The sequence below is a fragment of the Pieris rapae genome, chromosome 6, assembly GCF_905147795.1.
Source record: "Pieris rapae chromosome 6, ilPieRapa1.1, whole genome shotgun sequence".
Classification (NCBI taxonomy): Eukaryota; Metazoa; Arthropoda; class Insecta; order Lepidoptera; family Pieridae; genus Pieris; species Pieris rapae.
The window spans coordinates 8524061-8596149 of NC_059514.1; the positions used below are offsets into that span (position 1 = coordinate 8524061).

Here is a 72089-nt window from a genome sequence, read left to right on the forward strand (position 1 = left end):
CCTCCAATACTCACTATAAAGCATAGACTAGAGATTAAGACGTGTAGATTCTGAAATAGTTGTATTATAAAGTGCCAATGTACAAGAAAGACTTACAATAAGTGTGTTTTTTTAATTTCACTTTATTTCTCTGTTAATGGCTTTAATGGTTTCGGATTCGATTCTCAAAGGGGCAATTATTCCGGCATAGTAAACCTACCGAACAAAATTTATCAGCATCACGACGTAATAATGTTTACCCCATGCCCAAGGGACAATAGGAGTCTCTAATTTGTGAAACAAATGAATAACGATTTATCTTGTTGTGTTCAATTTCAATAATTTAAATATTTTTTCAAAGCAGGAAATTTAGGTAAAATGTCTTATAGATAGGTGAACTGTAGATTCAACGTTAATCATAGTGTATATATCTGACGTAAAACATATTAGAATTTTTAGAGACAAAATATAATAACCTTAGAGCACTTTAACAGTTATGTTTATAATCTTCCATATATTCTGTGAGAAATAGTAAAATCCAATCGAATAATGGCGGAGGGATTATCCTACGTGTACTATGTATGTGACAAAATCCACACGTCAAATTATGCTTGCCAAGCGATGAAATCGGTGAATTCAGCGGCTTAGATGCGAATCTGGCACCAGCAAACGCACAACTACAATAAAAATGCACTTAAAACAATAATATTATATTTGTTAATCATCATTTAATATATTTTCCGTTTATTTTATTACAGAAAATCTACTATCAAAAACTTAAATTAATTTTTAATACGGGTATTTTTTATTTGAATCAAATGCTTCATTACAATTACATGTATCTAACTTTTTAAAGATAGAATCTTTATAACCATACCAAAATAAAAGAAGTCAAACTGAGCGAAGAACAATATTTTATAAACTTGACTTGGCCGCAATTCGGCTTAGCAGTGGCTTCGACCGACTTATAACAACTCTGTTACCCTATAGAATTATAGGCCGAAAGCTCCTAGCTACTTTGAATCTGGCGCCTCGGCATATTCAATTGTTTTATGCGTAATTAAACCTTTCGCCACTGCCGCTTCAGCGCGACACATCGCGACAGCTTTTCACCTTAAAGTTCTATAAGAACAGCCAATTCTAACATCGTTATATGTGTGAGATCTCCAAGGCATTTTGGCCCGAGAAATAACACAGCTCGCTATAATATTATTTGGTAGACTAAGACTGTATTTTAATTATACCTGTCATAACGCCTGCTAGTCTAGTTATTAGGATTACTTACGTATTAAATATAAATTAAATGTAAACGCTTTTTAAATTCACATTGTATAATTTTGTATAGAGGCTACTATATTTTCGAATATAAGTAACGCGAGGGAAATGAAATGTTAATTATTTTCAATAAAGTATGTTATGAAAATATATACTGTTTTCCTTATCAACACTTAAATAAGAATATTCTGGGAAGAAAATTAAAATTGTTCCTAATATTTCCTCTGAATTAAAAATCACATTAACAAACACACTCAAAATGGGTTTACCTTCAGAATACCAAGTTCCACCCCTATCGACTCGACGTCCGTTGTTCCACAACTGAGCCTTATTTCCCCGTAGCATCACTATGTGAAACTGGCTGCCCACTGAAGTTTTTCCGAATCAATTCGACTTAGGGTCCTTCAAGAAAAAAGCATGCCGATTCTTCAAAAGCCGGAAACGCACTCGGCAGCCTATGATTGAGAGTGTCCATGGGCTGTAGTATCACTTAACATCAGGTGAGCATCCCATGAATGAATCCCCAGAAATGGATGCAAAGCGTATATACCCTATTAGTATAATATATGCCCTATTTAGTGTTGTAGTGTCAATGTATTATTATTCCCTGTGCACGCGAGTCGCTAGCATCGCCTAAAATGAAAAATACTTATTACCATTTTTTATAACCAGTTTAAGACTCAAAAACAATAAAGCCTCACGATACAAGGTTGTTTTTTCACACAAAGTTATGATACTTTGAATTTATGTTTGTCATAAAAAATAAAAAGCATTTTATGATACTTTTAGATGATTTTAGAGCTCTTTATGACACGATAAAGAGCTAGACTATGAAAAGGGAATTTTAATGAAAGGATTTATACGCAAATTTATAAATGCTTTTTGAACAGTTAGTAAGTAAGTATTTGTAATTATATAATTATTATTTGAGCATAATTGTAGAAGCATTAATGATTTTACATCTTTACATCAGTAATTTAAAGGCATATAAAGATATTACAGATAACATCGATGTTAGAAAATGGAGATTTGTGGTAGAAGGTTGAAATTTAAGGATTTTATTATCAAAAATTAGTATCTTTATTACTCAGAGGCATATAAGCTATAGTTTACAAATTATTCCTAGACCTTCCAAATATACACAGAAAGTTTCATAACAATCTTTCAAGTCCTTTCACAGGAGTTTGTATGCGAACACTGTGGTCTGTGACATGAGAATTATATATGTCCTAATAACTTCTAAATATGTATTTAAAGTGTGTTATAAATGTATATTTCATAACATATAACTATTATACAACTATAAATACTATTTGCAAGCGTGTCTCTCCAAATGGCTGAAAAGTCCTTTAACACACAATTTTTTTCCAAGTAATATTAACTGTACGATGTACAACTACTCAATATTTGAACCTTTTTGTATAAAGAAGCATCACATTACAAAGCATGTAGTTATTTAGCCGTTAAGAAGAACTAAAACTACAGTAAAAATAAAAATGTGATCTTAAAGCGTTTTTGTACTGCACTCATCGTACGGAATTGATAATTTTCAGCACTTAGTTAAATCATATAACAAAAACTATTATCTGGAAAAGTAGTTTGTAAAAGTTTGTAATCGATAAAGCCGCAGAGGCCGGGACAGAAAATGTTTATTTATCACGTTTGATGCCCCGTTTACGTAGAGAAATGGGTCAATTTATTTTTCGGAATAAACTTTGTCTAATTTGATTGAGAATTACGAGCGTCTGTGGTAAATATTTTGATGCGTGTTAAAGGTAAGATGATTTAGAGATGATCAGGCCTTAACCACTTCGGATAGCCAGGAGGTCTTAAAAAGTTGTGAAAATGTATGCTGAAATAATAATTATAATGGATTGCAACATTAACAAAAAATATATATACATAAGGATGAGTTCAAATAAATTGGGAGAATCAAATAAATTTTACACTATTATATTTTTTTAGGTAAAATAAATTGTTACCTAAAATTTAACATAAAATTAGTAAATTATTATTAATTAGTAATTAAATTAAATGCCTTTCGATGTATTTGTTTTAAAAGATATTTTCGACAATAGTAAGATTTAAAAGAACCTAAGCGTTAAATCTGAGATTTAAAATGGCCAGTTAACTCCTAAGTTTTCAGAAAAGTTTGGAATATACCGACGGAATCCCTAACCTAACTCTTTAATCGAAAGAGAGAAGAAGATAAAATACAGTATATCTACGATAATATCAATGTACCTTGGTACAAAATCTGATCTAAACGAATCTACATTTTATAATTTCTAATTCGTAAAGTAAACCGAACTACGTAAATAACGTTCACTGTTCAATAACGTAATTACTGGGTACACGAATTCAATTACGTGACTAAAATCTTTAGATTCCAAAATTTGTATTAGCTATGTTTCTCCGTACATTATTAAATCATTATATAATTTTCGTTATATAGGACTTAGATAAATGTCAGAACGCACAGAAACTGCACTTTACTGCACGGCTGTATATAATGTTAATTTTAATGATAAAACATTTTAATAAAAATTCATATAAGAATTTGTCAAGATGTTTTTAGTAACACGAAAATAGAAAGCTATCTTCTCTATCATGTGAGTATAAATACCTTTTTTTTAAGCTATTGCATAGATTTAATCGCAGGCATTGAGCGCGGCGACCGAATCAAGAAATTCCGTAATGAAAATAACCTAACACACTATGACGTAATAAAGGTACGCCCAATATGCATTAGAGCAGGACAGAACGCATACTGCGTGTCACATCTCTACGGCCGGTACGCGTTAGACACGAGACAGACTAGATAGGCTTGTTAGTCTGAGTCTGGTAGATTGATTTAATGACAAAGAAAAAAAAATACTGCATAAAAAAAAACAATTATAATTGCATAGGTTGATAAAAAATGCTATGCAACAGCTTTATCGCGGCAGTACCACACATTTCTTTTCAAAATTCATATTTACTTAATCAAAATTCGCCATAAAAAGTTTTGGTTTCCTATTGCTTTGCAACCACTGTTTAAGCATAGATAAAGTTGATTTAACCTAAACCATTCATTGAGATTAATTAATAACAGACATAATCATGTTTGAGTTAACAGTCGCTTGTGGTTTCCCAGATATTGCATCAAACATCACACTGTTGGAAATATAGTATTATTACATAGTCAAAAATGGATAAATAGAAAACTAGAACAAATTAGAAAATTTTGGTCATTGTGACAGTGTACCTTTAACACTTGAACCCCAAGGCCAATTGGAACTTTGAAATAATAAAAAGTAGTTTTAGCGTAAATAATTAGTATTATTACTATTTTCTTATGTAGCCAAGTCCACATTTCAAAGATCGTCATGCTAAGTGAGCAAGAAGAAATGTCATTGCTTGTGGCGGCGTCATGGTGGTGTCATGGTTGCAGCTCCTTACAAACATTGTGTAAAAAAACCTGGCGATTAAAAAGAGTGACGGAGAGTTTATTGCCAGTTCTTCTCTTCCGTTCTACGCCCTTCATTTGAGAACTGGCAGTAAACGTAAAATTAGAATCATTTAATGTATATTTTTTTGACGTTCATAAGTATACATTATATTACCTATATGAATAAATGATTTTTGTTTTTATTTTTGATTTGAACCCGAACACCTGCCATTGGACGTTAACCTTTTAAGACCTATTTTACCTCAGTGTATATATTAACTAAGTTATAGTTCAGCTTTATAATAATCGGATTAATTCTATAAGCTATGGAACATAGATGTATGTGTATAGGATTATATATATAATAAATTAATTGACAAAGGAGGTGTGGCTGATCACTTTGATCAATCATCTAAGCACCAGTGGGCTGCGTAGACATGAGTTATTTCGATATCGTATTTACAGAAACAGATAATATATCATGTAAAATAGATAATAAGTTTGTTTGAAGCTTAATTTAAGATCTTATTTTTGACATTTAGTCATAAATGTTTGCTTTTTCTTTAAATTTTACTTTATTTTATTTTAGTTATAGTGACGTGTAATTTTGAGAGTTTTTGTTTTTTTGTAAATTATTTTGCATTAATTGTACTCTACCCACTGTAGGTGTTTCTTTTTCGTTGTTTCACATTAGGGTTGCCTGGAAGAAATCGCTTGTAAGTGAAAAGGCCGATAAGGTGATTTTGTAACCTGTTTTTTTATTTTTGTTATGTGTATGTTTTTGAATAAGGTAATAAAGGATAAATATATAAATGTTAATTCATATATATGAATATTTTTAACTTAATAAAATTTGTAGTATAATGCGAATTTGTGAATTGATGGCTGTAAAATTTGTTTTATAAATTTTTGTGTCTTCAACGTAATTGTGTTTTGGGGTAAATATTTCGTAAATAAAATGTATTTATTTTTAAATGTAATATTAATATCAAATGTATTTATTATTTGACTTCTGCATCAAGTTTAGCGGTCTAGATTCAAAGTAGGTCTGGTTATGAGATATTAATCATTTGTTATTAGGTTGAATTTCTAGAGCATAGCCTTGATCTGTTTTCAGAGTCTAGGATAGCGTGATCTAAGGCCTTCGTTGGAAAGCTTTCAGAGAGAAAAACAAAACACAAACTGAAAGTGCACTGCAATGTGGCTGTGTAATCTCTGTTGTCCTTGTTTTTGATTTTAATATTTTATTATCAAGATATTATTGGCTCGGTGTAAGGGCCTTTGCAGGGGCCAAGGTTAAACCTTTTGTTTGTTTTTGATGTTTCTAAACCTTGGGTTAATTAATATAGAATTAATAGTTAATTCATTGATATTTTTTTTAAATCGCTTAAACAGTTAAAAAATTGTAATTTCTTTAATTTAACCAATAATCAATGATCTTGAATTCTGTTTTTTTTTTATAAACAAGTATGTATGTTTTTTGTGATCATGTTTTATTAAATAGATGATCAGCCATTGCCTTAAAGCTGTCGTCAACATTTTGGGTACAAGACATGTAGGTTTCCTCAGAATACCTATGTTCCTTCAGCGCATGGGCAAGTGTAAAAACCAAGAGGCCGTTGGTGCAGAGTCATTAGAGTCTGCTGCTCCGCTATACTTCGATATTACTTCACCAATTACATATTTCTTAATCCATGCATCAATTAATTAAATAATATATTGCCACGTTTTTATTTACATAAATGGACGTAAAAAATCAAAGATGCTTATAGTATCTTTATGAATACGGAGGTAGGGGAAGGTGGCGAGCCGCCTATTTGTGAATAGCCCTATTAATTTGTCCTTGTACAAAAGACATCAAGAGAAAAGTGAGTCATCGGACAAAGAGGCGCCGTAAAGTCGGCGACGCTATGTCTGGAATCTGCGATTAATATCACAAACCATCTATGAACGAAGTTTTTACATCGTAGTTAGAAATTGTTATTTCCTAACCTTTGCTGTATTTATATTAACATATATATTTTTTCAGATAACACACATTTTTACCAAGCTTCACAGAACATTATAAAAAGTTTAAAAAAAGAAAACTGTTTTCGTAGCATTAAGTAATAATGTTTCTCCGGAATATTTGTGCATGCCTTTGATCGCGATCTCATCTAACTAGATGAATTAAACATGACCTCAGTAGACAGGCCTTATGGAAATTTTAACAACCTCCGAACTTGGGTGATTACGCCAAACTTTGCATTACCCGAATTAAATTTATTTAAAGGAACATTTATTAAGTTATCACATCATTTATTGCGTTATCTCAGAAGAAAATTACATTGAATTTTAATAGTGAATTAAAACTGGTGTGGTATGTAGATACTAAAAAGGTAACTTAACGTAATACGCGGAGGCAGCTAGTTAAAAATAAATTTCTCAAATTGTTTTGATTTAAATAGCCATCTATTTCTTTTTGTCGCACGATAATAACAATTTGTATTAAAGAGACGAAAAATGACCATATCGGCGAAAATGTAAGACCAATTATAAATAAGATTTTAAATAATAATTTAATGCATAATTGTCTAAAAAAAATCATATCGTTCCTGTTGACTCTGTAGTCGATACGGGTTCGGCAGAACGAATAGGACACGAAATGTCACGAAACTTGTTTATTACAAATTTCACAAATATATAACAGCTGTATAATACATAACTAATTATTTTAGTCAGAATAACCAAGATATTGTTTTAAGTCGGGAAAATCACTCGTATAATATAGTTTCATAGCGCTCTATCGCCGTTGAAAATCGCATTATAATTAAAGATGTGTGCTCACAATACAATGCCTCGGCTTTTAAATTTAATTTAAGCTCACATGAGGTATACAAAGGCGACGTTCATTTTTGGTTTATGTATGATAGTATATCCTTTGAAGTCTGGTTATAAATAAATACTTTGAAACAATGTGTGTATATATAAAATATACATTGATATGTTTAAGATATAAAATACGTGGTTTAAGCCGCCTTGAACGTGTTTCTTGTGATACAGCTTCAAAAATGTAGATTCTGCCATAGACGACAGTCACGATAGTTAGATTTGTTTACACGATTATCTTAGGTGTGACACTAGTTTACGATATTCCTGGATTTGAAGGTATAAATACATGGGGTGTCTTCTTTCATTTTCTATAAAGCTAGTAAGATTTTTAATCATTTTCTAGCTATTCACTTTATCCAGTACAAACGCCTGTTTTTTTTCTAAAAACTCAACCTAAGACCAGCGCATGACTGGTTAATAACATAATCATACGGAAAAAGAAAGATTTTTTCCTACGTAGTGTTAAGACAAAACTAATTTATACTCCAGACAAACTAATTAAAGCTCGAGTTAATTATGCGTCAAACTCATTTGAATGTTGTCTATTAAGGCAATGACTATTACGCTGACCCCGGCCTCGCATCGACTAATAGGCAATTACATCAACAAGAGTCAAAACCGCGTAATTAAAAACAGTTTTTATTATCGGTCTGTCATTTGCAACAACAAAAATTTTCTTCTATATATTGTAACGCCAGCATATTAACTTTGCGTTAGGAAACGAAATGGTCAAAGTTAGTTAGTACAACCTTTTCATGACTTTCTTTTTGCTATGAAGGGGTTAACACTGTGAAGGTAATTAGCGGGATCCATCCACCATTAAACTAAGATATAATCGATATTCTAGGTTACAGTTACCTGTCAAGATTGTAACAACAATTAAGGATTTAACATCCAAGTTTTCATTAACTGCTTCGTTGATTTCACTAACGAACTTGTGATATAATAATAGTACTAATATTTTATATGAATAACTTGCGTGTGTGGGCTTATCTAATGCAACAAAAGATTCACTTTCTACACAAACTAGTCAAATAAATTTTAAAGTAAAACGATTTAATCCAAGGTTGTACTGATAGAGTTAGCATGATTAAGTCTTTTGTTATTACAATGTTACGTCTTATTTCGAACACTCTAGGGAACCACCGAATATTTCTGATAATTATTTCATATTACATCGTTCAGAGTAAAAGATTGCTAAAAGAGGTGCATAACTCCGAGTTTCGGTGTCCAAATTAAATTTGAGATACTGCTGATTGATATAATTCTGCAGTAAAGTAAAGTATTAGTAAATATGTAGGTATTTTTGTCATGTTAATCTTACGAAAAAAATACTAGTAATACTTAAAAGTAACAAAGCACTCAAATCCCTTCTAGCATTCTGAAGTGTCCAAATAACACTAACCCGGTGACTCTTCTGGATTTCCCCTGTTATAATATGTCTGTAATCTCTAACTGCAAATATTATAATGAAGGACTTGAAACCTAAAAAAACAACAATGACTGATAACTCGGAGTTATAACAACTAGCGATTGTAACTGATAAAAAAACTTAAAGTGCTAAGTTTTATTTGTTTGCATAATTTTCGTAAGTTCTTGTAATTTCGCTTCAAATCACTTAAATTTTATCAAATTTTAAATTTAGAATTATTAATTCATAATGTTTACTCTAAAATATTTAATATCGTTTATTATTCACATTTATTATAGCACCAATTTCTCATTTCATTCTTCGATAGCTGTATTCAATAGAATACTTTGCCGACTAAAAGACGTCTGTGAAGGACGACACGGCGCCATGATGTCTGATCTTGAATACTTCATTCACGGACAAAAGAGATTGCTATCAATATTTTATTATTCTTATTATATATTCTTAAATGTTTAATAATAACCATATTATTCTAAATCAATACGCTAGTTGAATAGCTAGACTTTTTTTTTAAATTAAACAGTTATATATTACAAATCTTTTTCCATGGAAATACAGTAATTATATTCCCTTTACTGTTAATTGCCGAGAATCGAACCATGCCCTTAAGGTGTTAAAGAAGAAGGTAAATAAACAGACAACATCAGTTTATAAAAATAAGATGACTATAATATAGTAAAACTGTATAGTTAAAAAGTTTCATTAGAATAGCGTAACGAACGGAAAGTTTTATTATTTGTATTTTTTTTGTGCTCTAAATAAGATACATTTTAAAAAGCATTTAGATTTGTGCAAGAATAAGATATGAGTTTTAACTTTAACCACAGAGAATATAGAAATAAATAGAATATATAACTATACTAATCTCTATATTACATTAACGATGATATGTCATCGCATTCAGGCAATGCAAATGTAGAATAATACCGGAAAATGTGATAGACGCAAATCTCGTTGACCACTAAAGTATTAAATTAAGAATATATTGAATACACTTCAAGGCAACAAAAAGTCTATTTTCGTCTATCATTTACAAGTTACATGATTTCAAATAACTTTACGATTGGGGACTGATGGCTGGACATCCATCATAATCGTGAACGGGTGTTACTTGTGGTAATTGGTCGGACTTCAATTCGTGTATGCGGTGGTGGTTATTTCGACTATGTAGAAGAACAAAAAGACGATAAGTGAGCAAGCGATCGGAAGATTTGTTTTACCCTGAATATTATTAAATAACTCGATATGCGAGGGCGGTATGATAAGTCAGTGACATTTTGAATAACGAATAATATTGTATTTAAAGAAGAATTTTATATGTCGACATAACTTCCATTTAGCTCGACATTTAGACTACTGTTGTTAAAATTTTTATCTTTTCCAAATATATCTCGAGGCCTTCTCACAGTTGACAGTGTGCTTCTCAAGTTTCTGCCCGGGATATTAAAGTCTCCGACTTGTCAAACGCTCCTCATAAAATCTAGTATACTTAATTTGTACGTATACTTAGGCATGTTTTTATACAAATAATATAGGTTAAATTTGCCCAAAATTTGTATTCTGTTTCAGCAGTTTAGCGTGTTATTAATCACTGCCATGTAACAATAGGTTTCATTTCGGTGGTTTATTTACAGACATTATCAAAGCTTCCGAGTGATTAATTAATTTTGTTGCCTTTTCACTTATTCACCGTACTTAACCATCGTGTCTGGCTTTTTATTGTACTGAGTCAGAGACATACACATTGGACATAGCTTTGTTTAATTATATTTAGATACAGAGTATTCTTGGATAGAAATATCATACAATATTATATTTTATTTAACAATTATAACCTAAGAGGTTTACATGAAGATTGGCACGAAGGTACAAAAATATGACGTTAAAACTAACTTATCAATTTACAGAGGTTGCTGTATCAGCTAATAGGATTGTTTTCTGTACATTTGATATAAAATATCCAACATAATATATAATTATATTATATATTGTTACCAGCATTTATAGATTTAATTATCTAGGTCATTTTAATTTCAAGTTCAATCATTTGTTTTGTTTAGACAGTTTTTTGTTTTTATGAAATTGAAAAAAGAATTTGTAATTTAGTACTGAAGCGAGATTTAATTTCGGCAGCGGTTGTTGTATCTATGGCGTTAATAAAACACTTTGAAGCTGCGTAACAACTGGCTTAACAAAAAAACTAACTTGACTTCATCATCGGAACATCGGACATCATCGGAAATAAGAATGTGCAATTACAATACAGTGTTGTTAAAACTAAGGGGTTCTAGTGTGCGATGATTGTTAACGCTTTTAATTATTAAGTAATATATTTTGAATATTATTATAGCCTCTTTATAATGAATAATATATTTTAAACAAGTATATTATATGATTAATTATTACATAATATGTGCATGCATTAAAAATAAACTATTACTAAGTATTTAATTTATCCTTAAATTTAAATTTCAATCATAATTAGTAATTTCAATCTCTATAAGTTTTAGGTAATAAATAAATTAAAAAAAGATCAAAATCATAAATCATTACGGACTCCTCTACGGGTAAAGGTCTCCTCCATTTTTCTCCACATCTGTCTGTATTTCGCTTTGGTGATCCAGTATTCACCACCTTGTCTTTTTATTTCATCAACTAATATATATAACTTAACTAATATTAGGTTACATATTTCGAGTTTCAATATTAACTTTGAAGTAGATACTTGTGTTTGCGTTGAAAATCACCACTAAATCAACTAGCACCACGCTTTGGTATAGAACAAAAACATAGTATTTTGTATTTATATAATAAAATAAAATTTAGTTTTTATCAAAAAATCTATGCTTCTACTAATGTTATGTAGTCGAAGCGGGAAACTGCAAATCAGCAAGCTTACCACGTTACTTCAAGTTTACTCTTACCGATAGATAGCAATAATGAAAAATATCAAGTCATCAAGATACATTAATTTATTCATTAATTTAAAAAAATTCTGATTTGATTCCTTCAATTATTACCACCTCTTCGGACGAATCTGAGTCCTCGTCCTCAGATTTTATTTTAATACATTTCAATGGAGGTTCGTTTTCTTTCACACTCAGGGCTTTAGCTTTCATTTCTCGCAGCACGGTAGTCTCTGGAGCTGCATAACCATTCTCTTGAGCCCACCGTAAACACAATTCAAAAGCTGTGAACGCTTCATGTGCCCCTACTCTGGCAGCGCTAGACGATTCCTCTTCGTCCTCGCCTTCTAGTGTCATATTAACGGCGTTTTGCAGTATTTCGTAATCTGTCAGCAAATTTGGTGCATCCTCACAAACTCCTTCGTACCACGCGTTCATTATTGCCGGATTTACGTCAAATTGGGCACACACCCGATTTATTAGACTAGACTGTACATCCTCATTCGTGGGGGAATCAACAGATGAAGACCCGTCTAAAGCTATAAGTAAATTCCACCAGGAGCCAAACATGCTTTGTGGTACAGAACTCCAGCAATCAGCTAGAAGATATGCCATATCTCTCACATTAAATTGCGTAAGATTATTGACATTAATAGGTCGTGCTAAAACTGTGTTAAGGAAATCATCCTTATACTTCCGTTTGATATAGTTGAAGACATTTTGGCTGCTCTTTTCTGCTTTGTGTTCCAATGGAATATATAACACTTCAATTAATGGATGGTCGACCAACAGATTTCCTGGCTGGGGATGATATATCGCTGAATCAATAACTAATACAGCCCTTCCATCCAATTCACTGCTTAAGCGTTTTTCTACCTCGGGAACGAAGCATGACTTAAACCATTTAGAAAATAGTTGCCTTGTCATCAAGCCATCTTTCTGGGAGGAATAGACAATTGGAGGATTGAGACCTTCCAGAGACGGGGGGTTTTTTATTTTACCAATAACAAAAGGTTGGAGCTTGTGAAGGCCACTTATGTTAGCACAAGTTAAAAATGTTAAAAGATCTGGCTCTAATGGATCGGAGTATTTGAACCGCCAGTAAAGACCCGCTTCATCTGCAATATAAATCTGTGATGGATGCAGACCTAACTGCTGAACAAACTGGTCGGGCTGGAATTGTCGCGTAATGGGTTTGTAAGCTTTGTTGGTTATTATATAAACCTTGTGGCGTTCTTTGAATTCATCTAACCATTTTTTCTTTAGACAAAAGTAATTACCAATTTGTAACTCACTCTTAAAATAGGAAACAATTTTAACAACGTCCGTGTGTGATACTCCTGCGCGGTCGCCTTTTTCTCTAGATTTCTGCAATATCCATGTACACAGGGCTTCCTCAAGAACCTTTATGTTCTCTTCCTCAGCAGTAGTTAACATGATAGAACTACACGTTTTATAATGGTTCACGAATAATAAAAACTGCACAATACGCGTGCGTGTACATTCGTGATTCCAATATGAACTGTCAACAGAGAGGGGAAACAAATGGCGCTATACTAAACCCCGCACCTCAGCTCTCCGCTAGGAGCGTGCACACAAAGGAGAGCCCTACAGTGCGAAAGAGACCGCGCATCGACCGATGCTATAAATAGAATCGACGATACGGCGCGCCGTATCTATGCCGAAGCAAAGTCAGTCTTAAATTACTTACGATTACCAGTTACGCCAGTTTTATTTTGAACAAATTGTGCGTTATAGTACTATAATGCGAGTCGTCATTTTATACACAAAAACACCAGACATGTTTTTCATTCCATCAAATTTTATTTTAATGATATTAACAAAGACCCAATACATATTATTTTGTCAACGAAACACGAGTCTGCTGCGTTATGTCTAAAATCTAGAGCTAGCGTTAACAATTTGTTTAATTGCACAAAGTTTTAGCGTTATTTTTCGTTTTTATTAAAGCATTGCATAACACACTTTTAGTTGACTTAAAATCGACTATATGCATCTACATAATACAATGGGTATATAATATGAAATCAATTACCTACTTCTTCAATTACTTCAACGTTATCATACCAATATAAAAGGTTTAACAAGTGGATGTTAGATATTATTTAAAGAAATTGACAACTAGGATACTTAGAGAATTATTTAAATACGCCCTACTATTTAAAGACCCCGGCGACCTTGGCTACGCACAATAAGTTCTTCTTCCAAACAGTCTCCTCCAGCACCTCATTTCCAGAGCGTCTATTTTCTGTAATTCCACATCTCGCAAGGTCCATTAAATTTTGTAAAGATTTAATACGTATTACAAATTGAAAATATAAAAAACACATTTTCATTTGTAACAGAACTTATGGTTATACGCATATCTTTTCACATACTGAGGCATTCACGCATACCTATTTGAGGTCTTGTACGACTTTCGTTTGATAAGATGTACATAAATGTGTATGTATATATTATATAAAATTCTCGTGCTTGCAAACAAACGTACCGAAACTCTCTAAATCCAAAACCACAAACTAGTTTATTAATTTTTATTAATTCGTATTAAAAATTCCATCCTTCTACTACCATTCCCTATTTTAGCGATAGAAGTAATGTAAAAATCTTTATATGGCAATTGTTTCCCGGTCTTCTTTTGGTGCCTCTCCATTAAAAGGCGTTGGTCGTCAGTCTGGTAAAACGTGACTCATGATAGATGCAGCAATTCTTCCGCAGTCGCAAAACTCGTCCACTCTCTAACCTTGCAAAGCTATGAGTTCTTTTTACTTTCTTTGAGTTCTTCCGACACACCGTTATGCGGGTTAGCTAATATTGAAATAAAACTGATATCGTATCGATATATTTGAAATCTTAATATATATATTTCTTGTGTGCGTGTGTATGTGACTGAACTCCTCCTAAACGACTGGACCGATTTAGACGAAATTTTTTGTGTGTGTTCAAGGGGATCTGGGAATGGTTTAGATTCACAATTTTGTCCGCTGGACAATGTTTTTTTAATTAATTTTCAATTTATTAGTTGTTGTTGATTTTGGAATGTTTTACATTGGATCCGACAGACGGCGCTACCATCGCAGTGTCAAATTTTAAATAATATTCGAATTTTAATTTTAGTCTGTCCCGAAATTTAAAAAAAGTTTTGTTATCATTGTGTTATATCGTGTGTGATCATGTGCTGGATCGTTAGATATTGTCATAACATTTGAATAATAATTTTCATCAAAATGGCTTATTAAAAATTGAAATTTTGAAATTAAAGACGTGTAGACAGGACAACGTCTGTCGGATCCGCTAGTATTACTATAAATATATCGAATAATAAAATAATAGTCAAATTGATAATGACAAATAAACAGAATATCGAACAATACAATAAAGATAATGCTCATACAATGTTTTGCTGGTTATTTACTATATAGGTCGATGATAGCGATTGACATGGCTATATATTATTAATTAGCAAAACAATCCAATGTTCAGAGGTGTAATTAAAATTGGAATATGTCATTGATTGTAGAAACTCCTAGATGAAACTAATTTAATAAAGTTCCAACTTTGATTTCAAAGCAAGTGCACAGGCTAATTAAAGATTAAAGTTGGAGCCTGTAGAATACCGGTGTAAGCACCTATCTTAGAAAGTGCTTTCCTCGCTCATCGAATAACTATCCCAATACAGGAATAATGCTGCCAGCGTTAAAGGTTACACTGCTACAGTGACTTAAACTTTTTTCATTTCTTTTCTCATCTACACTAATATTATAAAGAGGAAAACTTTGTTTGTTTGATTGATTGTAATGAATAGGCTCATAAACTACTAGACCGATTTTAAAAATTCTTTCACCATTCGAAAGCTACATTATCCACGAGTAATATATTTAATTTTGAACAAAAATAGGGTTCCGTAAGATATTAGGGTTTTTCGGATACAAGGTGTAAAAAACGAAGTTCGCGGAAGCAGCTAGTAATTTATATGTATGAAAGTTAAATTATTATTATTATTACTCAGTCGATTAAGAATTTTATACATGCTATATTAAATATGTTGGAAACAAATACTAAAATAATAAAAAGTTGAACTATCTAATGAAACTGAATAAATTCAATGCGAGTTTAAGTAAATTCTCTCGCGTAATTCACATATGCAATTTCACGTCTCTCACAGGGTTGAATGAGAAAGAGGAATAATAAAATGTTAATTGAACATGGGGACCGTATTTTAAATCGTGCCAAGTCAAATTCATATGGATAAAGCATCGGTTTCGCACAGATAGATTAAACTTACATTATGCGAGTATAATTCTACGTCTGAATTACATTGATTTTGTGTGTTTCTTTCGTGCACGTGAACATACTGTCCCAGCCAGCAGCCTTGTAGCTGCAATCACGACTAGACTGGACTAGCTCACTGCATTAATTTAATATGTAGAAATCCTACCAACAGCCTACTGTTGGTAGATAGATACCTATATCTATTTCAATATCTATGTTAGTTATTTCGACTAAGATGTTCCCATGAGAATGTATGTAAGTGCGTGCTCCTATTTCACCATGCCTACTACTTATATACAAACCTTTGTTTTTTTAGTATAAATCAACTATTAATTACTTAAAGATGTCATTTGGAACATGTTGTAATGGTTGCAGCTCCTTATAAACATTTTGTAAAACAAGTGTGACATTTACAAGTGTACATTGTGTTGCTTAAATAAATAAATAATTTAAAATTTGAGTTGGAATATTCTGTGGAAATGATGGTGAATAATTATAGAGAGTTCAAAATATATTTAATATATGAATGTCGGTTATATTTATATACTTTGAATGTTTAAAATATTATACAAAATCAGGTAATTAGAACGTTCCAGTAAGGATTAAAAAAATAGAGAAGTGAATTACAGATTTACTTACAGTTTCAATATTTATTAAATAATTTAAAGAATCTCTTTGAGATACTAATAAATGCGTATAGCAAACACTTTGAGCTTTCTCAAGTTATAAATTGCGCTAACTTTGAATAGCCATGGAGATTGTTTGCTTGTAATAGAGTTAAACGTTCAGTTTTGTTTGGGTTAAAGTTTAGATTAGCTTTTCTTGTGCTTTTATAAGAACAAAAATAGCAGCTTTTATACGTTCGAGAGCTATCACCGCAAAGTCGTGTGCATTGAAATACGAAACCTAATGTCGGAGTAGGATTCCAAGAACAAAATTTTTGATAGTATCGTCAAGTATTCTTATCTAAAATTGGCATTAATTTTAACAAAACTGATGATTTACCATACATAAGAAATTTATAATATTCTATTTGTCCTCCATTGGTTTGAAGAAGGCTTCCATTAAGTTTTGAACGTTAACGTTAATATAACGATAAATTATGCAACGTGTGTATTGTGAAATAAATATTTGGATAAATTAATATCTAATAATAAAAATAGGTTCTGTAAGCCAAAACAAATTAGAGTGCGTCGATTTTTTTGCATTATGTGATAAAGTTGTTACGTGGAAAGGAAATCACTCCGACAGTGCTCTAATGCCTAAACGTCACTGTTACTATTCACACCCTCATCGAAAACTAACATCTCGAAATGGGCACACATGACACAAAGTATGGAAAATACCTATACTATAAGAAATAGTTAAGTCTTTTTGTAAATATTCGAACCTATTACTGTTTAATGTTGTGTTGTTTTTCTCTGTTAAGTATGTGATTTATTTTGTTAAAAATAAATAATAAAAGAAGTTAAAAATAAATAAAAACGTTGATGACACATACACACATAACAACGAATAATTGGTAATATACATTGCACACGTGTAATCAGTAAAACCTACGCCAGACAGGACAGTCTCAAAAATTGAACATACACATACATTAGTGGTCTGTGCACGTCCTTTGTGTTTCAAGTATTATTCGAAGTGGAATTAATGTGACAATTTACATAATCACTTCTTCGCGAACAACACTAATTGAGGGAAATGGGCGCAAACAAAACAGTTTATCTTCGGTATAATAAGCTCCTTTTATCTTGCAAACATTCATCTTAATATTTTTACCGTAAAAAGGCTTTATAAGCCAAGTTTAGGGAAACATTTACAAGTCGTATTTAAAAAATTATCGCATACAGTAATCCCTTTAATTAAGGTTATAGAGAATTGTTTGTCTCTAGGAGTTCTGCTGGCAGACTATCAATGATTGATATTATCACGTTTTATCTATTTATTTTTAACAAAAAAGCTTGCATTATGCCTCCAATGCAGCAACTATACACATTTATATCACATACAAAACATTCCAAAATTAAACAGTAGTTTAAAATATTTACAAAATTGCTACAATATACCTATTAAGCAAACCTTTTGGCAGTTTACTCAACGGACAATTACTTGTTTACAAACGTATCCTTATCTATGGAGTTCATTAATTATTTTCATTCATTATGAATTTCAACCTCGATATCCATGTACCTGCGCAAAGTCACCTCATTAAAAACATAAAAACAAAAAGCTATTCAGCTGTAACAAAATTAAATAGTTCCAGAAATGTCTGCCCCATTAGGATTTACAGAGCTTTTTTATGTTTGAAACTGAAAATTATATTGTATCCGGTACCCCATTAAATTTGTGGGTCGGTCTAATGACTTTCTGATGGACGAAATAGCTTTTACGACCACTGAAATGATTGGCGCCGTCTATTGTCAACTTAATTAAATTCTTGTTTGTGAGGAAACTGACCCAAAGTTTAACAATTGCCTCATTAAGTTGGAACACGTTTCTAGTTTTAATATAATCCTTGCTTGAATTTGAAAATTCATATTAATAATTTTTTATACTAATTTGACTAGGGTAGTATGTATTTTGATAATGTTGTAACTCACACAACTATATATATATTAAATAAATAAATAATACTATTATTATGTATTTACTTAAGTCTCTTTCGACGTAAAACCTTCTAAAGAAGTTTCTTCTAAGTCTCGTAAAGCCTTCTAAAGAAGAACTAACATACTATCTGTGAAAAGTTTATTTTTAAAGTTAAATATATATTTTAAGAACCTATTTTGACACGAAGTAAGTCTGGGATAATTCAGCGAGTTATTTTGTATTCAGGGTTTCGGCTACCCTGAGGGCACTGTAAGGGTCTGAAAAGGATCTGCGATCACGCTAACTTTCAGAAATAATATAATAACAGACTCCATTAAAATAAAGTATCTAAAACTTCGTTATGAACCAAATCATAATAATAATTACATCAAATATAAAAGACGTCTAACATTATATTAGGAGTAGGCATAGGTGACAGAGTAGCACTTATAAACGGGTACAAGACAAAAAACTCATAATATTGAGATGGAGTAACGATTGTTATAAGTAATATTCCCGTAGACACGTCATCCATCATATTAGACATCTGTTTTATATATGTTATTAGTGACATAGAACCTATACATTTCATTCATAACTTAAAAAACCCTTCAAATCGCAAAACAAGATGCTGTCGTATTAATCTGACGTACCAAGCAAGTAAACTCGTAAACAAACGTCAAGCTCTTTCATGTTAATTATTATTCAGAAGTTAAACAAATACACAATTATTATATTTCGATGAAAATCAGTATCAAATAAAATTAAACTACAATACCTACTTCCCGTAGTAGGTATGGCGCAGACGTATTATTTACAGGCATGCTACATTATCGTCGATTCGACTAATCTGTGACCGTTTTGTCATGTTTTATACAGATAACATTTATTTAGTAAAAAAATTATTTCTCATGCTGTCAACTAGCCAACACAAAGTTAATAACGTCGTTTATTTATTGTTGGAGGAAATGTTTATTCAGGAATCAGTGTAAAGCAGACTTGTCAATTTCCATCATGTGGCATTAATTGCATGTTTCTGACCTGTAAAATCTTAGGTACATTTCATATTTTAAACAGATAATTTTATTAATTTAACAAAACGTAAAACCTATATGTAAAATACTGTTATTACAAATATTTTTAAAACACGAAATGCTGCACCACTAGAAAGCGTTGTAAATTTGTTTGATCAAATATTTGTCCAAATATTTTAAACCGCTCCGCCCTATATTAGTCACATAACTTTAAAATAAAGTGATGTGCGACACATTTTAGTCTTTTATGTTTAAGCAAAATATTCGCTAAAATGATATTTAACGCTATCTAGTAGTCTAGTTAAACATTTTAAGAATCGTCTTACAGAGCCATCTGGTAATATTACTAAACGAACAATTTAATTCACTATGGTAACATGACAAGAACTTGTTATAACCTGTGGTTCAAGTTATGCCGATACCAACTATCGATTATCTGTCTAAAATTGTCTTTGGTTTCATCACATGACCCTTTATTTTGTTCCCGTGATCAAATTAAGAAAATTCAAAAATAATAAAGCGCAATGGCTAAAATTGAAAAAGTTGAGATAGACTTACATGAAGATTCAATTGACAGGTATTAAAATTCACTTAACAAGAATATTTTGGGACCTAATATAATCTAATTACATAACTGTAACCGTGTGAAGGTCAACTTTTTAATCATTGTGATTTGGCAGCGTTAGCCTGGATTGTATTCAACATTTTAATATAATTGTTGCAATTAAACAGAAAATAATTCATTTCAGTGATGATAGAGAGTTTTTGGATTTAGTAGAAGAACCTGCTTATGGTGAGTTAAGTAAATTGGATAAACATGTGTATTTGTTTACAAATACATGCTTTGCCAGGACAATTTAATTATCTTAGTATAGAATCAAGTGATTACTGATTTTTTATTGAATTATCGTTCACAATGTAAATTAAATTATATTCCAGGAAGTGTAACCAGCGAAACACCACAATTAGTAACACACACGTATTTAGAAGGTAATGAAGACGAGGACAGTTCATCTTATAACTTTAGAGATTTATGTAAGTGATTTTTGTCTATTTTTACTATCTCATTAGTAAAGTTAACAAAATATTGGATTTTGGACTTCACTAATTAAAATAAAATTGTTGCCTTAATAAGATTATTTTTATTTTAGCTGGTTCTGTGGCTTACAAAATAGTGCAAATGGATGAAGAAGAGCCAACAAACAATATGAATTCAGAATCACCCACTCATCGTGAGTATAGTAATAAGATTTATATATGTGGGTGCCAGTGGGATATTTTTTTTTGTCTAAAAGTCACTGTCTGTATTACAATAAGCTCTAGCTAGCCAAAATAATAAGTTAATTTATCTCTTTTAGACTTGTCTCATGTCATTATTGAAATGTTTGTATACTTGAAGATTACATTTAATCAGCTATGTAGTTTAATACTTAAAAAAAGATACAATATAAGTATTTCATGAAATATTAAACCATTTCAGTTATTCCAAGTGGAGAATTCTATATTATAAACAACCCAGTAGAGGTTTTTAGCTCAGATTCTCAAAAGAAACCAATCAAACGACAACCATTGCAAGCTAAAGCTGCTACTGCTAAAAAGGTAACAAGCATTTAAAAAATTTAAGTGTTGTTTCAAGATGTGGTATGATTAAAAACTTTGTAGGTCCAACACACAAATTATTGCTCAATAAGCAAATTAATTCCTGTCCTTATTGCCTATCAGCTTATTAATGTTTTGTAATGTAATATCACCATTTTACCTATATAGTTAAACTCATCTATCACAGCTTTTGACAAAAAGAAGTCAAGCAGTATTGAAGTTACTAAGGCTAAGAATGTAATTAGACTGATTTTGGAATAGGAAACCTGTTTTACCAGTCATTAACTGCCCAAGAGCAAGAATATTTATGACTTCTAAGTTCTTCGGAAATGAATTTGTTATGTCGACATTGATTTCAGCGTGATGATAAAAGAAGAGCTACCCACAATGAAGTTGAAAGGCGGAGAAGGGACAAAATTAACAGCTGGATTACAAAGATAGCAGACATGATACCTAACTGTGGTCAAGCAGACACTGCGAGTAAAGGCGGAATATTGGCGAAAGCATGTGACCACATTGCTGATCTCACTATGAAGACTAAGAAGTAATTTGATTTAAATAATATAGTGACCTGAGGGTAACATTCAAATATGATTTATGTTTAAGTAAATTATCCCTTAGCCATAAAATGAGTTCTTTACTTTTTTGTTCAGAATTGAAACAAATCTTGTTTTTGGTACACCAACTTTTGATTTAATTATCTCTTTCAGATTAGAACAAGTTGAAAAAGAGAATGCCAAACTAGTACTAGAAGTGTTAAGGCTTAACAAGGAGCTGTCAGAATTACGAAAAGAGAACTCTTCAATGCGTATACAGTTGGCTGACAACTGTATAGTGGCAAATTTACAACGGGCCAAAGGACAGAAGTCCTAGTGTATATAATGATAGTGACTTTGTGGATTGTGAAGTGTTATGTTTACAATTGAAGTGGTTTTGGTTGATTTCGTCCTAAGGCCCAAAAGTGTGTAGTGACAATTCTGTAGATAATAAATAATTATATAAATAGTAGATAAAATTCAATAAGGTAAGAAACAGAAAACATTGAAGTCTAATGACACAATACTTTAACTGAATTAAGTTGTTCTCCATAATTCAAAAAAACTTAGCAAATTTGTCTTTTTGTCCGTGTCCAATTATGTATAAGTTGTCAGGAAAAGAGACAGCAATAGTGAAACTGATTTATTACAGATGAAAAATAGATTTTTTTTAATTTACTCATAGTTTTATATTACAAATCGATTCTGGTTGTGATTTATACTTTTATGGTAATCCTTGACATTATAAGAGCATCTCAGTTTTATTTTTTATGATGGGCTTTAGGATGGATATCTGTAGCAATTAAAATAAAGATATTTCCTAATGTTATTGCTTTTGTTTACTGTGAGGCGCTGGATTCATTCGCTCCCTGCTATCACGTAAAACAAATATTACTATATTTATGTGATGTTGCTTTATAAGTTACTGACATTATAACTCATTTGAATTAATTTAAACTGCATACAAATTTATTTACTTATCGAATGGGAGTTTCAAAGTAAATACATATAAGTTTAATGAACTACAGGGCACCTAAATAACTAATGAGCCGTAATTGGGCCAACATTGGCTGGAACTCTGTGTCCAAACTCTATAACTTATTATGTAGTACAAATATTTTGAAATAATATTTAAAGTTACTCTTAAAAGGACAATTCATTACTTTATGTAATTTAAGTTATAGAGATAGGACATGTTAACAAAGCCAATGTGTTCAATTTGAACATTATTTTATAAGATTAATTAGATTGTAGGTTTTTTTTACGACAGGAAATTTAGGTTTTTGTAAAATCATGTTGTCTTTTTTATTGAAATTCTAAATTTTAGTTATGTTTTATGAATGTGTTTTAGATTGGTGAAATTGTGAAAATAGTTGAAAATATCAGGCAGTGTTGCCTGTTAACAATAATTAAAGTTGGTAACCATTTGAACCAAAAATGAATGAATTATTTAACAAAATGGTGGCCTTAATATGCAATGTTTAATATTTGTTGTAAATACGACGGTAATTTGAAATTGTTTAATATAGCTTCAATTGCTTGTTTGGTACAAAATATTAGGTAAATGTGATTTGGTATGAAAGTATTATAAAAATGTATATAATTCCACTAGGGTTAACGGAGCTTCTTACTTATTACTCATTTTAATTTGAAATTATTCTGAATGAATAGCTTTAATCTTAAAAGTTTATTTCCAAGTAACAATTGAACAAAAACCTTTTATATTTCAAATGAAATAATTCCACAAGAAATTGCTCCCTTAATCCCAACGTTATGGCTATAAATTGTGATCTTTATCCTAAAAGTATTATTTCTCACTCAAAATTATGTTTTTGGAGCGCCGTTGTTATATAGAAGTGCCTATATGTATGAGACCATTGTTATTTTTGTATATAATTGTTCCATATCAATACAATCTAATGGCACTGGTGAGAGATTATTAGTGCTCTTAGGTCTAAGCGTTCATGAATAAATTATATGACGTTGTAGACGTTATTGTTTTATTTACTGTCCTTTTTTGGATAGAGCCAAACCAAATTCGTTTGAAACTTGTGGCGAGTACATACGTCACGGCGTCAACCTCCATCATTACTCTTCTAAGATTAATATTTTAACGGCTAGGCTTTTTATATAGATTAACTAACTAGATTCAAGTATTGAAGCATTAATGTCCTCGTGTGTTAAATGTAATTTAATAATCACTAATCCGAATTACGTAATATGTTGCTTTGTTATATTCTATTTTAAAAAATTTTGTTTAATTTTTTTTTAATAATTTTATGGTTTGGTAACGAGATTTTTTTTTTGTTTAATAATCAGTGATAAATCAAAATATCAATGACAATAGAGGTTATTTCCCTTTTAATGTATGTATTATAAATAACAAGTACTTAGGAAATGTATTTTAAATTACAATTAGGTTTCAGGAAGCTGACTGAAGTGGTGTCTGACAAATATTGTTGTTCTCTTTAACAAAACCTTTACCTAAACTTTACCTAACCGCTTTTTAGTGTAATTATTTGGATTCACCCCGCTAACTCATTTCTTATTACAAAATATTAATAAAATTCTCGATAACTAAAATGTTAGTTTGCATTTCGTTTCACAAATAATAGAATCAACTTCCCCAGCAATCCTTCACGAAAAGCCAGCAACGTACCTATGAAAGCTGTGGGCCAACCAGTTTCTTTAGTATAGTAATCTGTGATGCACATGACAGAATTTTAATGGTTGCAGCTTTTTTCACATATTTTATGTAACAAAAATCTAGGCGATTTTAAAGTGCGACGGAGCGTTAATTACCATAATTTTTCTCGTCCGTTCTTCGCGATTGATTTGAGAAAGTAAATGAGTTTAGAAAAAACATTATATATATTTCTAATTCTTAAAACTACATTAAGTTACCATTAAATTAAATTAATGGTAACGTAATGTAGTTATTATAAATTAAATTGAAACTACATTAAATTACCACAAATAAATGGTAAATATTAGCGCCATATAAGCGACCAAGCAAATATAAGTAAGGTAATTTGAATAACAGCTTTGAGTGAAATGGTAATACAAATTTACTAATAGACACAATGCTATGTTGAAATTAGTACATATATTATATATTAAGACCAAATAAAATTACAAAATAAAACACGGTTTGGCACAGATTTTTTATTCCATTGATACATCTAAATCTTGCACACCATTAGGAAATGCGAGTTTTTCTTGTAGCATAAGACATTTCTTGGAGCGAGATTGATGTGTCATCAAATTGTGTTTTGTCGTAAAAGTTTTATTGCAGATATCACATTTAAAAGGCCTCTCACCTAAAAAGAATTCATAAATAAATAATTAGTTTCTTATGTATATATCTAAAAACCATTAATTGTAGAAGAATGATTCTTAATAAATACAAATTTATCCCTATATATACGTATATCACATTTTGGGATACCTTTCAAAACATACGAGAATTCTTTTTTCATTATTATAACTATAACAATTGCATATTTTTTGTATATCTGTGATAGTAATATGATACTTTTAAATGTGAAATGATAAGCAAGATATGTATTCAGCAAGGCTGGCGCTACAAAACAAAAAAAAACTGGTTCTGGTCCGCTAACAAATAAAATTATTGTGTGGACAGATAATACTCGGTAAAAATAAAACGATTAAAAGATTTACCCGTGTGCCTTCTAATGTGGACATTGAGAATATCTCGTCTTTTAAATGATTTGCTACAGAATGTACAAGCCATGGGACGTTCGCCTGTGTGAGTTCTGTGGGAAAAAATAACTGTCAATAATACTTTAAATAAAAGTTATTACAATACGTAATCGTTGTATCGCATTTTTATGTCCGAAGTGATTAAACAAAAGCTACTGAACCGATTTCAAAAATTGAGTCATTACATTCCCTGCGTAACATAGGCAATGTTTATTTCTCGGGCTTGAGACTAAATAATTTTTTGACCGGCGCAAAGGACTTTTGACCATTAAAAAAAAACTTAGGTAATGTCATTAGCCATACTCGTCTGTAGTCACATAGTACCGGTGAAGGTTTAAAAGAAAGAAAAACATATTTTTGTTTCACTTGTACAACACCCAAAAACAATAATTTAAATTTAAAGAAGACAAAAGGAAACTAAGGCCCAACTTAGTTTTAAATTGCTACACAAAAGGCATAAACCAACTTTTTTTTATCCTGTTCAATTTTTTTCAAAATCTCATAGAAATTTATTGTGAAGTGTACCTCATATGTAATGTCAAATCAGTCCTCCTATAAAAGCCGGCATCGCATTCTACACAATTATACTTGTAGTCCTTTAAATGTCTTCGCATATGCACGTGATAGTTCGACGATGTATATCCCCTACCGCATATATCACACATTATTTTCTATAAAAATAAATATAACTAAGTTTATTTAGGATTTACAACGCTTATAGAAGAATACATTAGAAAGGTTGCCTTGAGATTGTATGACCCAAGTACAGATTTTTTAACACATTCATTTTAATTTATGTGTTTAAACATCACAATAGTATTCGATAATATTGAGATTTTTCTTTAGAATTTTTTTTCATTTATATATTTGTAACAGTAAAAATATATATATATATATATATATATACACATATATATATGTGTGTGTGTATATTTTAAATCCGCTTACATTACTACCCTGTCTGGGTTTTGGCCTGACTTCTATCTCATATATTTATTTATTTATTTATTTACACTTCGTTGCTAAAGAAATACAAATAACACAATATATATAAATTACAAGGGATGCAACGGGCGGCCTTATCGCTAACAAGCGATCTCTTCCAGGCAACCCTAGTAAGAAAAGAAATAAATTTAAAAAAATGATGGGTGCAAGAAGTGCAGAAGTTATAAAACAAAATAAATTTATATTAATATATAGAACCTTAATCTATTAATAACTATATATATTATAATAACTAACTAAAACTAAAAAGCTAATCTTACAAATTCAAGAATAGCAAATAGAGAATTACATTTACAAAACGAACAGGAGATACAAGAATTACACAGGTCACGATTGATCAGGATATGATAAGGTTAGGAAATATTTAAATAGAAGAGTTTTAAAAGACGATAGGGAGGAAGCCAATCGTATAGACTCAGGCAGCTTATTCCACAGCCTAATGGCGGACATCCTAAATGAATTGCCTATGAAGGAAGAGCTGTGGGATGGAATTTCCAATAGTATAATATCCTACTTGTATATTCCATATACAAGTAGGATCATGCTTCTGCCTTCGATTTTATGGACACGCCGGTTTCCTCACGATGTTTTTCGGCACCTTACATGTTTCGGATGCGCACATAGAAAGTCCATTTGCACGGCCGGACATCGAAGCTACGACCATAGTGATGAAAGTCGCACGCTAAAGCCACATGATCACGAATTTGACAGTGGAAACAATACAAAGCCTTACATAGAAAGAAACGAAGGATTTTGACGTTAAAACGAGTGACGTCATGGCATACCTTCTGCTTAACGGCTGGCTTTGCATCAGACACGCCTTTGTGTATATTTTCATGCGTTAGCAATCGCCGTTTAGTACTGAATGTAAAACGGCATTTCTTACACGAGTATGACACTTTATTCTGAAACAATTTGATACACGGTCTTTAAGAAAATACATAAAATTTATTTAACTGATTTTATGTAAAGTAACGATACGTTTCAGCGATGCTTAAAAATACTTGAAAACCTTCATAAATTATTAAAAGGTCCGCAAGGTACATAAATATATCGTACTTATATTTATGTACCAAGGAACATATATATAAATATATCGCTATTTAAAAAAAGTAAATTAAGTTATTAAATATTATCATCGTAAGTATAAATACTACAATAAGTACAGAATAAGTTTCAGAAACGTTTTTAATGGTAAGGCGGTTGAAGCCATGTTAAGCCAAGTTTACACCATATTATTCAGAAACATAAAACATTGTTCTACTGTTTTTGGAGTGACTACAGTTAAAACAATTCGTTTGATACATTGGCCTGATTTCAAAAAATCTGGCGATAACATTAAAAATACAAATAAGAAAACATATTAGTAATGTGCGAAGCCATATAGAAATACAATAATGTGTTTATAGATAAAAAAAACTGCAAAACATATCAATTTAAAAGTGTAAAACTGTAAAGATAAAATAATTATGTACTTACATGTAAAATGTATTTTTATTTAATTCATAAAATAGAAGTGCAAAAACATTATTGTAAATATAAATTTATTTATTTATTTAGGGTCGTTAAGACAGAAGATTGGTCTGGCTCAAATAATACATCAGAAATTCCTAAACGTTCCTAGGCAACAAGACTAACTTTACCTAACCATTTACTACAAAACAAAACATGACATTTCCAAGCTCTTACTCTTACTCTACTTCTTCACGATCACACCGAAATAACAATAAAAAAATTAAATAATAATTGCGGAGTCGACAAAATAAAATCAGCTGTTGTCGTGACCGCCATCTTGTTTTTCATTATTAGTCAACACGCAGATTTTCAGTCAGAAAGATGTACTTAAACGTTTTCGACGCGGCTTTATTTAAATAAAGAAAATAAATAAAAATGCGACTAGATTGAATATCGAACTTGATTAACTGTCTAGAGATTCAATCAACTCTCTGATTTAACTACTTTACTGCGAATGTTATAATATTATAAGTCGTTTAAGTGCCCGAAGTATAAAAGATAGTTTTTAAATATGTTCAACGTTCTGGTGGACAGAAAAACTGTGTCTAGTTTATTTTTCTACCAAACGAAGTTGTTCTTTTCTATTTAAGATTATTTATACAATAATTAAACAAATACAATAAATCAATAGACATTTAGCATGTTACTCCTTCAGGAATTAAATAGTTCTTAGCTAGGGTGTAATGTTTCATTGTCACATCTAGTTTACTAATATATGTGAAACTTCATTGCCTACCAAACCGTTATTTAACCCGGAACCCAAAGAGCAATTACATATTATAATACATACCACATGTGTATCAATGTGCTTCAAAAATCTAGATAGACTTTGCTTAGTCTCGAGTCCACAATAGGCACATATACGTTTCACTTGACTCTTAACACTTGGATTAATTCTCATCTTATGCTTCTTTGTAAAGTGAATTTTGAGAAATCTTAATTTGTCAAACTTCTTATCACATAGTTTACACAACAGTTCTTTTAAACAACACTCATCTTCATTCGGAGATCGAATATCTTTTTCATTATTATTATTGATTTTAACTGGATTTAATTGATTAAGCTTTTCATCATTTTTATCGATTTTCATAACAATATCTGAATCCGTATTACGTTTAATTATTTTTAGACGTATTTTATTATCACTTTCTTCAATAATAACATGTTTTCCATTTTGTTTCATATCATCAGTTATGATTGATGTTGCTATAGATTCAGTTTCATTTGTGTTATCAAAATCTTGATTTGTATTACAACTTTCTTTAGTTTTAAATTTTGTATCTTTTAAAATAGTCTCTATTAAACCATTTTCTTTCACTGAATCATATACTTTGTCTTCAAAGGTGTTTAAATTTAAGAATTCTTCCAAAACATCAATTGTACCTTGAACTTCTTTGTATTTTTCGATATTTTGACCTGATTTCTTAAATTCATCATCAAGTTTATCCCCAAATAATATGTTATTTATTGTAGGTGTAGATGGCGCCCAGGCGTTAGGGACAACTGTTATTGTACAAACAAAATAAGCAAGTTATTGCTTGATTATAATAAAGTTTGTGGCATTATATGTGTATATATGCTGCCAATCAGTCACGGGCACAAAAGACGGATAACCTACTTGCCTGTTAAGAATAATTGTCTAAAGGTGTGATCTAGAGTTCCTCTGGCTTTTATAAATTTAATAAATCTAGATCTGTTTCAATTATAATAGCAACAGTAAAATTTGTCAATTAATTGATAATAGAATATTAATAATACCTTCAATGATACATATCATCACAGATTTAGTAAAAAACACATATGTTTAAGCTGCTTCCAAGAAATAATCCTTTTAGTAATAATTAAATTGTTAACTAACTTGGAGGTGTTGCAAGTAAATCTTCTAATGCAATCCGATCAGTGCTCTCGTCTAGCAAAGCTTTATCCAAATTCTTATCAATAACACATCTTGTTGCATCACTTTCATTTATTTGTAAATTGTTTTCTTGATTATTCTGAGTATACAGTTTATGATTTTCAGATTTTTTTTTTAAATTCTCGTGATTAAAGTCGTATGGTAATGTATAACAATGATCATTTACAATGGAATGTGTTGAAAATGGGCTCAAACTGAAAATATAATTATTTCATAAGATAAAACACATAGATAAGTTCATACATAATATACTTTGGCAATTAACTGACCAAATGCTTAAAATATAATTATGTTGGAAGTAATTGCAGACTTTGTGAATTTTATTAATGTACTTAAAGAAAAAATCAGGAATATGATATATTTTATTAAGTGTTGTGTAGTAGTGTGAGTTAAGAGCTTACAACACTTAATTCTTTTAGCTGATTTGAAACTTTAATTACATCAATTCAATAGTAAATGAATATTGTTGGTTTTGTATTATTTTAGAATAGTAAATATGCTAAAATAATACAAAACCAAGTGTCTTTTATGCTCACCTATACTAAACAAACTATTAAGTAAGAAAATACTCTTACCCAAAGTCAAATCTAAAATCAGATAACATGGAAGCATCATCTTGAAGCCAATGGCTGTCAATGGAAGAATCAGATATATCGGCTTCCTCTTGGATGACTTCATTAATGATACGAGCCTCGTTATCCAGAATATCATGAGTAACATCAGTTAGGAAGTTGCGCATACTTGTCGTTGTTGAAACTGGAAAAATTAAGATAAATGTAGAGTTAACTTAAATAAACAAAGTGAAATTTTAAATTTGAATGTAAATTATAATTAGTGATCTATGATTTATTGCCTATGTGTACTTACCATTATCAACATCTTTATTTTTATTATGATTTGGTGAACAGTTCTGCAAGGTTTTTGGTAACCTGAAAGGTTATGGTTATATACATATTAGGTTTGGATATCGAAATGTAATAAGAATCTATATATATATATATAAATTGTATTCAAACACACATAACATTATAAGTACTTAATTAATTCAAAATCATACAGATGTTTTTTCACTGTATTTATAGATTCAATGCTTAGGACTATTGCAACTTCTTTACCTTAATTTTATTGAATCATTATGCCCTTTAATAAAAGTCTCAAAGTCAATATTATCTCCTAATTCCTTTGATTGCATATAAGATTTAAATAAACGGTCAGACAACCGACATGATTTTCTAAATTTACAAGCCACTTTCATGTTTGAATAACATTCTTTGCACAGTTGAAATATAAACAAATCATCACGTTTAACCTGTAATACATAAAGATTATTACATTAAATGTAAATATCAGTTCTATAAGAATCATCAGAAATATCATATCTTTTAGTTGATATCTTCTTAGTCTAAGTAACAAGTGTTTTAACAACAAGAAGTTATTAAATATGTTTTACCTGAATTCCTGTAGAATAAACATAACGGCGTCGGTTTTTTTCCGAATATTTAAATAATTCTGAATCATCATTACACTCTAATAAACAACTTCTACATCTACCTTCCATTTTTTATTATTACCAAGTACTAAAGTATTAAGTAATGTATGTGCTTGATTATGTTTAAGTCAGGTTCTCCAAGTTTCTAAATACATACAAAAGAATGCTTTGAATTTTACTTCATTATTAAAGTTATAATTTACTTAAAAGGCCGCAGTTTCATTAATAATTCTATAATACACTAAACTCTTCACAATTATGATAGGTACTGTTTTCTTTTAAACACTATATTAATATACATTATACACTATAAATTGTTATACTTTAACTATTTTGGTGTAGGTATATTACTATATAGTATTAAGTATACTTGTAGAAAAAATATGTATTATATTATATTCAAGCAATATTTTTTACTATGAACAACAAACAGATTACAGACTACAGATAACAGAGATATTAAAATAGGTTTTGGTGTTAACACTTTTTATTTTTTAAACAATATGCTTTGCTGGTAACTGGCGATATTTATTAGAAAAATATCGATATTAACGTCGATAATTTTTGCATTAATTGATTAATTGATGAAGAAATAAAATACAATGAAATGGTTCGAAATTTTTTAAGAGCAGAACAAATTATTACATATTCTGATATTTTTATCAACTGACTGAATGAATAGTAATTTTGATAAAGAAAAATCTTTTAATCTATTTCTTTGTTGATAAAGAGTAGTGAGAAAGTGTGAGAGAAAAAAAAATGAACTAATGGACCAACGACCGGTGCGCAGTGAATAAATACGCGGTGTCTCGTAAGTTGCCTGTTTCATTGGCTGTGGGTTAACATCGATGTTCGATTGCGTTAACATCGATGTTACGATATTTTTGTATAGCAACATGGATATAAAACATGAATGTTTTTGCTTTCAACTTCGATGACCATCGAGCATCCCTACTGTTAACAAAATATTGTCACCTGTCATATTTAATACAATAGGAGATGGCTGTATGGACTAAAGTCCTTTGCTTTTCCCATTAGGGATAAATTGAAAAAAAAAAAAGACAATAGATTTTGAAGAAAAAAAAAAAACAATAGGAGATTGTTATTGAATATTAACTTACCAATTTATTTAGGAAAAAAAGAAAACTATGTATACTGTACTACTGTAGTAATTAGTATATTTGCACCAGTGTTACGCGTGGGTAGGTTACCAACATCTTTAAAAACAATGAATACGCCTAAAGCAGATGTAAACCGAGACCAAGTAGATGTGACGATAATAAACAAACAAGTGAGAGTTATTCACTGTTCTGATGGTGTTGAAGAGGAAATCGAAGAAACAATGTTAGATGAAATTAATATCTCTCAAAATGAAGTAGAAAATGTTGAGCCTGTAAGTATAAATTCAACTTTGTTTTACAATACATAGTTCTGTGTCACATTATATTTCGTAAACATATTTAGTAGCTAGATTTTGAATAGGAGTTTAAATATTTATCTTTTTTCTTATAAAATAAATGTTGTTGGTACAATGTATCTTATTGTTCTTATAACTAATAAACATTCTTATGAGCCATTGTAGAGCAGCATATAAATCTGTTCAAATGGGACATTACCCTTTAAAGTTTAAAGGTTAAAACTGTTTATGTGTCATATCTCCATACACTCACTAATAATAGAGACTGTTCTGAAGACTTAAGTCTAAAATCAAAATAGAACAAAGTTCTAAATATATAAAATAATCAACTTCTTTTGAGATCACCTCTTGTACGAGAAGAATTTTTCATACAGTATTAAGTTGAAGTATGTTCTCTAAATTATTGAAGTTAAAAATGTATGAATGGTTTATAATTTAAATAACTGTTCGAGTATTTTAGTTAAAGAAATATTTTCAGGTATATATGTTTATTATTTTTATATATTTTCAGCAAACTCTCTCTTGGGGTCCTTGGGTCTCTTACTACACATGGAAATCTGGTACCAAATTATTAAATGTAGTTGACTATGCTGGAGAAACATTGGCTGATTTCTTTGGTATCACAACCCCAAAGTACCAAATTGAGATAAATGAATATGAGCGCATGCAAGAGGAAAAGAAGAGATTGGAAGAAGAGTCTGTTGGTTGGGTCCCAAGAAATATTGGTGGTGACATACCACTGGTTTTGAATGAACCCGTAAGGGATAAACATGCAGTTTAAATTAAAAAAAATATAACATAAAAATTATTATAAAAATGGCTTCATACCATTCTCCAAATATTTATTATCAAACTTTGATAAATATATTGTAATAAGTCTATCTAATCTTTTACTTGGCTTATAAAACATAGTCTCATAAACATTCAACATATATTAGTAAACAAAAAAGTATATATTTCTATGTAAGAGTAAATATGGCTCATTGTCAAGTATTACTTTAATAGGCAGTGTTAGCATTTTGGTGAAATTGTTCACAAACAAAAGTTTGTACAGTTAAAGGAAGGCATTGTAAGTAAAGTGGCATGTCTTGTCAACCCTTGCGTGTGGTATATTCAAAGTTATGAATAAAACAATTATTGATGAAAACAGCTGCTTAAATGTAACCTTACATACCTGAGATTACAGAATTTCCATACAAAAGTATAATTTGGTTGTTCAATTGCATACTATATTTTTGAATTAAATTGCCTGTAAATAAAAAAAATATTTCCATAAATTATTATACTAAGTACATAATATAAATGGGATATGTGTATGGATCTGTGATATGTTAAAACAGTGTTTATTTTATAATTGTTAGGTATGCTAATGCATCAAAAATAGTAATGTTTCTTAAGCAGTGCTGAATTCCAAAGAATGTATGTAGCATATGTTAATAATGATATAAGGACTAAAATGTGGCCAAAGATTTTAATAAAGTTTTATCATTAAATAATGTGTTTGGAGACACCTCTAAAAGATTGACAATATATTATACAATTTAATTTCCTATTAAGTAAAAAAGAAAACTTCTAAAATCAACATTTTTTTTATAATTTAAACTGCATGTTATGTCCTTATTAAATTAAGATTTCTGTTAGTATTATATAAATTATAGGTAATAAATTTTTATTCAACAAAGTATGTGATGTTTCTTTTTAATGATAAGTAGTGTGGTGTTTAATCAGTTTTCGAGCTTAGACACCGATTTCCAAGTCCTGGCTAATAATGCAGCGTAGTAGTACTCTAAGTTTCGAAGTTTCCTTGGCAATTCGCAGGCTTCACGGAGCGACCTTTGATTTCTGCTCGTTGGAAAGACACAGCTACGCATTTCTGGACTATATGGGTGACTGATTTATCTGTGCTGAAACAGACAAAGAGAAGTTTATCATTATTTGTAGATTAATTATGTTCAGACTTAGAAGTCGCTTTGTCATACTACGTCTGCGTCTTTGTTTGCTACTGACAGTGCTCGTTTCTACATGATATTTTCTGTAGAAAATTTGCTATGTGATTAGCGATCCTATCACCGCGTCTATGAGTGGTGTGCTATGGCCTGTTTAGAATAGTTGTGTTTGTACTGAAATGTTTTTACCCATAGGAGCATAAGTAAACTATTGTCGCCTCCCATTTAGTAGTCTGTCAATTATTAACGGAAAATCCTTTTTTTTCCAGTTAGTTCCTTTACTAAATTAATGTACGCCATAATATATATTTTGATAAAAAATTATCTAATGTATTAAGACACACAACGCCATGTAGTGTCGGTAGTTGGAAAGTCTGAAAACAAACTGTATATGTGTATATTCATTCAGAAGAGTATTTCTTCTTTAATGACGCGATATTAAAATTATACCTAGTCAAAATAGAGATTAAACAGATATGAGAGATCTAAATTTCTTAATTAAGTTTCCTATTGTAATTTTAAATTGTGAGTTAAGCGCCATCTAGGCGGTCGTTGTGGCGGCCGTGGTCCTCGTAGGTGCTGTGGAGCGTCCTTGCTCTCGCAGCACTCATTGTTGTGTGTCAGTGGTGACGCCTAGGTAGGTCCTCCTGGACCTCGACCCCTTGTAGCTGAAGCGGAGATGCCTTAGAGCTGTCACCAGCCAAAGATTATGGCCTGAGTCTTGGTGGCATTTGCGATCAGGCGCCGCTCAGCTAACCAGGCGGGTAGAGCGTCCGGCGATATATATAGCTGCAGAGCTTGATGCCTGGATGACGCGTTGGTGACGTTGGACGTGGTGTCATCCGCAAACAGTGACACCGCACACCCCGCTGCGACTGGAACGTCAATGGCTCTGACCCCTGCGCTCTCCCCCTCGACGGAGACGTAGAACCACGGGTCGAGAAGGTAGGAGCGAATGATTGCCACCACGCGCCGCGGGATGTCGGAGGTGAGGAGCCTGTGCACCAGTCCCGCGTGCCAGACCCGTTGAAAAGCTTTCTCCATGTCGAGAGAGGCAGCCCTCACCTCTTTTTTGTTAAGGGCGGCGGTGATGTCGTGCAGTACTCTCGACAGCTGGAAGGTGGTGGAATGTTCGCTTTGGATTCCAAACTGTTCGGGACTAGGAGTAAAGTTCCGCCTGATTGTTGGCAGCAGCATGGCCTCGAACTTATTTTTGATAACCAAGATGGCGTTCAACATTTGTGTCGCTTTGATTCGGTTGACTAGAGATTATATTTTAATAAAGTAGTAATTACACGTTCATTTCCCATGAATGAGAATTGTTATTTGGTTTATAGTTTCTAGAGATCTTTTGTTATTACGTTGTAGATATTGTCTGATGGCCCATCTTTCGTAAAAAACCTTAAATTCGTTGCAAATTAGGGGACCTGCCATCTGGTGAGTAGTAGAAAAACTAAAGTTTATTGCCGGACGTCAAGTTTTACAAATAAAACTACAGATGGCCATTCTATAGCGCCTTCACTACTCAAGATTTTTCAATTCTAAGCTTAAACAAATTACATAATATGAATTTTACAGACTGGTCCTTACTGTTTCAGTCAAAGTAACTTCAAAACATTTTTATTCGTTTGTTTAAACATGATCATTTCATCACTTACATTATTTTTCTCAATTTCGTTGTAATTGATAAACAATAACCGAAATCATGACACGAAACTAAATTAATATGTATTATGAAAAATTATTCGTTAAAATATTCAATTTAGCTTAATTTTTACTTGCGCATCATCATACACAAAAAACGTTCTTATTGTCAATCCAACAAAGTGCCTTTTCGTTATTGTAAATGAGAGTAATAAATTATATGTTCACCCAAACACAAAGAATCGTAACTACTCGAAACATATGCAATTTATGTTACACTCTACTGCATGGCGATAGAGTTTAAAATAGCACACCTTTAGCTCATATATTATTGTTTGACGGTGTTTAGCATGTGATATGTCGAAATGTAAACGGTTCGAGCTGTGTCCGCAGATCAATATGCGTGTTGCGCGAGGGTGTTTAGAGTCGTGCGATTGGCTAGCGTGTGTGGGGCGGAGCTCGTATGTGAGGCGCGGTCTTTGCCGAATTTTGGCGCGAAATCGCGCGTTCCATTTTCAAATCAAAGCTTAGGTTAATCATTATGGCCGCGGTATTGATTAATGCCCAGTGACTAATATTTTACGATAGAGTAATAGAAACATGAATATAGGATTTTTGATGTTATTTGTATGAATGAATGGATTTCGATCAAAATTTAGTTTTATTTCGGTTGTTCATGCTTGAATTTTATTTATAGATATTTTGTTCGTTTGCAATTTTTAAAAATTTTCAAGAACAATAATATGTAGTTATAGATCTATATATCTAAAGTAGGTGTATGTATAATGGTTTTTGTAAATCCTATTTAACTGCTCAGACTTATAATTATTAACTATAAACAACTTATCTATAATTCTAATATATTTACCATCTTACTATTTAAATTATACCTATATCTAGTGAAAAAACTAGAAAACATACCTACATGTTATTATGAGTAATCATTTTACACGATCGTTTCTGTCATAATAAATTATATAAACATATCCACCAACACATTTATTCACCTTTGATTTTTTTATGCGTGGAACTCTATCTCTTCTAGATATCTAGTCTATCTACTTCCCAGCGTTGTCACTTTATTTTGACAGTTCTAATAATTCTATAACATTTAAAATTACGAAAGCCATTTCTGGGTATACTAAAAAAATATAGGATATTTACCTACTGTCAAGTTCACCGCCGTAGAATGGACTAGAAATCTCTCAACTCACTGCCAAATTTGTCAGTTGCTAATTATTTTCTTTAACAAGAAGGAGCTGCAATTATTATCTACAATTGGCTAGGAATAAGACATTACAGTAAAAGATACGTTTAGACTAGTGTCTAGGTAGTTGTCTAGTAGTTGATAGTTCAAAAGGAGACTTGATGAAATGGTAGCACGCATATACATTATTACAATTTTATATCACAGACTATAAAATCTATAGAACCTACTTAGAAATAAAAAAATAGATTGAAAAAAAAAGTTTTGTCAATATGTCAAACTTCATACAGAGCATTTGAAACTAGAATCAAGTTTGATTGACGTTCTACAACACGTGCCTATATGTAGGTAGGTATAGTAGAACCCACCTATTGCTAAAAGTTTCTTTCAGACACCTAACATAGAATTATCAAAATGTGTATTTTTGTGAGATATAGGGGCGAATAAAATCAGCCCCGTTTCTATAATAGGTCTTAGACAAATAGACATCTAGACTTCAAAATGTACAAAAAAGTATATAATTCAAGGGGGCAACCACATAATCTAAAATTTTACGAGTTTAATTGACTCATTAATACATGCTATCTCTCTATGTTTTAATTATTGTATTGAGCTGTTTCTTTATACAATTCTTATCGGCTTTACCCACTAGCCTCCTTGACCATTGGCTGACGTCACCCTTGGTAATACTTGTTAAAGTAAGATTTATTCTGCTACTAAGAATAGCCCCAATCAGAATCTAAGCGATAAATCAAATTAATTTTTATTTATAACTCACCCACCATAATTATTAACTAATTCAATAATTCGTTAACAGCGTAGGTCATTCCGGACAATGTATTTACAAAACATTGTTGTAACCGGTGTTGCCAGTGTAAAATTTCCCCTTTTGAAAAATTCGCAAGTAAACTAGAATTTCTGGTTTAGATTCCATTGTCCAATAACTCGTTGCAAATAAATGTTTGCAATTTAAATTCATAATCAGAACGCGTGCCAAATTTTAGATGGGCGTAACGTTATTTTAGTAGTTTTTTTAAATATTTTAACTAATTTATATTGTATCCAAGCCGGATACAATATAAATTAGTTTAGATATATTTTAGAAATAAGATAGATACTTAATGAGCTAGAGATAATGAGCATAGATACTAATGGCAATTTGAAATATGTAGTTTAGAATACAAACACCAAAGTGTGTTGAATTAATAATTTTCGTTTCATGACCGTTCACTGACCACGGTTGCTTCAGAGCACTAAATCTAGAAGCTTACGGTATCTATAACGTTTTATTATTCGTAAGAAACCCGGATTTTAGTCATTCAAAAATATCTATTTTATATAACCTATATAACCTCATTGCTAAAATTAGCTATTCGGGTCTATTTTTAAACGTAAGCCGCCATATTCTACCAACATGATCATTTCTTTCCACTGCCAGCCCATGTCCTTTAAGCTGAAAAAAAAAATTAAATGTTTACATTTGTTACATTAAATATGATCTATGATAAAACCTTAATTTAATTTTAAATTTTCAAAGACGGTAATATGAGTTATTGGCTATGTATTTTTTGTTTATCAAATTATTAACACAGACTACGTACCAGCATTAATAATATGTATTGATATTAGCATAATTTATTATCTATATTCTATGCTTCATTCAAAAATCGAACGCAATATTCAAATTCGCAAACCGATCGCGTCCCTATGGCAGATGTTCTATTTTCAACTTTGCAATGTTGTTTATTAAAAAAAATCTTTTGTGGCTATTTAAAAAGTAAAATTTTCACAATGCACCATGCAAATTAGATGCAAATCAAAGGGCAATATATGTACGCAAATCTAACCGTTGTGTTCAAGACATAGTAGTTACATTCGTATAAATAAAGTTCTAATGCAAATATTTTTGTTATAGAGATGTTATAGGATATTAAACTGTTTATAGTTAACATAGAGGTGATTTTTGTTTGGTGAACGAAAAATTTGCATAAACGCACACCTTTCGTTGATCCGTTTGAGTGACAGGGTTTTTGAATGAAATTTAAATCTGCATGTAGGTACTTCCGTTATGTATATCATTGTTATTTTTCTATTATTAGTTTGTACATAGACCAGAAAAATATTTTTGTACACAACAATTCATATCTATCTCTTCATATTTGAAATATATTTGACTTACACTTACAAAATAAAAATATTGTTTTTCAAGAAAGTAGAACATATAGGCTTTTAATACGTTAAATAGAGAACATAAACGTTTTTAAGGTTTCCACAGAATATTCACAGTTTAAACTAATATTATTACTGCGTACTGTAGGTATGCAAATTTGCCCCATTATTAATATCCCTAATGGGGGAGCATTTCCGGTGATAGATTCCGCTTATTAATAACTGTTGTTATAGGGTAAGACTCAAAGTAAATACTGAATTGAAATGATGTATGAACTGGAAACAAAGTATTTAAGAAATCAATTTTCAAAGTATGATTGTTTCTAAGAATATTTATATTATATGCGCAATACATTGTTATTATATTTGTTTTAAATTGTGTATATAAACTTAATATGTTTTATCTGTTAACAGTTCTGCAAGAATGTTCAATTGATAATAATTTATTTTTCTTAACTGTTAAGTACTATTCTAGTCGATTATGTTTCTGAACCAATTCGACTTAGGGTCGTAAAAAAGCGTACGAATTCTTAAAAAGGCCGGCAATGCACTCGCGACCCCTCTGGCTTTGAGAGTGTCCATGGGCGACGATATCACTTACCATGAGATAAACCTTCTGCACGCTTACCTGTTCTTTAAAAAAAACCATTAGTATTATATTTCATTTATTCTATAACTCGCTATGATGTTAGAATTATTTTTTAATATAAACTAATTATAAATGGTAAATTACTTTCAGTAATAAAAACCCTGTAGGTAACTTGAATTGTAATTCTGTACTGAACTTCCGGGTTATATTGGACGTCAATCATTTGTTTATTAATGTCATCACTTCACAATTAAAATTAAGAACTTTTGTCCATGTTAGCTACAAATATGAAAAGAACGAAGAAGGTATCAAATAGCCACTCTTCTTGCGTCTTCATCCATTGTTTAACTTATAAACTCATCCAAAACACAAACGCCACTTAGATTCAAAGCAAAAAAAACCTACAGCATTATATTACAAAACGAATACTGTATCTGCTTATATGAAATACGGAACTTTTTGGAGCATAGTATATAGAACCGGTTTAAAAATTCGCAAACCAGTTTCCAGCCCTAAAACGCACTTAAGTTCTAATACGAGTACAATAGAGATGGGCAGTGGCCAGTACAATAGTGTACGAACCGATTAATTCGCTACACAATGACCGGGGGCTTGGGGTCCGAAGGTCATATTTAGGTAGACGGGTCAAGGGTCAGTGAGTTGGTAAATAGCCTGCCTATTCCGGGGGAGTGACCGTGGTAGTGAAGTTTTGTAACATTTCAGCTGTGACGGCTTGAAATTTATGTTCTGTGGAACGTTGTTTATGGTGTATAACGGTTGACGGGTTTTACATATCTGTAATTGTTTATGACGTAACGTTAATTAAATTATTGATCGGAAGACTTGCTTAAAGGGTTTGTACCAGGCATAATATATTTAAGAAATTGCTTGATTCATATACTTATTATAGATAATTTATTTGCGTGAGTAATCACTTAAAATAATTTTACTTTGATAATTGCGGATTGCAGGTGGGCTAGGTAAGGAGTATCGGTGTAGGTATATAATTAGGTGGTGCGTTCAAATTCAGTTTTATTCTTATTTTCTCGATGTGAGTATTTCTTATATATTCAGAAACGAGACTTACTACAGATCGTCAAAGATCAAAGATAATAATTAGATGATCACCCTGAGGGCTTAGACAAGATGCCCCAACATTAGTGTATTGAGAATTTCCAAAACAAAATTTTGTATGAATGTTTCTCGACACGAACTGTCATTTGCATACAACTTAAGCTTTCGACTGTCTACATACACTACTGTTAAGGCATCTTGGCTAACCCCCAGATCATCTAATTATCAGTGACAAAACAAATCGAAGAACATAATATGATACTTAAAGCTAAAACACATGTTGGGATATTATAAAGTAGACAATGAAATTATTTATATTTCAAAAATGTGTTATTAAGACCATTTTTAGTTCGATAGCTAACAACGTCAATAGATTCAAAACAAGATACCAAAATTTAATACAAGTCAATGGCCCAATAGTACCGAGGACTATAATGTCATTGAAAGATAGTATCTATGGAACCATAGAATAGTGTGACGTGTGAAGTGTGAAATTATTGATATTATCTCTGACTATTCTCTATGACAATGGCGTTTTGTCCTCGAAATCTACTACTGACTGCTATATTTAAATTGAGATTTTTTAATGGATTTTGTTTAAATAATTGTCATCGTTAACTATTTAATTAATTTGGTAGTAGTTCAAGCAAAAACACTATTGTAACTTAATTATTGATTTTAATAGAATAAGACGTTCCGTTAAACATTTTTAACCAGTTTACTTATTATTATAATTGTACGATATTCTTAATGGGCGGATAGATACAACCTATTTGCTGTCGTTAATTTCTTTAAGAATCCCTTCACCAAATGCGACAAGATACTCACAATTGTTCCATGTGCCTCGTACGAAGATGAATTACCTGCATAATTCATTGTTGCTGGTTTTATCTAACTATGACAGTAATTATGACGTTGAGATTTTCTACCTCAAAAAAGGGGATGAGAGAAAATATTTGGAAATATAACGATTTAGATTTTCTTTGAATGATTACCTAAGTATAGTGTCGTTTGTTTAATGAAATTCTTTTCTTTTTTTTCTGTTTGTATATTATTTAGATATGTTTTATGTTTCAAATATATTGTTTATCTATGTAACACGTCAAGAATTTTTATTGTGTAAGTATTTTGTTGTATAATACATATGTTAGCTATAAGTAATAAATAAATAAGTTTAGTCTAACAAATCGTTGCCGAAATTTAGAGATGTAGATGAAATAATAGCTTAACCCTTCAAACCAATTTCATATGCAGCCCGGTGTCTCATTTCAATATCGTAATAAAAAAGATAGAATTTACCCACGGTTCTTTGGGGTCACGTTTTTTTAGGGTTAATTTGCAACAAGGTGCATCGCGCATCAATGATTCAAATGAGGATAGAAAAAAATCAGGGGTCGCTTTTTTTCCCAACAAAAGATGTTTGACACTGATGTGTTGGGAATAACGAATCGTATGGGTGCTGGACATTTGTGAAGTCATCTTTTATTGCATTGTCTGTTTTGTATTACTTGGTGAAAGTTGAAAGAGATATCGATTTAAAAAATACGTTTGAAACTTTAACAAAGCTTTCTTGTTGGTATTCTCACCCTCAAAAAATGTTATTGGTCTTATTATTTTAATAATTATATCATTTAGTATTCAGTATTTACGATTTTCTTAACCAACACAGTAATAGTAAATATAATAAAAAATATTAAAAAGAAAATCAAAACAAATTTAAATAGTTTAGTCCCTGTGGTAGCGTACCTTTAACGCTGACGGATAATAATTTACATATTTTTTTCTTATACATTACAACACTTCGCATATACAAAAAGGCTTAAATGCCGATTTATATCTTAATCTACATCGATAGTCGAAATATAGGAAAACATTTTTGTCCTAACACTAGTGAACCCGTGTCCATACTTTCGGTTCAGTCATTGAAATTAAAGTTAACTTTCTTACCTACTAATTAATATGAACGTATTTAACATATCCAAATTTAACTTCAAAAAAGGTGTAGGTACGTTTTTCGGCAAAAGCTTCCTTACCATACTTGTCGAATGTTTTCCTACCAAAAACAACAACGCGATCCCAATTAATCAATCAATTCTTAAAAGGCTGGCATTCATGCCTTTTGGTTTATATGTCCATGGTCCATCATGTGAGTCTCCTGCCTGTTTGCTCTTTGATCTATAAAAAACTCATTGTAACAAAGATTTTTTAAAGAACGATGTAATTATTTCGATACCATTTATTGTTCAAAGACTCTCAAGACATCACTGGCCATCGCGTTTAAAAGATATGTACCCTAACATCCTCTTTCGTAACTAAAAGGTTGTAACATATAGGCGGTATATAAACAGATAGCGTATCAGCGAGCGGGCAATTTCAACGCTCTGTCCTGTACAGGATTTCCCTACGACGTGTGCCTTCAAACAGGAAAACGTCACCCCCGCCCACGCTCCGCTTAGCTGACGAGCGTGTGGTAGAAGATAGAAGCGACATATTTAATATAAAGGAAGTATATGTACTACGTATTTTATATTAGCAGTAGCAGGATTTGGTTATAGCCAGTCGAAGTAATTACAGTGAGATTACAAGTTTGCTTATAAACTTAAATAGCAATATGTTTATGGACATTCTTTTTGTGTACGTACTTAGTATAAACCTGATAATACGCGATTTGCAGTGATTACGTGTTATGCAACGGAGATGTGTAGTCGTAAGTTTGGTTATGAAATTGTTACCAATTTTATGAACTTCCGGCTTTTTTTGTATTTATGGGTTAGGTTAGGTCAGTTTTGATAAGATGCTTAAAGGTGAAAGAAAAGACACTTCATGATTACATAATATTATATTGTCATAGGTTTAAAGACCTTATTTCTTAAAAAAAGACAAAAATGTCACTTACGTGAGAATAATACTTTAGATAAACATTACATTGTAGTCGTTCTTAAAATAATCACAATAAAACGAAAATTAAAAGTAAACGAAACCAAAGACATGAATAAAAATTAATTATAAGAAATTAAATTAGATGTAATTTTGTCTAACATATTCACTTAGCTTCGATTTAAATAAATTGACAGAAATAATAATAACATTTTTTAGTATTTGTTGCTAGTTTATTCTACATCTGTGCGCCTTCGTAGGTAATTTTTTTGCCGTCGTTCGTACGAATTTTACGTAATGCGAAATAGCTCGCTCGAAGCATACTTCTATGAGTCACATATGCGGTTTGGAGAAAGTTAGACTAGTGTGGAGAGAACTTTTTATGATTTGACAAGAATACATGTATTTAAAAATATAAAGTTGTCTTTATAATTTAACGCTATCGTCTGTACCCTAGACCGTAAGCCGTAACCCGCTGCCTCCCTGCTTAGACCAAACAGGGTGATCTATGTACCGTCATGATATATAGTGCCCCTTAAACTTAAACGGATTACCTTTGATATATTACGCGAACGCAATCCAATCTTCGATACACGATCGCTGATTGCTTTTTGTTGCTCTAATCACTTTGTCATGGCGAAGTCATATTGCAGCGTATATGAAGTTAAAATCGTGATTTTTAAGAAATACGATTTACGATTTTATTTATAATCGTGTGTGGAATATGAATAAATAATGTTTTGTCTCATTTTGCATAGTTATAATAGATACATGCTAAATATGTCTATTACAGATCAATTCAATCTTTTTAGGTCTGTAGCTCCAATTTCCATAATCATGATCATTTGTCAATGTAATACGTAAGTCACCTACTTGCCTATCGTGTCAGGCACCGGCCGTCGATTTTTGGGTCTACAGCAAGCTGGTTCGCGCGAATGAATTTGCACAGCCGAGGATCGACCCTACGACCTCTGGGATAAGAGTCGCAAGCCTCTAGGATAATTGCACCATGCAAAATATGTAACTTTATAAGTGATTTGAATAATATGCAATAATTCGTGAGTTATTAAATATATAATCTACGTTCACGTGGAGATAAATTTTCGAACCTATATTTCGAAAATCGAATCTGTAATCTACTGTACATTGGACTTAATTTATGCGATACACGTAAGTAATGTATGCAATATACAAGCTCATATACATCCCGGTCATGACAAAGAGCGGTAGAGGACAGGCGCAGGCAGTAGTTGTAGTGCACTTCATTTCGAATGCCTGTCCACGCGCTCCCCTAGACCTGTATTGAGTGAGGATTGCGAAGGAAACTATACGGCATATTTTCTGACAACTTGCCTTCAATAAACTCGATGCTGAATAGGAGACAAATTATATGAATATTCATTTCAAAGCTTTTCTGTTGGTACTGTTTGAGCAAGATTTTATTGATGATTAATTGGGGATTGAACACACGATCTAAAGAACTTGACGCTTAATCAATTGTTAGTGGTATCAATTTCTCTTTATCATTCAGGTAAAGAGATCTTATTTGGTAAAGGTGACACAAATAAACGAAACTGATCCTCTTTTGTTTTAGATATCATTTGTCTTTTATTAAGATATCTATAGAAAACAGTGTCAGTTAGAAATTAGGAATATTTTTCGATTAATATTTCAAAAAAGATAACTATTCACTAGTCCTTTATAGCACATCCATAGAAAGTGTTTCCTACGCATGGCGCGCTCCTTGGCGCTGATGAAAGGACGTGTGATGCGTTCCCTTCTATTGTGGCTCCACCTGCCTTGTTACTGAAACCTTTCTGATCATTGTTTGTACCACAGTAATAGCAATCTCGCAGATTATACGCGAGGTGCTAAAAGTATTGTGGACTTTTTGCTAGAGTACCTGACACGCGGAAAATGATTGACTTTGGTCACATTTTGAAGCTCAAATTTCTGTAACTTGACAGCGCAAGACAGTGCGACAAGAAAAACTGAGGATCCTGCTAATTAATATTATAATACCTTCAAGTCTTAGGGTCCATCAAGAACAGAGCGTACCAATTTTTAAAAGGCCGGCAACGCATACGGCGACGCATGTCCATGGGCGGCGGTATCACTTAACATCAGGTGAGCCTCCTGCCCGTATGTTCTATAAAAAAAAACAAATCCAACACATTTTGCGTATAAAGTCTGTAGAATTTCTCGTCATTGTTGAAGGCACACGTCCCCCATAAAGGACAATATTAAAATACCTCTCCGAATGGTAACTCCCGGTATCTCATAATGAAAATACCCTTTACGGAGGACGCTTTGAATATGCAGGGTGTTCTATAATGGAAATAGATATAAGCCCCCCAATTATCCCGTTTTCTATAAAAATATACTTGTTCTTCTAAAAAGTTTTTATATCAAAATTTTTTAATATCCCAACTTTTGTGGTGCGGGACTATCTTCGTATATTATATTAAGGAAATTCCTAATATGTATATTATCTTAATATATATATTTCTTGTGTGCGTGTGTATGTGACTGAACTCCTTCTAAACGACTGGACCGATTTAGACGAAATTTTTCGTGTGTGTTCAAGGGGATCTGGGAATGGTTTAGATTCACAATTTTGTCCGCTGGACAATGTTTTTTTAATTAATTTTCAATTTATTAGTTGTTGTTGATTTTGGAATGTTTTACATTGGATCCGACAGACGGCGCTACCATCGCAGTGTCAAATTTTAAATAATATTCGAATTTTAATTTTAGTCTGTCCCGAAATTTAAAAAAAGTTATGTTATCATTGTGTTATATCGTGTGTGACCATGTGCTGGATCGTTGCGATCGATCGTGGCGATATTGTCATAACATTTGAATAATAATTTTCATCAAAATGGCTTATTAAAAATTGAAATTTTGAAATTAAAGACGTGTAGACAGGACAACGTCTGTCGGATCCGCTAGTATATATGTATATTACTATTGCGACTTGAAGCTTCTTAATATTTCGGGTGAATGCTCCGTAGCTACCTTTATATCGATTTGTTGCTCCAGATCGCACCTGGAGGCTAAAATACAGGACATTCTGTTCTCTGATTGATTAAATTGGGCCCGTGTTATGTACTTAGTATTTGGTATGTTTGTTATGTAGTAAAGGTTACTTAATTACAGAATCTTGTAATCAAATTCATCAAGGATTAAAAAACCCAGTACATTCAGCCAATGATGATTAATATTGGGACAAGGAAAGCGATTTGGACTTTAAAATATGTATCGGATATCATTCAAAACATCACTAGAATACTTAAGCTGCCATTAGTCAAAGAAGGTTTAGGCTAGTTGATTTTAATTAACACGATACCAGACTCATTCAATAACTGTCCAATGCATGTAGTAGCTACATTTAAGAATATGCAAATATTTAAGTGAATAAAGCGTAGCAAAATCAAATAAAAAAGAATAATGTACAAATTTCTCATATTCATATTTCACAACCCCATTACAACTAAAGTTAGTACTTGAATTCTAGTTTAAACAAGAGTCGTAAACAAAACCTAAAGTTATTTACATTCAGGTGAAACAGACAATTCGTGGTCCGTTGCCATGGTAACGGCAAGATGGCCGACGTCTGTGGTTCCCAAGTTCGCATCTAGTTCCAAATTGTTTGGCGAGTGTTTTGGAGCTATGTATGTAGGAGTGTGCATAATTATATTATGTATGTACGGCTCCACTAATTACGGGTAGGGATAGCAACTGAATTCTTTAATATTAATTTTAAATATGATGTTTAAAATTATTTACGCTTGGAGCAAAGACCAACCATGAAAAATGTTTCGCTAAGGAGCATTTCTAGTAATAGGATTCTTTTACTGTTTGCGTCATCAAATCAATGAATATTAACGGAAGCAAACCTCTACCTCAAACGCTCAGGATATTCTGGCCTGAGCGAATCTCGAATTATCTATGAGAGGTCAATTGATCGGCATTATAAAACATCGTAAGTAGAAGTGGAAGGGCCGGCTTAGACGTGGCCGCTCCAGAGACACCAAGTCACTTTGCCAAGCTTTCATCTGGATTCTCAAGGCAACGTGGCTGCCAAAACTGACCTGTAACGAAAGATCACGCGAGTGAAGAAATCTTGTATGACCTGGAAGAGCTACTCAAACAAATAATTCTGGTTTTCTATGCTGCATGCCCTCTGCTGTGGGGACATTATTTTTGTTGTATTCAATAGAAGTATTATGGGTCGTAAAAATCACAGGTGCTGAGGATCTTCAGAAGACATAAGAAATATTATTTTAAGACCAGTCTCCTGTACATTATTTCAAAGCATCAAAAATAATATATTTTTTAATTACAGTTCCTTTTCCCTGTTTACGTATATACATGTAACAGCTAGAGAGAGAGAGAAAACAGAAAATCGATTTCGTTTACACCTTTTTTAAATGCAACTAAGTTTTTTTCTATCCATACCGCTGAAGGATTACTTGAGGAGGATTTAATAAGAGCTGCTTAGATAAGTGGCGGCTTCGGGACGCGGGAGGCGAATTACTAGAGAGATTACATTTGACCCTTATATGTATTTATACCTATTAATTTATATAACCTTTATTAGGTAAATGTTTATTTGTGTATAATGTTTAGTGAGCTTTGACTAAAACGCGTTATTCGGAAGGGAGGGACAGATGGAATGATGGGATGCATGATATTTAACTAACACTCACAGGGTGTATATTTATATAATTAAATGTATGTATATCTAGATTAATGCTTTTATTATAAAGCGATTGATAAATTCGGTAGTGGGCGAAATGTGGCTAATTTAAAAAAATCGTATTATTAAGCAAATTACCAGTTAAATCTAAAAATTGTGATTTTTTTGTAACATTTAAGGTTATCATGTATTTTGAAATGATTGTAACATATTCTGTAGGTGAAGCAGTATATATACTGTGGTGAATAAATAATGAAAGAGAAAAGCTATGTAACGATGAAACTCAAAAACGCTTGGAACGATTTCAAGAATGCTGCATCTAACCCTTAGTGATATGTATTAGGCTATATATTCTTTAAATAAGTTTGTTCTAATATCCAGCAGTGCTAGCTCATCAGTAAATATTATATAATACTATAATTATAGAAATATAAATACAGTGGCAGTCTTGTATGTACATGATTAAATTATGATAAAGTAATTTTTGTGTGTCGGAGGTTTTGAAACGAAATCGCTTATATAAAACACACCTTTTAAGTTATATTTTTACTATTAATTTACGTGATAACTTTTGTTTTTGACGACTTATCTTTACGAATTATTACGACACACAGTACTAAAATATCTTACTGCCATAGAAAATTAGCTTTTCATATGATATTATTGTAAGATTTTATATGTATGTAAATGTCACATCTTCAAACAAACTTCGATCACCGGATAATCCGGATTGTAATATCCGGCTGCTCCTATATCATAAAACCTTCATTTCGCTTCTTTGACTTTGCGTGTGGTATGAAATCAATTAAGATTTCAATTTAAAAGAAATGTACATTAAAATATTGATTTATTATGAAATACGACCCTTTTAAGGTCTAGGCCTCAGATTTATATAGGTAAATATGAACGTTAGAAAAGAAGTAAAATTAATTCTAAATTTACATTTACTACGAGTTCGCAAGTCAAGGGCGTAGAGCGTGCTAGAAGAACTGGCAAGAAACTTTGTGCCTCTCTTTTTAATCACTAAATTTTGAGTCATACAAATTGTTTGAACTGGAGCAAATCAATCCCAAGGATTACATGCTGGTTTCCTCACGATGTTTTCCGGGTGCACAGCCGGGGTTCCAACTTACGACCTCGGGTCAATTTTATTGAATTGCGTAAAGATTATTGACTAAAACTGTTTATGACTGAGACGTTCGCAGTACTGTCAATTCACAAATCAAGTATTACTAGATTTTTTATATATTATCGTTCTTAAAAAAACAAAAGTTTATTGAAGCGGAAAAGGTGAAAAACACAATAGAAGAAACAAAAACATATGTATGTAGTCAATTGCCTACGGCGAACACCTACGCCGCTACGAAATAATGTAATTTATGCTGAGACAAATGGGTGTAAGATAACTCGATACTTAAGTGTGGGTTCCCGTGGGTATAGAAACAGAAACATTAATTCTAAAGCAAGTACGTGATTTGCCATCTCTTAATACACCAGCATCTCTCCTGTTACATATAATACATTTGTTAACTATGATCAAATCAAATCAAAATATCTTTATTCATATAGGTAAACATGTACACTTATGAACGTCAAGAAAAACAAATTAAATTAACTGTAAATTTACATTTACAACCAGTTCGCAAGTCAAGGGCGTAGAGCGGGTAAGAAGAACTGGCAAGAAACTTTCCGCCACTCTTTTCAATCGCCAAGTTTTTAATACAAATTGTTTGAACTGGAGCAAATCAATCCCAAGGATTAGGATCATTTAAGTATTCGTCACATTTATAAAAGGCTTTATTAATTAATTAATTAACTTTTAACATTTACTTTTTTAATAAACAATATTCCAACCTTTAATTAGGTACATGACTCCAAGTCAGTTCCAATGCCTGATTTTTTTTAAATCTAAAAAATTATTGTAAATACTATATAAGTATCATCAGGTAAATGTAGTCGGTACCGTTTCCATATTAGTGAAAGAAGTTATTTAAATTAGTAATTTCTATATTTATACAAATAAATCGGAAAATATGTTGCTAAGCGCATAACTTGACGATGGCTGTAGTATTACTTTTATCTATTATTCGAGCATTATTCCTCGAACTCTGAGGAAAGTTTGTGGAAAAAGTGCACGGAAAAACCTAGATACCAGAATCTGTCTGAAACTGTGAACGCAACAGTTTATTGTATATAATTTTTCAATGTTTATGAGATTTGGTTGTCCATACAAGGCCGGGTCTTGTACATTAATATGTATATACTTGATTAATAATAAATAGGCCAGCATAAACAATTGAAACAAAGCGAAACTGAAGTCACCATTAATTATTATTCAGCTCAACTACACGTAATGGAACTTAGGAATCCCTTACACGTTTCGCAACACAATTACTCCTAAGCAGTACCCGCTCGCCGCAAAGGTTTGCCTAAACGCCGAATTTAGTCGACACACACCCACCCCCCCCCGGGGGATTCCCCCCACGCTCACGTCTATCCATTTGCCAGCTAGTTCCGAGCTAAATTAATTTCAAAGCTCCTTATGTTACGTGCCTTGCGGCTTTACGTTCCATGTGTGGGTGTATAGATAGAGGTTTCGGAAGGCTTAACTCACACATAGTATATGTTTATACGGACAACGCCTTGTTAAGGGTTGAATTAGACGGGATAAATTAGTCTGGGAGTAAATGAGCGTTCCACTTCTATCGGTTTTGGGCGTTGTTACGAAACATCTGCCTTCTGTTTTGGGTAGTTGGAAATTAAATTGCTCCAGGCTAAATTATTCGCTAGAACAAAGTACACAATAGTTATGTACTATATTTAAGATATCCGTATATTGTCTTATTTAGATTTTATTTAATCTCGATTATATAATATATTACATAATAATTTAATTACAAAAATTTTATGGTGGTACAATCTAAAATTCGTATATTCTGCCAAACACAATGGCGTGCAAATTTTTCTTAAAATGTAGAATGGACGTTACAATTAGGTACAATATGAGTCGTATCATCGAAGTCTCTATAACTACATTTATCACATTATTGAAACATTTTGTTACGGTTTCAAATTAATATTATGAATAATAATATGTTGATTGGTGGTTTGGCTTCAGTTTTTGTTTAATTCATTTGTATGCTTTTGATTTGGCTGAAACACGTCTTGACTATAAGTTATACAACAGCAGACACTGCTTAGATTCGAATATGTACATATAAACAGATATATTACTATATGATACACTAAACGCAAAATATTTTTATTTCATATTTCATGATTTAAATTTAGAATTAAAACGCTTAAACAATGCATATAACTATCTCTATCCATCTATCACTTACCTACATAATATATAAAAATAGAACACTCAAATTAAAAAATTTGGTTCCTTCTGTGCGTTTTATTTTGGACAACTTAACCTACAAAATTATTATTCGTTTCGCAATAACTTAAAACAAAGGGATTATTCTTTACACTTAACAAAAACTCATTGAATTTACATATCCGTCACTTCTGTCAGGTCTTTTATCCAAACAGTCACCGTCAAATATACTAAGATTAATTTTCGCTTCAAACAATGAACAAGGGTTATATCAAAGGGTAATACAAGTTTCTCTAAAACTCTGCATGTGACTTTCCTTTGTTTTAACGTTTGTGACTAAAACAATGCCGGACCGGATCGAATTTCGCAATCTTTTGTTTTTTAAACGTTCAATAAGCGGTGATTTTATAGTTTTGAATATGGAACAGATTATTATTATTTACTATAAATTGTAGAAAACAAAACGTTGAGTGTTTTCAATCCAATAATCATATTTGTTTCACACAGTGATTTAATGCTTTTGGATGTGGAATATTATTAATAGCATATACCATAGATTTACGGAATTTAAAAATCTTTTTCAATCCTAAAACGCATGCCCTTAAAACATTTAAAAATGGTGGTTCTAAAGTTTTGAATATGGAACACTAATATTGCTTGACCATAGATTGAAGGAAATAAAAATCTAATCTTTTATAATACCAAAAGTATTATTGTCACCTCCGTACATACTTAAGCATACCTACAGTACATAATAGGTATAACCTTTGACTTTACCTGACTTATGCCTCTGAATGTCCATAAATTACTTTTACGACATAAAATTTAAGATAAACAATTTCTAATACAAGAACATAAAAGCGACAAAAAGAAAACATAAGTACGATGTCAATTGCGGGGATTTTTTTCTGTGCTTCAAAATGTCCGTCGGAGCGTGACGTCTCGTCAAATGTTAATCAGCGGGCCATTTATACAGTATGCCTCAGAAATCAAAAGCTTATTGCTTATCAAACGAAATGTGTGCTTCAGAGTTCGCCTTTGCTTGGTTTTATGAGTTACTATAACCTCTGAGGCCTATGGAGATAATAATAATTCGTTATTATTAAATAAAATACGTTTATTTTGGAATATAAGACCATCAAGGTATCACTTAGTTACTTATTATTGTGATCATTATTTTTATTATGAGATTTGTACGCCTGTTTTAATACGGCTGTGTTGTTTACAAACAAACAAAAATATCTTTATTCATATAGGTAAAGAAGTACTGAAGTACTTATGAACGTCGAAAAAAATTAAATTAACTGTAAATTTACATCTACTACCAGTTCGCAAGTCCAGGTAGTGTTGTATAATGAGTAATCTGAATGTACTACTTTCTTTGCAAATAAACCATTTATTTCCTACATTTGTAAGTACTATTACTAGAAAAGTTTATCTGTAAGTTAGGGGAAAATTGAGCACTCTGAATAACCCCTCAGGAATCGAGAAAATTGACTTAGGTTCGTTCAAAATGTAATGGAAAGCTTATATTATAATGTTACTGACATGTCTATGTTATCAAAAAAACACACACGTAAAGAAAATCAATCGAAACGCAACAAAATGAAAGTTGAAAGGAGTTTTTCAAAGCGAACGTGACTCGAGTGAAATGTGACGTTCTAGTATTCGGGGGAGGATGGGGTTATTTGGATATTGCACTACAATATTATCTTGCGCGTACAACAGTAGTACTTCTATTATGTATTCTATCATTTAAACTACTATCGTAATAGACCGAAAACCTAGCAGCTTCCTCGGACAAGGGACCGACCAACTCCTTTTACCTAAATGTGGAAACTGATAATAGGCCTTCATCATATTAATTATATAATATTGAACTTTTTTTAGATGTACCCTAAAATTGTTGACATTTTTAATGTTTTTATTTTTAGATTCAAAGAATGTTATTTTTACGTTGCTTAGTTAATTTACTCAAAAACGATTTTAATCACTGTCGTAGTTTCGTGTTATTATAATATATGTTTTCGTATATGTATGTATTAGTAAACGATATGTAATACAGGATAAATGCCTAGACACAAATGACACTTTCTTTGAAGGATTAGCGAAGCTGGCGGAAAATTATAAACAGCTAACAAGAGTATTTCCTCCAACTTCGATGTTTTTTCCCTTTGGAGTAGAGACTGTTGGGACGCGGGCATCAAGTGTAAACGTGCTAATTAAAGATTTAAGTTGGCGCCTGGTAGTAGATAGTACTGGTAATCCCAGAGCTGGTGCTATCTTCGTTCAACGAATAAGTAATGCAATACAGTGAGGTAATGCTGCCAGCGTCAATGGAACACACAGCGACCAAACTTTTCAAATTTGTCTTAATTAATTTTTAATTTTTTGTGAAAAAAATAGTTTTAGTACTCTTTCAATTTTCAGTTAACGATAAGTTGAAATTTACAACTTGAGTAAATTATTGTTTAATGCCAAATATATAATTTAAAACTAATAATTCATTTATTTATCAATAAGGAAACGTGACAGACATCACAGCTACGAGATGTACAAAATAAACATAATGTTATAATTATAGAAGTGACCTTATTTCACAATATTGAGATGATCTTCCCTGAAGACCTTAAACATTATAATCTTAAGAAAATTGTGGTTGAGTTCGAGAAACTATATACTGCTGTATTATTATATTGCTTATAAGTATACACACAGTTTCTGAAACAGAAGAGTTAGTTTGCACTACAATGTTTCGAACCTCACCATTAGTAATAATAATTATAATTATTTATTTATCAAAACACAAAAAGTAGTCCGGTTATTAATTAGTTAGTCACAAAATTGTCCTAAGTATTACATTAGTAGGTACGCTCATCTAATGTCTATGACCACACTTAAGTTGAAAAGCCGAATTGCCCCATATTCCCCTTAGAGCCGATAGTGCGGTGTTATCACTACGAGGCGCGGATGTTTCACACTTCATAACAAAGGGTGATTGCGACCGGTGAAAAAGAGTTCTTTCATTTGGTGTCTATGATATACGGACCGACATGTATACGTTGGCTAAGTTCGTAACAAAGTACTTTACAAAGATTCTTTAGTCTGTGGATGTGGAGATATAAATGTACCAGGAATAATTCATTTTTATTCTTCATCTTATTACAAACAAAAATTAAAGGTAGAAATTAAAAGTCCTTCGATAAAAGGTCAACAATTTGTTGAAGTCAAAACCTTAAACTACCAAAAATATATCAACCCAATCTCTACAATTTTCATTAAAATTTAATAAAATGCGTAGCCTTTTCATTAAAGAGACCTAATTTAGAGGCTTTGACGCAAAAGCCGTATGAGTGCTACACTAACACACGTACCTATGTAAACATGTGTGCGTCACCCGGGCATCGGGCCTACACGACCCAGCGAAGGGACAAAGCAAAACGGGTTTGTCCCAAGGGAAATTCAATATTCGGGACTAAACCTTAACTCCCCTTAAGACACCCCGTCTGCCACCCCCGGAATGCTTATATGGCCACGACGTGTATCGATTTTCTTGCCAAATGGAAGATTGGTGTCGAAACGTTGGACCAATGAATGATGTATGGTGACTGAATATTTTACAACATGCTTTATATCGGCAGAGTTTGACATTTCTGATTGATGTGTAGGTTTGAAAGCTTATGTATTATAAAATAAACTATTACTTTATCTATTATGTATTCGCAAAACGGACCAAATATGTATTATGTAATACATATATAAAATGAATGATACTGAATTTTGAATAACTTTTTTATTATGTAACAATTTTAAATACTCAACTTGCATTTCAATATTTGACAAAGACTTAGGCAATCATGTACATTTTTCTACATCAAATTTATTGTTTTTTTTTCGATTCGGTTAAACGCTACGAGGTTCGATGGAGGTGATATATGGCCTAGGATCCGAATAATATGAATTATGTAGGTAGTTGTACAAAGATTTGGTGGCAATTTGTTCTAACATACATATTCATATTCATTAGCGCTGCGCCTTCCAAGTTCTCATGTCTCATTTTCACAAGTGTCATATCCTCTCTATATGGTGTTTGATGAGCAAAAAAACCAATAAATATTCGTTAAGTGTCAGTAAATAAAAAATAATTACTAATGTGTGAACTTGAAATCATGGTGACTATCAAATATTCAAATATAAATTAAATACATATTTGAAATTTCTACATTATATTTCTTTTATATTTTTTCAATATATATTTTGATTTTAAAAACGAGCCTTCACACGAGTAAGGTCTCTTGACTTTTCAAGGTCATTTGAATGATTTTTTTTATGTTTTTGCTCAGGTATAAGTGTTTCTACACCTACTTATTATACAATATACAAAGAATTACATTATGCACAAAAATTGAATACACAGTAAAACATAATTACAATAGACAGTTAACAATTATTATAAATAGATACAATATATATATATATATTTAATAAATTGTAAAATGCATTAATTATTATAATATATACAACAAAAAGTGGAATAACAAAGCCATTCTATCAAATAAAGGATACCAGAGTTTTTTTATACGACAATATACCTAATACTAAGTTACGTAAATAATTAATGTATAATAATGACAAAATCGTTAATTTTAACTAGACAAAGTGTGCACATACCTAGAAATTATAAATCCTATAATTGCTATATTATATCAATTTTCATAATGATTTTATTGAATAATAATTATAATATATTAACGAATTGCCCAAATTTATAAGGCAATGTCAGTCAAGTGAAGGTACTTACATAAATTATAATTTGGAGGTACTAAACTCATAGAAATACTTTGACCTACAAAGTTGAAACAAGCCAGTTAACACGAAATCTTCACTGCGTCGTAACATATCATAAAATGAACGTAAAAAGTATCGTAAAATAACGTTATAACCATGACATTACTAATATTTATTTTATCACAAACCCTTAAACAGGTTTCATCACCTTAAACAATACCTATTATAATATCTTAGTAGGTAACGTAAATTGTTTCTAGATCAAGTATTAGGTTTAAAAGCAGGTCGAGATCAGAGTTGGCCTAGTGGCTTTCGCATGTTACTCTCATCCCTGAGGTAGTAGGCTCATTCCCCGGCTGTGCACCAATAAACTGTCTATGTGCGCATCTAACATGCCCTCGAATGGTGAAGGCAAACATCGTGAGTAAACTTGAGGCCCAAACCTAAAAACATTCATTTTTTTATGTTATATGTCTTATCAGCATAAATAATTTATTTGTACAAAAACAATGCTTCCATCAATAACTAAACATACACACATTAAATATCTATTATAATATAAACGTATCATATCGTAATATTACAATATCTACTTGTTATTCAAATTCTAAAACGTTCCATTTTCAAATAGCTAACAATTTGCAATGTGTGTAACACACACGCGTAGGACATTAGTATTAGTAGGTTTCGGCCTTCCAAAGCCCCTTAGATCGTGGGGGCATGTTTGGGGTAAGATTGAGCGTGGGCGGGGGTGGTGTTCCAAGATGGCGTACTCACCGGCCATACGGGGAAAATGTTATATTGTATGTACTTTGGTCAGGCGGCCAGTATCGATTTTTTGTTATATCTATAGCGTAAGAAGGATTACAGATTTTGATACTTTCATCATACTTAATTTGGAAATTAATTTATGAGTGACGACTTTAATAATAAGTTTAATAATTTAAATTGTACATTTTTAATTTAATGTTAATTATGTTACTTTGGATGAAGTAATTTAACTAATAACAAAATTATTTAATAAAAGTCTTAATTGTATTATAATATTCAATTGTATTTGCCCAAAGCTATATAATTATTCCTGTCTGAATCCACAATCTTTTATAATTTACGAAGTATTTAGAATGTCTTACTGATAAAGATTTTCGGTATGTATTGAATAAATCTAGTCCGGCAAGGGTAGGTGCCATAAATTACTCTGTTTATCAGGGAGGGGTGTGGTTTTGCAGTTTATCGAGCCCTCACAGAGGGTGAATTGATACAGAGGGTCCTCTGGCCAGCCGTTGCTAGGTAACGGCTTACCGTGACATTTCGCCATGCTTAGGCAATAAAATGTTTGTCTATAGCACACTTTATATCGTTCTTACAAATCAATAAAGAATACTTCTGATGGGGTAATATAAGATATCAGAGTACAGTATTTCAAAAATGGAATTAACACATTAGAGCTTTTTATTACCAACATTCATCCTGGCAAATAATAAAAAAAAGTGAATAGATTACAAAGATAAGACAGAAATTAAAGGCAATGTTACAAAACAGGTTTGTTTCGGCCTTAGTTATAACTTTAGTTTTAAATTAAATAAAAATTGTTCTTTCAAAAATGGAATACGATTCTTAAAAACTCGCGTGTTCTCCTTTTGTCTTTTGAGCTCATATTAACTTTACAAAGAACAAAATTTTAACTATCGTCGCTAAGCAATAAATCTCCACAAATTAAGGTAGTTTGATGATCGAAAAACAATAGTCCAATCCAAAATTATATCTATGCATAAATTTTTCACACAACAAAAAAAATCTATAATCGCTAAAAATCTAAAATCGAAAATAACTGAGAAATGACAACAACAAATGAAAAATCAGACTCGGTATAACTAACGGAAGAGTCTTGATATTTGTCACGTTCCTTTTAAAAAGTTTGCGAAGTATCAAGTTGCCTCGCTCCGAGTTTCGTTGCGTTTTCCATACGCGGTCAAGCGGATTTTTCATAGACTCAAGAAGAATAAGACGCGTACAGTCTATACATTTTTATCAGTTTTTTTTATTTATGATAAAGTAAAGGCAATATCCAAATCATTACATTAGGTGTATAGTTGATTTGTTAGAATTTATTTGGGCTATTTTAAAATATGGAAGGGTTTCTATACATTATTAGTATGTTTATTCTAAGTCAATAATTTACAAGTAATTTATTAAGAAAGTTACATTGATTTACAAAGAGATACAACTTCGTAAAGCAAGGTAGGTAATATTCATTCATATGTAGAACGCAATACAGGACATTATTAGTTCAGGCTTTAACCATGAAATTTATATAATACATATTTACTTAAAGTTTTTATACATGATAATATGTCACACAAAGTTAAAATTAGCATCAGCATTGAGGGTGTGTCCAGTTTACAGGTATGGGTCCGGCATGTATCGGCCTTCTCAAGAAACATTCCAAATTTAAATCTACAGCCCGCGAAAGATATTCGTTGCTCTATGGCAGTTGACAATGTAGGTGGAGGCGTGCGGTCTGTGTGGCGGGGGGAGGGAGTGACACAGGCTACCGGTCACCACCGCTCGTATTGATTTGTTGTATCGTTCGTCCTGCAACGACTGTCCCTCTCACACAAATACTCCACCCGTATTCCTGTCTCGCACGTGTTCTCACGTGAACACATACGTCCATATACGATATATACAACTTTGTATGTGTGCGTTCGGTCCGAATTATGTACGCATTTTCGTGATGGCTCATACAGACAGGTGTATGCCGCTTGACTTTTTGTTGCGAACTTTAAGTAATCCTTTGTTTTTTATTCTTTTCGCAAAGAACAATGGCATGTCGCAGTTATGAGTGCTTAAGTTTTTTTTCCTCATTACAGCAACGTTTTATTAAATAGCGTTGGATTTTTGAAAAATTGTACATTTTTAGGATCACTCAATATAGTAGACACTTGTTAAACACATAACGCTGTCAAATTTGATACAGAGTCTAAAAATGTTTTGACAGCTCTCGAAGCTAGAAGTGTAAGATTGTTCTAGAATACCAATACCTAATAATATTTTTTGCGTAATGTAATAGTAATTTTATAGGATTATGCATATTTTTCATACAAATAGAATACAATAATTTCAAATATAATATTAAAAAAATAACTGGCTCGCTAAAATTTAAATTTTAATTAAACCTAATAATAATCAATCTAAAAAATCATTTTTTTAAATAAATATGTCATGGAGGGATGTTAAAAATATAAGAAAAGCACCTTCAAAATGCTCTAATGCAGTCCTCGTGTATAATTTTCCTTTTAGTAAAAGCCATCAGGAGAAATCAAAGGAGACGTGCCCTTCCGTGGAAAGAAAATGGAAAATTGTATGGTGAACGATGATCTGCGTTTCAGGGGTAATCCATCAAGGGTCGGGGATCGATACTCGAGGGAAAACTATGCTATTGGATGTTTGGCCGTAATGTAACTTTTATGAGGTTTGTTTACAGGTAATGTTTTAGGCTTGTCTATGGTATAAAATAGATGTTTTTTTTTTCTACAGTAGTTCAATGTCTACAGAATGAAACTGTCTGAAATGGCTAAATATTGGCTATTGCAAAGTTTTTTTATTTTTATTTATTATTTATTAAATAACATGGCATCTTTATGTTTAGGAAATAAAGTAGGTATTATTGTCACAGATAAGAATTATAATTTTTGTCTATGTTTATAAAAACCTCCGTTTAAAATAATAATTGTTAAAGTAAATCTCTCTAAGAACTTGATCAAACGGTAAAGAAAGATAAATCGTCGTCTAAAACAGTCCGTCCGACTTTACATAAACCCTTATATAGAGAGGGCGCCTCCCCCGAGTGATTTAGACCCCGGACCCCCGGGTCTTATCGTTATGACCATGTGAGGGAAAGTTATGGGGACAAAGGGGGTAATGGCATCTTGAGGAGGTACGTTCGATGCTTTTAGTTTGGCAAAAAGGTTTTATATGTTAGGGAATAGGTTATGACCGAATATGATGATTCTTTTTTTAAAAATATAAAGGGAAGATACTCCTTGTTTAGAATTGCTTTGTGGTTTTTCTTTGCTGATTGAATTAAAAAATATGTTTTGTATTTATTAATATAATAGTACCTCGTAATTTTATATGATTCAGTTTTTATTTTTACTTTCATAAGTGTTTTTATATTTATTTATTTATTTATTTTCACTACATTTTTCTATTAAGTATTGTTGTTTCAAAAAGTACTAATGTAAAATATTGTCATAGACTTTAGGTAGGTATATTAAAATAAAAGTAATACTTACAGATTGTTTCACATTTGAGATATTAAATATTATTTCTTAAATCACTACAGCACATAATACTAACATATTTTTAATAATAAGAAAATCAGACATGTTCGTAAAACCGTAGCAATAAAATTATATACGCCTACCAAATAAAACTACGCGTCCCCTCGGCGACATTGCATGCAAAATTTAATTTTAGAACCCGGTCTTCAATATAGGTAATATTCGAAATTTATGTTCCATGTTTGAATTTGAAATTCGAATGTCCCTCGCATCATAAATTCGTGCCCACTGTTTTGTTTTGCTCTCAGTTGAATTCAAAAAGGTTATATAATCTATTGTTAAAAAACATTACTAATCGTATCTGTGGTATGCATGTACCTACTATTTTTCCTTTATCTTTTAAAAGTAGATTTCAAAACTAACGTTTGCCGGAATTTAAGGAACACTTTAATTTATTTTACAAAGTCATACTAACGTGCATTAAAAAGAACGATTTAGACGACATTGATACACAAATTCTATTATAAAGAAATCTTAAGTCCTCAGTACATATTATACATTGATTCAACTCTATTGCCCAATGTAAGATTGAGCATATTGGTAATTTGCCTTAAGCACAAACAAAATCAGCGCTTACGAAGAAATATTATAGGCGTAGTTAATATATACATATTATATATAGAATTAAATGTGGCCAATATGGTACCATGGCTACAAGAACGTCTAACCAAGCCATACAACAAAGGAAACGAGAATGTGAAATCAAACGCGATGCGCGATCTTGAACAAAATTAATAATCTTGAATAAAATATAACGAACACGTAGTGTTAAAAATAAAGCAATTAACAAAAATAAAAGCCGAGAATGCTGTTTAACGTCAATTAAGTGCCGCCCTAATTGTAACGATCTTCTATATTAATAAAGTGACTTGTAATTAGGCGGGGGAGAAAAAGGCGGGAAAATTGTGTAACTCTGTCGGTTAATACTTCCCGCTAATGTTTTTAAATCTTTATTTGTGGCCAGTAATTAAAGTGAAAATATAAAGAATATAGATTTCGAGTTTTATAAACGACTATATTAAACAGTTAAACACTTTTTGAGGTTGGTTTTACTGCAGGAATTTTAAACCATTTTTATAAGTAGGTATTAGTTAGACTATGAAGCCAATAAGCTCTGGGTGTCTCCTTCTTAGAAACTGTAAGCAGGATTTCAAACGTGTCATATTCGCGTAATAATTCTAATTAAAGTGCAATATTATTTAGACAAAGAAACCGAGTCTAAAAGACAAAAAAACAATACGTTGTATTTATTTAAAAATAGAACAAAACCATAAACATTGTGTGAATATCCCTAAAGTAATAAATTATTCGGCGGTCAGTGTTGCCCACTAAAAATATTTAGCCATCAAATGGTCGCGTGGGCTCGGGTCAACCATTGAAATATTTGAATAAATGATATACGGTTTGTTTATTGGCGGGAATGACCAGGTCAGAGGGGGAAAAAATGACCCCTTATGTATTTTTGCAGCTTGCTCAACCAGTTTTCAATTTTACGTTTAATTTGTAATTTTGTAGCACGCGTCTAAGGTTAAGGGCCAGCGTCTTAGGGTTAAGGAATTTTATGTATCATTGATTTTGCTATTATAATCCAGTTTCTAGTTTCTATGGAATGGTTTGAACGCGTAATTCAAAACTAGTGTTGCTAGAAATAATAAGAAGCGGTTTAGCTAAATTTGTATAGCGTACTCTTTGGGTGAATAAAAAGTACCTATGCAATTAAAAAAGTTAAGAATTGCTTTTTTATTTAGCGCGAATTTATAGATTTTTTTCATACGTGTGCTTAGTTTTTTTTTAGTTTTTTTTTCTCTTGGGAGAAGAAACTCTTGGGCTCAAGGGTACAGGCGGTTATTCAAGTTTTAAGTTGCGCCTAGTACATAGTACCGATGACCCCAGAGCCGATGCTTTTCTGGCTCAACTTATAAGTATCGCAATACAGCGAGGAAATTCTGTCAGCATTAACACAACACGCCACAGGGACCAAACTTTTTAAATTCGTTATAATTTGCTTTTCTTTTTATTATTTTTTCTTTATTTTTATTTTAAAAAATAATTGTAAATAATTTGTTGTAAACAGCATTTTTCATAAATATATACATATATAATATTTGACTATTCTTGTGTTATGATTGATAACGAAAAATAATTGAGACAATAGAAACACGTTTAAAGGAAAAAAATACAGAATAAAAGAGGGATTCAAAATGGAATCCTAATGCTATTATTTTGTCGGAAATTTAAGTTGTGGCCCTCTGTGCCCTCCGAATGAAAAATGAGGAAACTTTCCCTCTTCACTCTCCTGGTGTTTACTTTTGCACTAGTTCGGGGAAAATGTGGGGTTCGAATATCTATTTATACGTTATTTTTTTATCAATAAGGAAACATGACAGACACAAATACAAGATTTGTAAAAAACAAACAGTGTGTAGATATCTACATATATGGCGCAATCGTTCTTACATTGCATTTATTCTCTAGGTTATAACTATACAATTGTTTTAATACTGTATAACAGATAATAAATTTTTATATTTTGGAATCTAACATGTTGCAGTAAAGTAGTTAAATCAAAGAATTGATTGAATCTCTAGACAGTAAATTAAATATCGATATTAACTTTCTATATATTAAATTAACTGTCTAATCTAATTGAAATACTTTACTGTGGCTTTAATATTTGGAATTCTACATCTCAAGTGGGTACAATTGTTTTTGAATTTATTCTCTAGAGATTTTTATAGAACACGGGGCAAACGGGTAGGAGGCTTACTTGGTATTAATTAATGCCGCCGCCCATGGACACTCAATGCCAGAGGGCCCACATCGACGTTGCTACTATTTTAAGAATTGGTTCGCTCTTTCCTTGAAAGCATCCGAGTCGAATTGGTTCGGAAATACTACAGTGAGCAGCTTCCACATAGTATATGCGGTAAAAGGTGCCTTAAAAAACCCTCAGTTGTGGAGCGACAACGGACGTCGAGAGGATGCGGATTTCTTATTCTGTCTTGACGTCCGATGATGAAACTCTCCATGTGTGGTAGAAGATACATAGTGCCCTTCATCTCTACGCAAGAATAAGAAGCACAAATCGTGTTCTCATATTTTTGATTTATTTATGAAGTTAGGAATCTACGTAGGTAGAATTTGCAAAAGTTATATAAACTTTTTCTCTCTCAAGTAACGGAAAGCGCATAAAACGCAACGTTTAAATTCAATTAATCCAAGTTGAAAATTGAAACAAGCCTTTGAAGTTTATTGAAAGCTGAATGCACGTGAAAAAGCTCGCAAAATAAGCCAAAAGCTTCGAATGTTAAAAACCGTTATAGTCGAAATATTATTTTTTAATTTGTAGGCTTAAAACAAATAATATAACAACTGCTATTTTAAAAGAGAAATATTTACGAACTAAAAAATTATACATAAGAAATTGTTGAGTCACACACATTATTTAGTCCAACCGTCCATATGTATGGAAAAAATATAAATAAATAAAAGCAATCGTTAGTTAATTATTGTAGAGTTGGCCTAGTGGCTTAAGCGTGTGACTCGCATCCTTTAGGTCGTAGATTTGATCCTTACTGGGCATCATTGGACTTTCGTTCTATGTTCTTATTTAAGATTCGCTCAAACGGTGAAGGAAAACATGAGGAAATGGGCTTACCAAGAGATCTTAGATCCAATAAGGCGTGTGTCGGCTACAGAAGGCTTCACCCACTTGCCTATAAGATTGATTAATGATGAAACAGATACAGAAATCTGAGGCCCAGGCTTTAAAAGTTTGTGGCTGTTTGATTTAAATAGTGCTAAATAAAAACTAAACTAGTGTAGTTATAAGAATTAGTATCGAAACCCTAGAGCTGGTGGGCTTCGCTCAATGAATAAGTATCGCAATAAATACTTCCAGCGATAAAGGTACACTGGCCACAGGGACTAAACTTTTTTGTTTATTTGTTTTTCTATTCAATAATTTGTAATTAATCAAGAAATTACAATTTTTTTTTTAATTTTTTTACAGGCTGTTTTTTACAGGTCTATATCTCACTTGTCATTTGTATTTTTACTGTCTCAATATTGACGTGTACATAATAATTTGTTTAAATAATATTTTTCTGTAATATTAAAAAAATAAATTCAACAGAACTGTTTATTCTGGTATACGATATCTTGTTATGTAAGGATATAGATACAAGTTTAGAAGCTTCCGTATAGAAACTACAAGGATTGCCTTATCTGCGAAGGAGGTATAGTAGCGGGTGTATCCGATATGCCTTGTACGTGGCAGAGCTTTGTTCGCCATTTTGAATTTCTAACTATGGTTTTTGAATACAGTATATTTGAGTTCCTAATTTAAACATTTACGAAATTCATAGAATATGAAAAAAATTAGACGTTCGACGACGCAGTTCTCTTATGTTAAATTAATATTGAATTATTGAGGCACACAATTTGTATGGCAATAAAGATTTAAAGTACTAATATAGAAATATTGATTTTGTTAATATTTAATGGTAGTGCCTTTAATAGGTAGTGGCCTAAATGCCTTTATGCGAATTCTATTGTTTTGAAGAAAAAAAAACGCCTGTAAATAATTATTTAAATGAAATATTATGATTGATATTAAGTAATTTGATAATGCGTTTACCACATTAGGTAAAACAAATTTGCGCGCCATTGTTGTCATGTGATGTCACGGATGCATTATGACAGAAGTTAGTGTCAATAGACAAATACTAAACGTCATTTTAAAAATAATTTCAAACACCTTAAGTTTGAGAGCTATCACATTAGCTTCTTGCTTATTCTTGCTTACTTCCGTGTGCACATTAATTAAGTACAAAATTTTGGATCTCTAGGAAGACTTTGTAAAGTTAAAAATACACTTAAAATACCTGTTCGAACTTCTTTAAGGAAATCACTTTTCACATTTTCCAACACAAGGTAGTAGTGAACTATTCAAATAACTAAAACATACTAAGTCGGTTTCAAAGTTAATAAATGCTTTGAAACTTTGAATAAAAAATAACCCCTTCGTTACCTCGGCATACGAATGGAAATTAGATCAGTAGGTAGCAACTAGTGCTGTGCTTCTCAAACTTTTGTTTTTTTATTGCATACCAAAAATCTCGTATATTCTATTTATGGTAATTGTATTTTTCCAGAAGTAGTTGTGTTGTAGAAAATATATTGTCTAAAAACTATAGCTATATAGTATAAGTAGACTAGAGACTAAGTAAATATTATTCAAAATTATATAAAAGTTACACAAATTATATCAAAATGCCATCAATATAGATAAAGTACTGCCTTAAAACAGTTTAAAAATAGAACACTCATAACAAATTTCAAATAAGAATAAAACTGCAACAAAAGTTTGAGAACAACAACACAACGTAAGAGATCGTATATCGCGATTGTATTTTTTGCAAGCGCTCATTAATTTGGAGTCGCAAGTTCGAACCCTTCCGTGGTCTATTGTGTTGTTTCCGTCTTTTTATTATGCAGATTAAGAGCTTTATCAGTCCGGGATTTAGATAACATTTGCATTTGTAACCTTTCGCTAATGTAACACGGATGTAACCAAACCTTTTTGCAATAGCACAAATTGATCGAAACCAAATATATTTAAAAAAGGAATGCCAATGTTATAAAAAGTAAATATTGAAAAAAGGAATTTAGACTACAGGTGACATATGAAAATTAAAAACAAATCGCAATTCGATTTTTGAAAAAGAACCCCTCAAATAATGGCCACTAACAGGCAATTGACATAACCGATCATGCGTAACGCGAGATCAATGCAAAAACAGCAGTCAAATAAATCTAACGAGACTCTTACATCTGCATGTCAGTGGAATAAATCAAATCACTATTGAATGCGTCCGTAAAATATTTTAGAACTGTTTTGAATATAAAAAAAACGTCCCTCAGAAGTTAACCCGTTCACAGCCGTTGTAAAATGTTACACCCATATTTTGCACTTCCCAATACCCAATAATAGGGTCTATTTATGCATTCTCGATAAATGAAGAGTATTTTTTTACGTCTATTATAAATCAAAATGTATTATTTATCTTTAGAGATTCAAAATCTGCATCCTATTGTTATTCGGGCTGTGCGGTGTGTCAAGGGTGTAATGTTTTTGTCAGTTGTTACTTTTAATTTTATTATTACCCGTATTCTGATCTATAGCACATAGACTATAGATCAGAATAACGGTTTTTTATAATCGGAAATACCGTCTTAAATTTTACTTTAATTAGGTAGATACATATGTAGTACACTCTTCTATAATTACGCTATTTTTTGAATATTTACAAAACAATGGTCTAATTTTTGGTGTTTAAATATGAAATATGCCTGACTATCGAGGTCTAAGTCTTTTGGGTCTAAGGGAAGACATTTCCTTCACTGTTTTACCATTCGTGCGAATGTTAAAAGAAACATGTTGAATGCTGCACATAGAAAAAGAGTCCGTTGGTGCACAGCATAAGAATCGAACCTACGACTTTAGGAATGAGGGTCGTACACTGAAGCCTCTAGTCCAACAATACTCTGGCACAAAATGTGGTGTTCCAATAAATTCCGTTTATCATGCGGGTATTACAAAATTGTATTTCATAATAAATTCAATATAACGCCAAACAGAATTCACAATACCGTCAAGATTTATCTGATTCAAATTAATTCAGAACAGATCGGCCATTTTGAATATTTCGAGGGTCTATTCGACCGTGGGGCAGTAATTATTTGATTGAAGTCAAGAGGTTGCATGCCGAGATAACATTTGTTCCCGCCTTGGTGTTTTCGAGTGCTCTATTGTCTGCTACGTGCCAGATTTACACCTACAGAGATTCAAGGGTTAACCGTCGATTTATTTATGCGCATTTATTGTGTCAAATATCTTTAAATTAATATTTATATATCTTTAGGTACTCTCATATATAAAGTTGTTGTATGCCAAAGACAGTGATTAGACAGTAGGTATTTCTTTTTTTATTGCCCGTTGAGTGAACTGATAAAAGTTATATTGTTAGTGCTTATACGTATAGTATTAAGTACTTTTCTTCGTATGTTTGTTTTTTGTTTCGTGTGTAAAAAAATTAATTGAATAAACATAGAAATACACTTGACACATTTGTGCAAATCGATATTCAAGGTATGAGCGAGATCTTGTTATAAACGCTAGATTCGATTGAAATTTCATAAAAAGTATTTATTAAGATATAAACCAGAACCAAATATATGTAACCTTTTTAAGATAAAAAGTAAAGTCGAAAGTCACAGATTAAAGTCAAATTATACGTGAAATAAAATATTTTTGACAATTATGACGTTACCGTTAACCCTCAAGTACTCAACGGGTACCCTTTGGGACCCAGGAAGCACTATGCCCGAGGCGTCCAAATCCTCCTGAGAATGCATGCATAATAATCATATAAAATTCTTTCACCCCTTATACCTGAGGGTGACGATTTTTTATTCACACTTCCTTATGCAAAGGTTATTTCTTTGATATCGGAAATAATTATATGCATAATAGAACGGATTAGAGGGTTAACAGTTGTGTGTGACACTTTTTTCCTGTCACCTTGCTGTCAGATGTTTTCGGGGCAATTTGTTGATTTGCAAGCTGACTGCAACCGTTATTCGTAACTATTGTCCAATAGTTACAAATGTGTTATGCGAGCTGATATAATTTTTATTTATTAAATGTTGTCGATTGCTATCAAACTATAGGACGCAGCAGTGTTGTCAAATCTCACGACGGTGCTTATGACTCCAACATCTATACTTTTTGACTAACTCAAAAATAATATCACTTAAAATGTCTGCAAAAATCTAAACAGAAGTATTTTAAAAATGGAATGCGGAATTTAGAAAGGCGACCTATAAAAACAAAAAATGAATTTAATTCGATTTTTAAAAGCCCTACCCTACCCCTCAAACAAGTGCCACTATTTTGATCTTACTGGGTAAAAACTATATAATACTAATTACTTTGTATCAAAACAAAATCCAATCATAATAATTCTATGTCCGTTTAGAAGTAGGCCATTATAAGATGATTTGTAATTACCCCACGTTTAGACACAAAAATCATTTTAAACTTACTTTTAGGTCTTTTAATTTTAATCATTTTTATAGCTATCCAAATTTAAATAATTTTTGTAACTATGCAAAAATTTCGCTTGCAGATGTCACAAAAGTTTAAATGTGATAAAAAACACTTTCACCGCGGATGTTGAGGGTTAACTATTGTGTATTTGTTTGGTTTTTTATGGGTTTTGGAGCAGGTAATCTCTTGTCCTCTCACCGGGACTGAATGGGTTGTGACGTATAAAAGGATTATCTAATTCTGATAGATAATTAATGATGTTGCCTGTGGATTTTATTTAAATACGCTACAATGTAATGGCTTCCGTATCTGTAATATTTGACATTGTATTTGTTGTCTAAATATTTCATATAAATTATTTTAAAGTTATAAAACTAAATTATTTATACAACTTTTCACAATTTTCTTTTAGAATTATAAACATATGACCATAATAACAATCCCTTCAGTCACTAATGTACATATAATTTAAAAAATTACAAAAAGAATAAACAAATATGAATTGAAAAAAGAACATCAAAATCGGAGCCAATATATTTTCAAAACTATAAATATTTGAATTAGGAACGTACAAATATTTTCGAAGAAATTAAACGATTGCAGAATTAATTTAAAATTAGAACAATTTCAAGTGTCGATGAAACTCAAACAAAAACAAAAGACAGCTGTGAGTTCAACGACCTAGCAGCGTGTTACTTTCATTCTTAAAGCGAACGAAGTTAGTAACCTACTTTTCATTAATAAGGCGAGCTAAAAAAATGCACGAAGAAAGTATCAAAGATTGAGTGAGCGCGAAGTTCAGGCGACGCGGACGAAAGAATACTGGAGATATGCTTGTTTTTACTACTACAAATTTACGATAGTTTTGGATATGAAATTCATTGTTCTATTGTAGGTGCTGTTATTTGTGTTATTTATTTGGATAGCATTTATTTTGTCATTAAAACTCCACGAATTAATTAGAAAAATGCCATGATATGTTTGTATTTACCTAAGCTACAAATGTTTTTGCCCCTAAAATTTAAACAGTACAATGCTATTTAAATATTACCACAAGAGCCAAAAATATTTCAAAACATATATTTTTCTTTCAAAATATCAATAACAATACTATCTAAAATGTAATTAAGAAAAATCACAAGTCTTCATTCACAACTTCCGTGTCAAGGACAATGCCGTGTCTTGTCTATTCCTTCGTCGATTTTTCCTCTTTCCCGCCAGACGCCGAGACGCTAAAAAAATAATTAAAAGCGCCGGCGAGAGTGAAAGCCCGCCGTCTGCCGCGTAATTAGTACAATGGTGTTTCCTGACTTTGAACTTCAGATAGTATTTCTTTATTTTTAAATTCTCATTCTTCGACGATCTTCATTCAGTGCGGTTCGCGCGCTTTTTCACTTCAAACTTTTATCGAGTTTACGCTTTCTGTTGGTGTATGAATTGTATCAGTTTTATGTACACTCCTAATTTTTTTAATGGCTTGTCTAATTATTTACTTTTTTATTGCTTGGTGTCAGTTTGACAAAGACAATTGAAACCAAAGATAAAAGAAGATAGTGAGTGTTTTTGAACTTAGTATTATTGATAGATTCTAAATCTGTAATTATATAGTTATCAATCTGATTTAACTACGTTATACCATGCCAAAAATATTAGTTAAGATTTTTATATTTACTTTATGTATAACATTTTTTTGTAACTAGTTTATTCATATTGTGTACATGGTTTTGTTAATCAGGTCGTATTGTGGAGCGTTGCGTTACCTTGAGCTCAATTACTGATTTAAAATTAAGTTCGTTTAAGAATGAAACAATCTGTTGACGAGAGAAAAGCTTAATTGATTATGTAGATATATTTATACATTGATTATATAGATAGACAAAGAAAATTGAAGCAACGTGAAGACCCAAAAAACGGATTGTTTAACCAAACTAATTTGTCCAACCCCGAAACCGTATAATTTTCCGAACGCACGAGGCAATTTTTCCTTATTGAAAACTTGAAAATTAATTCCACCTAATTTCCTACGAAATATGAGGTCATACGCGTGCCTGAAAATTTCGTTACGTCGGCATAGGGTTGCCAAAACTAACCCCTCCAACATCAATCTTCCCCCGAACACCTACGACAATATAACACAATATACCTAACTTTGACCGGCCCTGTAGGTAGGGCGGTCCCTGTCCAACTCGTCAGATAACCGTGCGAGTGAAAGGGATAGGGGAGTGGGGGTGTCCTAAAGGGTGTGTGTGGGGTGCTATTGAAATTGAAGCGGGGTTTAGGCGCGGATGACGCCTGGATGGA

General features: G+C 31.7%; 4 protein-coding genes across 6 annotated transcripts; 2 read left to right on the forward strand and 2 right to left on the reverse strand.

Annotated features, from left to right (window-relative positions):
- Positions 1-11971: 11971 nt before the first annotated feature.
- On the reverse strand, positions 11972-13330 carry LOC110992915 (jerky protein homolog-like). The gene has a single exon (XM_022258911.1). It carries the CDS (start codon positions 13328-13330, stop codon positions 11972-11974), a length of 1359 nt encoding a protein of 452 aa, XP_022114603.1.
- A 6908-nt stretch (positions 13331-20238) lies between these two features.
- Positions 20239-23934, forward strand: LOC110992940 (upstream stimulatory factor 2). 2 transcript variants are annotated; one of them, XM_022258942.2, is made up of 7 exons: positions 20239-20386; positions 20559-20602; positions 20749-20844; positions 20961-21041; positions 21290-21408; positions 21768-21952; positions 22119-23934. In XM_022258942.2, exons 1-7 carry the CDS (start codon positions 20334-20336, stop codon positions 22279-22281), a joined length of 741 nt encoding a protein of 246 aa, XP_022114634.1. In that variant the 5' UTR covers positions 20239-20333; the 3' UTR covers positions 22282-23934. The 2 variants fall into 2 exon arrangements, with proteins under 2 accessions (XP_022114634.1, XP_022114635.1); XM_022258943.2 differs by lacking the exon at positions 20559-20602 and having other exon boundaries at positions 20248-20386.
- Positions 23935-25094: 1160 nt separating this feature from the next.
- Positions 25095-31936, reverse strand: LOC110992979 (zinc finger protein 436). Of its 2 annotated transcripts, XM_022259010.2 has the most exons (10): positions 31553-31936; positions 31218-31411; positions 30970-31031; positions 30678-30858; positions 30046-30296; positions 28978-29690; positions 27458-27577; positions 26193-26338; positions 25626-25720; positions 25095-25264 (listed from the first exon to the last, which is right to left on the reverse strand). In XM_022259010.2, exons 1-10 carry the CDS (start codon positions 31658-31660, stop codon positions 25110-25112), a joined length of 2025 nt encoding a protein of 674 aa, XP_022114702.2. In that variant the 5' UTR covers positions 31661-31936; the 3' UTR covers positions 25095-25109. The 2 variants fall into 2 exon arrangements, with proteins under 2 accessions (XP_022114702.2, XP_045484617.1); XM_045628661.1 differs by lacking the exon at positions 31218-31411 and having other exon boundaries at positions 31553-31675.
- A 630-nt stretch (positions 31937-32566) lies between these two features.
- Positions 32567-33807, forward strand: LOC110992964 (protein FAM177A1). The gene is made up of 2 exons (XM_022258990.2): positions 32567-32984; positions 33520-33807. The coding sequence occupies exons 1-2, from the start codon at positions 32820-32822 to the stop codon at positions 33787-33789; spliced, it is 435 nt and encodes a 144-aa protein (XP_022114682.2). The 5' UTR covers positions 32567-32819; the 3' UTR covers positions 33790-33807.
- Positions 33808-72089: the final 38282 nt, after the last annotated feature.

Excerpts from the sequence above, each read along its gene's own strand:
- LOC110992940 (XM_022258942.2), top strand. The coding sequence starts at position 20,334 with ATGGCTAAAATTGAAAAAGTTGAGATAGACTTACATGAAGATTCAATT. Across the intron at positions 21,409-21,767 it reads AAGCTGCTACTGCTAAAAAG|CGTGATGATAAAAGAAGAGC; the intron begins GTAACAAGCATT and ends CATTGATTTCAG. Across the intron at positions 21,953-22,118 it reads CTCACTATGAAGACTAAGAA|ATTAGAACAAGTTGAAAAAG; the intron begins GTAATTTGATTT and ends TATCTCTTTCAG.
- LOC110992964 (XM_022258990.2), top strand. The coding sequence starts at position 32,820 with ATGAATACGCCTAAAGCAGATGTAAACCGAGACCAAGTAGATGTGACG. Across the intron at positions 32,985-33,519 it reads AAGTAGAAAATGTTGAGCCT|CAAACTCTCTCTTGGGGTCC; the intron begins GTAAGTATAAAT and ends ATATATTTTCAG.
- LOC110992979 (XM_022259010.2), bottom strand. The coding sequence starts at position 31,660 with ATGGAAGGTAGATGTAGAAGTTGTTTATTAGAGTGTAATGATGATTCA. Across the intron at positions 31,032-31,217 it reads AATGATTCAATAAAATTAAG|GTTACCAAAAACCTTGCAGA; the intron begins GTAAAGAAGTTG and ends ATAACCTTTCAG. Across the intron at positions 29,691-30,045 it reads TTTACTTGCAACACCTCCAA|TTGTCCCTAACGCCTGGGCG; the intron begins GTTAGTTAACAA and ends GTACAATAACAG.
- LOC110992915 (XM_022258911.1), bottom strand. The coding sequence starts at position 13,330 with ATGTTAACTACTGCTGAGGAAGAGAACATAAAGGTTCTTGAGGAAGCC.